Raw genomic sequence first — 72,089 nt, 5'->3', positions numbered from 1 at the left:
TCATTGGTCCATGGGATCAGGTACCTTGTACCACTGCTTCAAGGGATCGGGTTGGTTGTTAAACTAGTCTAAGGGTTTAGGCATCTTCCACTGGTCTAAAGGATTAGGAACCTTGTGCCATTGATGCAATGAATCAGGCAGTTTGCACCACCGGTCTATGGAATCAGGCGCCTTGCACCACTGGCTTAAGAGGTGTTCTGTATCACAGGTCCAAGAGATAAGACACCTAGTGCAAACGACCAGGCACCTTGTGTCACAGGTCAGAGGGATCAGGCACCTTGTACCACTGGCATAAGGGATCACAACAGCGACGGGAGCCTTGTAGTGCTGGTCCGAGCGTTAATTTGGCCATGTTGCTTGGTATTGGTGGGGTCATCCATCCGGCTCACGCCAGGAGGCAAGTGTGTCGGGGCTGTCAGATTTTACGTTCCAGTTGCTGTTGCACTCTATTAATAGGCAACATTATTTCCCAAACAGTTTAAATAAGAAGGAAAGTGACATTTGAGATTAGTTTTGCTCTGTGTGTGTGTATGTGGAACTGTTTGTTTTTGAAGAGAACGAATCTCAAATTCTGTAACTGCCTCCCAATTTGCCGCTTGCGGGAGTTACTCCTATTGTTTTGTGGGGCCCCCTGTCTTACCTATTCTTGAAATTATGTAAGTAGCGTACCTCCATTACTTCTTCTACTAGGTCATGCAGCTTGCTGATCACCTTGAGGCTGATGAAATTCTTCTGTGCTTTATTGAAGCCCAAGAATATGCAGTCTGCCCATCCTCTCTGTCTCTCTTTTCCCTGCCTCACTTCTGTTACTTTCTCATAGAATCTCAGTAGGTTTTTTGAGACAATATTTGCCATTTCTAAACCCGTGTTGGTTATTGTGTATGAAACAATGCTTTTCTCCACGTGATCCACCACTCTCCTGATTATCTTCTCCATTAATTTCACAGTATTCACGTCAGTGATATTGGTCAACTGTTTAATGTTTCATGTCTGTCTTCTTTTATAAACATGTCGACTACATTCGCTCCCTTCCAGTGTACTGGCAGTTGTCCTATATAGTACACTGACATGTTGTAGATTTTAGCTAGTGATTCAGACAGTGCTTCTGCTTCCTCTCTCAAGATACATGTCCGGATCCATTGCTTTTTTAATGTATGCAGCTTGCTGCAAAGTCTTGTGGGTATGGAGTCCAGGATATGTTAGTGGAACTCTTTCTTTCTGACGTTCTAGAGTTGCCCAGGTATTTACTGTGTGAGTGTACTTGTGTATTAACTCACCTAGTTGTGCGTAAACTTTCTGCCCACTCAGACGCTATTACACCCACTCTTAGAAAGTGTTTTATCTCCTTCCATCACTTCCTCTCCCAAGCAGTTATACTCGTGGTTCATTTACGCCTGTGTGTGTGTGATTACAAATTTTAAATGATTGAGTTGAGGTTGCAGGTGATGAAATCTGACTCATTAGTGAGGCTGTTAACTGGCGTAAATTAGTGCATTTATATTTACTCTTCAACTTTAATGGTATCCGCGTCTAATGTGTTGATGTCAAGCTTATCCCACTTCCTGACGCCTCCTTGATCCTGCTTCTCAAATGAAGAAGTTTCCTCACATCTCCTTTCTTCTTCTTCTTCTTCTTCTTCTTCTTCTTCTTCTTCTTCTTATTATTATTATTATTATTATTATTATTATTATTATTATTATTATTATTATTATTGCTATTATTATTATTATTATTATTATTATTATTATTATTATTATTATTATTATTATTATTATTATTATTATAGCCACAGGGAAGCAATTTACCCATTTGATAAGTGGCTTCAATTATTTGAGTCTAGAGCCTTTAACTAGCATAAGGAATCCCAAGAGAATGGTACCTGACGCTGAGCCTCGCCTGAAGAGGTATTTCCTGACGTCAATTTTATTTTGATTCCCACCTGGTAAAGGCGAAAGTCTTGTCAACCTTGTCAGTTCGCTGGAATATTTTTAATACCTTGATCGTATCACCACTGTATTTATGTGAGTGCTCATTAAATACTTGTCTTGTAAGTTGAGTTCATGTTACCTCTCTTAATTCTGACACCAGAGGTGTAGCAAACCTTTGAGCCTCTGCGTTTTTCTTTGAATGAGTGAGGAGAAGAGGGCTTCAGTATGGTGCTGCGGGCTCTAGTACTGCTCTTGAAGGAGGTGGTGGTGGTGGTGGTGGTGGTGGTGGTGGTGGTGGTGGTGGTGGTGGTGGTGGTGGTGGTGGTGGTGGTGGTGGTGGTGGTGGTGGTGGTGGCAGAGGCTGCGGGAGACAAAGTTATTCACAGTCAGCTCCAGCAACAGTGAGGGGACGAAAGGAGAGGAGAGAGAAAATAAACAGAGAGAAGAGAGGAGAGAGAATAAACAGGGAGAAGAGAGGAGGCAGGGACGGAGGACAAACATTAAGAAAAAAACAGGGAGGACGGAAAAAGAGGTGGGATGGAGGTAGGAAAGCAGGCAAGAATGAAGAAAAAAATTGGAGAAGTTCTCAGAAGATAAACCCATAAACTCACCATGAGATGGAGGACATTCTCAGTGACCCTCCCTAGGACGTGACGAGGCATACCATCATGAGTGCCATGAGGGAAGACTAGGTCCTTTCTTCACGTCATGAGGGAAGACTAGGTCCTCTCTCCACGTCATGAGGGAAGACTAGGTCCTTTCTTCACGTCATGAGGGAAGACTAGGTCCTCTCTCCACGTCATGAGGGAAGACTAGGTCCTCTCTCCACGTCATGAGGGAAGACTAGGTCCTCTCTCCACGTCATGAGGGAAGACTAGGTCCTCTCTCCACGTCATGAGGGAAGACTAGGTCCTCTCTCCACGTCATGAGGGAAGACTAAGGTCCTCTCTCCACGTCATGAGGGAAGACTAGGTCCTCTCTCCACGTCATGAGGGAAGACTAGGTCCTCTCTCCACGTCATGATGGAAGACTAGGTCCTCTCTCCACGTCATGAGGGAAGACTAAGGTCCTCTCTCCACGTCATGAGGGAAGACTAGGTCCTCTCTCCACGTCATGAGGGAAGACTAAGGTCCTCTCTCCACGTCATGAGGGAAGACTAGGTCCTCTCTCCACGTCATGAGGGAAGACTAGGTCCTCTCTCCACGTCATGAGGGAAGACTAGGTGCTTTCTTCACGTCGTGAGGGAAGACTAGGTATTTTCCTTACGTTATGTGGGAAGACTAGGCATTTTCTTCACGCCATGAGGGAAGACAAGGTATTTTCTTTACGTCATGAGGGAAGACTAGGTATTTTCTTTACGTCATGAGGGAAGACTAGGTATTTTCTTTACGTCATGAGGAAAGACTAGGTATTTTCTTTACGTCATGAGGGAAGACAAGGTATTTTCTTTACGTCATGAGGGAAGACAAGGTATTTTCTTTACGTCATGAGGGAAGACTAGGTATTTTCTTTACGTCATGAGGGAAGACTAGGTATTTTCTTTACGTCATGAGGGAAGACAAGGCATTTTCTTTACGTCATGAGGGAAGACAAGGTATTTTCTTTACGTCATGAGGGAAGACTAGGTATTTTCTTTACGTCATGAGGGAAGACTAAGTATTTTCTTCACGTTATGAGGGAAGACTAGATACCTTTTTCCTCATTCCAAATGAAGTAAAAAGCTTTAACATTTTTGCAGTAACAAAAATGGCTGCACTAATAAAAACATTAAAATGACCTCAGGAATACAACATAACCATGTAAAGTAAAAAAAACGAGCCCAAAGCAACCAGTTTTGTCTCCTAGCATCTCGGTGCTGTCATCCAGAGAGGTAACGTCATTTTATAAACAATTTAACATGGGTAATGTGCACAATAATCTTCTTTTGTTCCAAGCAAAAAAAAATAAAGTGGGAGAAGAAAACAGCCAAACAACCTCTTAGTGTAAATACTAGATATTTTTTGTTATGAGGCATACGGGGATTCGAACTGGCAACCTCATAAATTGGAGGGATCATCGTAAACTCTAGGTAGATCACGATACAACACCACACTGATCACGATACAACACCACACAGATCATGATACAACACCACACTGATCACGATACAACACCACACTGATCACGATACAACACCACACAGATCATGATACAACACCACACTGATCATGATGCAACACCACACTGATCATGATACAACACCACACAGATCACGATACAACACCACACAGATCACGATACAACACCACACAGATCATGATACAACACCACACTGATCATGATACAACACCACACAGATCATGATACAACACCACACTGATCATGATAAAACATCACACAGATCATGATACTACACCACACAGATCATGATACAACACCATACTGATCTTGATACAACACCACACAGATCACGATACAACACCACACAAATCAAGATATAACAACACACTGATCATGATACAACACCACACAAATCATGATACAACACCACACAGATCATGATACAACACCACACTGATCATGATACAACACCATACTGATCATGATACAACACCACACAGATCACGATACAACACCACACAAATCATGATACAACACCACACAGATCACGATACAACACCACACAGATCACGATACAACACCACACAGATCACGATACAACACCACACAGATCATGATACAACACCACACTGATCATGATACAACACCACACAGATCATGATACAACACCACACAGATCATGATACAACACCACACTGATCATGATAAAACATCACACAGATCATGATACTACACCACACAGATCATGATACAACACCATACTGATCATGATACAACACCACACAGATCACGATACAACACCACACAAATCAAGATATAACAACACACTGATCATGATACAACACCACACAAATCATGATACAACACCACACAGATCATAATACAACACCACACTGATCATGATACAACACCATACTGATCATGATACAACACCACACAGATCACGATACAACACCACACAAATCATGATACAACACCACACAGATCACGATACAACACCACACAGATCACGATACAACACCACACAGATCACGATACAACACCACACAGATCATGATACAACACCACACTGATCATGATACAACACCACACAGATCATGATACAACACCACACTGATCATGATAAAACATCACACAGATCATGATACTACACCACACAGATCATGATACAACACCATACTGATCATGATACAACACCACACAGATCACGATACAACACCACACAAATCAAGATATAACAACACACTGATCATGATACAACACCACACAGATCATGATACAACGCCACACAGATCATGATACAACACCACACTGATCATGATACAACACCATACTGATCATGACACAACACCACACAGATCACGATACAACACCACACAAATCATGATACAACACCACACAGATCACGATACAACACCACACAGATCACGATACAACACCACACAGATCATGATACAACACCACACTGATCATGATACAACACCACACAGATCATGATACAACACCACACAGATCACGATACAACACCACACAGATCACGATACAACACCACACAGATCATGATACAACACCACACTGATCATGATACAACACCACACTGATCATGATACAACACCACACAGATCATGATACAACACCACACAGATCATGATACAACACCACACTGATCATGATACAACACCACACAGATCATGATACAACACCACACAGATCATGATACAACACCACACAGATCACGATACAACACCACACAGATCATGATACAACACCACACAGATCATGATACAACACCACACAGATCATGATACAACACCACACAGATCATGATACAACACCATACTGATCATGATACAACACCACACGGATCATGATACAACACCACACAGATCATGATACAACACCACACTGATCATGATACAACACCACACAGATCACGATACAACACCACACAGATTATGATACAACATCACACAGATCATGATACAACACCGCACTGATCATGATACAACACCACACGGATCATGATACAACACCACACAGATCATGATACAACACCACACCGATCATGATACAACACCACACTGATCATGATACAACACCACACTGATCATGATACAACACCACACAAATCAAGATACAACACCACACAGATCATGATACAACACCACACTGATCATGATACAACACCACACAGATCATGATATAACACCTCACTGATCATGATACAACACCACACTGATGATGATACAACACCACACTGATCATGATACAACACCACACAAATCAAGATACAACACCACACCGATCATGATACAAAACCACACTGATCATGATACAACACCACACTGATCACGATACAACACCACACTGATCATGATACAACACCACACTGATCATTCTACAACACCACACTGATCATGATACAACACCACACTGATCATGACACAACACCACACTGATCATGATACAACACCACACTAATCATGATACTACACCACTCAGATCATGATACAACACCACACAGATAATGATACAACATCACACAGATCATGATACAACACCACACTGATCATGATACAACACCACACAGATCAAGATACAACACCACACAAATCATGATACAACACCACACAGATCATGATACAACACCACACTGATCATGATACAACACCACACAGATCAAGATACAACACCACACAAATCATGATACAACACCACACAGATCATGATACAACACCACACAAATCATGATACAACACCACACAGATCATGATACAACACCACACAGATCATGATAAAACATCACACAGATCGAGATAATACACCACACAGATCATGATACAACACCACACAAATCAAGATACAACAACACACTGATCATGATACAACACCACACTGATCATGATACAACACCACACTGATCATGATGCAACACCACACAGATTATGATACACCACACTGATCATGATACAACACCACACAAATCATGATACAACAACACACTGATCATCATACAACACCACACAGATCATGATACAACACCACACTGATCATGATACAACACCACACAGATTATGATACAACACCACTCAGATCATTATACAACACCACACAAATCAAGATACAACACCACACAGATTATGATACAACACCACTCAGATCATTATACAACAACACACTGATCATGATACAACACCACACAGATTATGATACAACACCACTCAGATCATTACACAACAACACACTGATCATGATACAACACCACACCGATCATGATACAACACCACACTGATCATGATACAACACCACACTGATCATGATACAACACCACACAGATCAAGATACAACACCACACAGATCATGATACAACACCACTGATCATAATACAACACCACACTGATCATGATACAACACCACACTGATCATGATACAACACCACACAAATCAAGATACAACACCACACCGATCATGATACAACACCACACTGATCATGATACAACACCACACTGATCATGATACAACACCACACAGATCATGACATAACACCACACTGATCATGACATAACACCACACTGATCATGATACAACACAACACTGATCATGATACAACACCACACTGATCATGATACAACACCACACAGATCATGACATAACACCACACTGATCATGACATAACACCACACTGATCATGATACAACACCACACTGATCATGATACAACACCACACAGATCATGACATAACACCACACTGATCATGACATAACACCACACTGATCATGATACAACACCACACTGATCATGATACAACACCACACTGATCATGATACAACACCACACAGATCATGACATAACACCACACTGATCATGACATAACACCACACTGATCATGATACAACACCACACTGATCATGATACAACACCACACAGATCATGACATAACACCACACTGATCATGACACAACACCACACTGATCATGATACAACACCACACTGATCATGATACAACACCACACAGATCATGACATAACACCACACAGATCATGACATAACACCACACTGATCATGATACAACACCACACTGATCATGATACAACACCACACAAATCAAGATACAACACCACACTGATCATGATACAACACCACACAGATCATGACATAACACCACACTGATCATGACATAACACCGCACAAATCAAGATACACCACACAAATCAAGATACAACACCACACAGATCATGATACAACACCACACAAATCAAGATACAACACCACACAGATCATGATACAACACCACACAGATCATGATACAACACACAAATCAAGATACAACACCACACAGATCATGATACAACACCACACAAATCAAGATACAACACCACACAGATCATGATACAACACCACACTGATCATGATACAACACCACACTGATCATGATACAACACCACACAGATCATGATACAACACCACACTGATCATGATACAACACCACACTGATCATGATACAACACCACACTGATCATGATACAACACCACACTGATCATGATACAACACCACACAAATCAAGATACAACACCACACAGATCATGATACAACACCACACTGATCATGATACAACACCACACTGATCATGATACAACACCTCACTGATCATGATACAACACCACACAGATCATGTTACAACACCACACAAGATTCATCCTATTATTTATCATATTACTAATAAGCATATCCTAGTGTTTGCTCACGTGTCTTTCTAAACCAATTTGTCGTTATTTATTACCAAGGTTTATACCATGGTATCCATTACTTACAGATTGATGAATAAGACACGTGAGTATCCTACAGCCGGCAATAAACAACTCAGGCGTAACTTACGTCTCCTGTTCATTATCACACAGGATTCACGGTGTCATCACACAGGATTCACGGTGTCATCACACAGGATTCACGGTGTCATCACACAGGATTCACGGTGTCATCACACAGGATTCACGGTGTCATCACACAGGGTTTCACGGTGTCATCACACAGGATTCACGGTGTCATCGCACAGGATTCACGGTGTCATCACACAGGATTCACGGTGACATCACACAGGATTCACTGTGTCATCACACAGGATTCACGGTGACATCACACAGGATTCACGGGGTCATCACACAGGATTCACGATGTCATCACACAGGATTCACGGTGTCATCACACAGGATTCACGGTGTCATCACACAGGATTCACGGTGTCATCACACAGGATTCACGGTGACATCACACACGATTCATGGTGACATCACTCAGGATTCACGGTGACATCACACAGGATTCACGGTGACATCACACAGGATTCACGGTGACATCACACAGGATTCACGGTGACATCACACAGGGTTCACGGTGTCATCACACAGGATTTACGGTGACATCACACAGGATTCACGGTGACATCACACAGGATTCACGGTGACATCACACAGGATTCACGGTGATATCACACAAGATTCACGGTGCCATCACACAGGATTCACGGTGTCATCACACAGGATTCACGGTGACATCACACAGGATTCACGGTGTCATCGCACAGGATTCACGGTGTCATCACACAGGATTCACGGTGACATCACACAGGATTCACGGTGTCATCACACAGGATTCACGGTGACATCACACAGGATTCACGGTGACATCACACAGGATTCACGGTGTCAACACACAGGATTCAAGGTGTCATCACACAGGATTCACGGTGTCATCACACAGGATTCACGGTGTCATCACACAGGATTCACGGTGTCATCACACAGGATTCACGGTGTCATCACACAGGATTCAAGGTGTCATCACACAGGATTCACGGTGTCATCACACAGGATTCACGGTGACATCACACAGGATTCACGGTGTCATCACACAGGATTCACGGTGACATCACACAGGATTCACGGTGTCATCACACAGGATTCACGGTGACATCACACAGGATTCACGGTGACATCACACAGGATTCACGGTGTCATCACACAGGATTCACGGTGACATCACACAGGATTCACGGTGACATCACACAGGATTCACGGTGTCAACACACAGGATTCAAGGTGTCATCACACAGGATTCACGGTGTCATCACACAGGATTCACGGTGTCATCACACAGGATTCACGGTGTCATCACACAGGATTCACGGTGTCATCACACAGGATTCAAGGTGTCATCACACAGGATTCACGGTGTCATCACACAGGATTTACGGTGACATCACACAGGATTCACGGTGTCATCACACAGGATTCACGGTGACATCACACATGATTCACGGTGTCATCACACAGGATTCACGGTGACATCACACAGGATTCACGGTGACATCACACAGGATTCACGGTGTCATCACACAGGATTCACGGTGACATCACACAGGATTCACGGTGACATCACACAGGATTCACGGTGACATCACACAGGATTCACGGTGATATCACACAAGATTCACGGTGCCATCACACAGGATTCACGGTGTCATCACACAGGATTCACGGTGACATCACACAGGATTCACGGTGTCATCGCACAGGATTCACGGTGTCATCACACAGAATTCACGGTGACATCACACAGGAATCACGGCGTCATCACACAGGATTCACGGTGACATCACACAGGATTCACGGTGACATCACACAGGATTCACGGTGTCATCACACAGGATTCACGGTGTCATCACACAGGATTCCCGGTGTCATCACACAGGATTCACGGTGTCATCACACAGGATTCACGGTGTCATCACACAGGATTCATGGTGTCATCACACAGGATTCACGGTGTCATCACACAGGATTCACGGTGTCATCACACAGGATTCACGGTGTCATCACACAGGATTCACGGTGTCATCACACAGGATTCACGGTGTCATCACACAGGATTCACGGTGTCATCACACAGGATTCACGGTGTCATCACACAGGATTCACGGTGTCATCACACAGGATTCACGGTGTCATCACACACGATTCACGGTGACATCACACAGGATTCAAGGTGTCATCACACAGGATTCACGGTGTCATCACACAGGATTCACGGTGACATCACACAGGATTCACGGTGTCATCACACAGGATTCACGGTGTCATCACACAGGATTCACGGTGTCATCACACAGGATTCACGGTGTCATCACACAGGATTCACGGTGTCATCACACAGGATTCACGGTGTCATCACACAGGATTCACGGTGTCATCACACAGGATTCACGGTGTCATCACACAGGATTCACGGTGTCATCACACAGGATTCACGGTGTCATCACACAGGATTCACGGTGTCATCACACAGGATTCACGGTGTCATCACACAGGATTCACGGTAACATCACACAGGATTCACGGGTGTCATCACACAGGATTCACGGTGTCATCACACAGGATTCACGGTGTCATCACACAGGATTCACGGTGTCATCACACAGGATTCACGGTGTCATCACACAGGATTCACGGTGTCATCACACAGGATTCACGGTGTCATCACACAGGATTCACGGTGTCATCACACAGGATTCACGGTGTCATCACACAAGATTCACGGTGTCATCACACAGGATTCACGGTGTCATCACACACGATTCACGGTGACATCACACAGGATTCAAGGTGTCATCACACAGGATTCACGGTGTCATCACACAGGATTCACGGTGACATCACACAGGATTCACGGTGTCATCACACAGGATTCACGGTGTCATCACACAGGATTCACGGTGTCATCACACAGGATTCACGGTGTCATCACACAGGATTCACGGTGTCATCACACAGGATTCACGGTGTCATCACACAGGATTCACGGTGTCATCACACAGGATTCACGGTGTCATCACACAGGATTCACGGTGTCATCACACAGGATTCACGGTGTCATCACACAGGATTCACGGTGTCATCACAAAGGATTCACGGTGTCATCACACAGGATTCAAGGTGTCATCACACAGGATTCACGGTGTCATCACACAGGATTCACGGTGTCATCACACAGGATTCACGGTGTCATCACACAGGATTCACGGTGGCATCACACAGGATTCACGGTGTCATCACACAGGATTCACGGTGTCATCACACAGGATTCACGGTGTCATCACACAGGATTCACGGTGTCATCACACAGGTTTCACGGTGACATCACACAGAATTCACGGTGTCATCACACAGGATTCACGATGTCATCACACAGGATTCACGGTGTCATCACACAGAATTCACGGTGTCATCACACAGGATTCACGGTGTCATCACACAGGATTCACGGTGTCATCACACATGATTCATGGTGTCATCACACAAGATTCACGGTGGCATCACACAGGATTCACGGTGTCATCACACAAGATTCACGGTGGCATCAAAGAGGATTCACGGTGTCATCACACAGGATTCACGGTGTCATCACACAGGATTCACGGTGTCATCACACAGGATTCACGGTGTCATCACACAGGATTCACGGTGTCATCACACAGGATTCACGGTGTCATCACACAGGATTCACGGTGTCATCACACAGGATTCACGGTGTCATCACACAGGATTCACGGTGTCATCACACAGGATTCACGGTGTCATCACAAAGGATTCACGGTGTCATCACACAGGATTCAAGGTGTCATCACACAGGATTCACGGTGTCATCACACAGGATTAACGGTGTCATCACACAGGATTCACGATGTCATCACACAGGATTCACGGTGTCATCACACAGAATTCACGGTGTCATCACACAGGATTCACGGTGTCATCACACAGGATTCACGGTGTCATCACACATGATTCACGGTGTCATCACACAAGATTCACGGTGGCATCACACAGGATTCACGGTGTCATCACACAAGATTCACGGTGGCATCAAAGAGGATTCACGGTGTCATCACACAGGATTCACGGTGTCATCACACAGGATTCACGGTGTCATCACACAGGATTCACGGTGTCATCACACAGGATTCACGGTGTCATCACACAGGATTCACGGTGTCATCACACAGGATTCACGGTGTCATCACACAGGATTCACGGTGTCATCACACAGGATTCACGGTGTCATCACAAAGGATTCACGGTGTCATCACACAGGATTCAAGGTGTCATCACACAGGATTCACGGTGTCATCACACAGGATTCACGGTGTCATCACACAGGATTCACGGTGTCATCACACAGGATTCACGGTGATTCACGTTGTCATCACACAGGATTCACGGTGTCATCACACAGGATTCACGGTGTCATCACACAGGATTCACGGTGTCATCACACAGGAATTCACGGTGTCATCACACAGGATTCACGGTGTCATCACACAGGATTCACGGTGTCATCACACAGGATTCACGGTGTCATCACACAGGATTCACGGTGTCATCACACAGGATTCACGGTGTCATCACACAAGATTCACGGTGGCATCACACAGGATTCACGGTGTCATCACACAAGATTCACGGTGGCATCACACAGGATTCACGGTGTCATCACACAAGATTCACGGTGGCATCACACATCCATCACTCTGGTCCATGACAGGAAGCTCGATAACGCTGAGAGTTGATATTTTTATTGTACCGAGTTAACCTATATAATTATACTAGAAGGAAAGTAAAATAAATAATATTTAAAATATTACGGGAACGTTAAAGTAATATAACTTAAAAAGCACAAAAACTTATGCCATTATTAAAAAATATATTGTTTGGGAAGAGCTCTCATCCGAGTTATAATAGCTGACTGTGGTGAGTATAGAGCTTTCCCTAGTCTCAGCTCTGTGTGTGAATGATAACTGGCTAAGGCTGTTTACGACAGTGGCTGGTAATGCCCATACGCGTGATACACGAATGGAGAAGGACGTGCCTAGTAAGGGCCAGGAGGCCTGCTAGCAACAGTGTTAATCCTTATGTACTTATGGAAAGGATGGTTTCCCTGTGTATTGTCCAGCATTTCGGTCCCTGAGCTGTCTTGTAGTTTCACCAATATACCAAGACTTACATCTCATATCCATCTCTGAACACCGTGAAAAAAAATAAACGATCATTGACTCTAAGAGATAGGATTTTTATTTAAAAAAAAAATGCCGGGTGAAACTGCGGTATTTCTAAATATTATTTTGAGCAACACTGTCAATAGTTTCGGGAATTTATTTAGCATATGTCTAACAATATAACTTTTGCTATCAATAAATTCTAAAACTACAGAGAGTATTGTTTTTGTTATGCACAATAAGCGTTGTTACATCCACCGACAATATGAATATGAACGTAAAATATTTTGGGGGTTACGGACCAACTGTGTATACAAAACTTGACAAGTGAAAAACGAGACAACTATGCAAATATTGCGGAGATATTGTACCAAGTGTCAGATGTGGAATACAGGCTAGGCTGTTGGAAACACATGTGTAAACGTGTGTACATGTGTGTACAACTGACAAGTTGTTTTGTGAGATGAGTTTGATGCACAGGATCCTTGTTGAACTGATGATGTTCAAGATTTCCTATTCCCATCCTCGTTCAATTTTCATTAATATTCGAGAGCTCAAATTCTTGCTTTCACAGGCCACTTTTTGCTTCCAAAACAGCTGGTACTCTCACCAGTCTGTCTTAAAATATTCCTGTCTTTAAAGTTTGTTGGTTTATTGAGTGATAGCTAAGCTTACGAGTACATGGGGGTCATTAAAGGTGAATACGTATAAGCTTTACACCACTTGTCAAAGATACTTAAATCCTTACAGTAGGGATTAAAGAAAACTCTAAATCTATATATCCACTGGAAAATACACACCAAAGGGCTGATATGACATGTGTCTGTATGTTGGAAATCCCATGGTTCCGTTTTGTTATAACACAAATATATAAAAAAAACATTAATGCACACACACACACAAACAAACATACATGCATATATATATATATATATATATATATATATATATATATATATATATATATATATATATATATATATATATGTATATGTGTATATATATGTCGTGCCGAATATGTAAAACTGGTCAATTAGCAAGAACTCATTTAAAATTAAGTCCTTTCTAAAATTTACTCTTATACGTTAAAAGATATATTTTTTTTCATTAATGTTGATGTAAAAATTTATAATTTTGCACCAAAAGGAACTTAGAAAACTTACCTAACCTTATTATAACAAGAACAATTTATTTTTGCCTAACCCAACTAAATATATTTTAGATTTGTTTACAATAATTTAATACTAAACAAACACAGTGAAATATATTTTTTTCGTTAGGTTCAGAATGATTTTGGCGAAATTATTGCATACACAAATTTCCACTTGTCCTATATGGCAAGATGAGCGTTGCTATTTAAGCCAAGATCGCAAGTTCTGCCTATTCGGCACGACATATATAAGAACATAAGAAAGAAGGAACACTGCAACAGGCCTACTGACCCACGCGGAGCAGGTCCATGTCCCCCCCGGATTATCCCAATGACCCACCCAGTCTGGTCATCCCCACTCAAGGATGGAGCACTGTACCAGACCCAGCAGCAAAGCTAGTCAGGTCCAACTCACAGCCACCCACACCCACTCATGTATTTATCTAACCTATTTTTAAAACTACACAACGTTTTAGCCTCAATAATTGTACTTGGGAGTTTGTTCCACTCATCCACAACTCTATTACCAAACCTGTGCTTTCCTATATCCTTCCTGAATCTGAATTTTTCCAACTTGAATCCATTGCTGCGAGTCCTGTCTTGGCTGGAAATTTTCAGCACACTATTTACACCCCCTTTATTCCTGTTTTCCTTTATATACCTCGATCATATCCCCCCTAATTCTACGCCTTTCGAGAGAGTGCAGATTCAGGGCCCTCAGTCTATCCTCATAGGGAAGATTTATATATATACATATACATATATATATATATATATATATATATATATATATATATATATATATATATATGTCGTGCCGAATAGGCAGAATTTGCGATCTTGGCTTAAATAGCAACACTCATCTTGCCATATAGGACAAGTGAAAATTTGTGTATGCAATAATTTCGCCGAAATCGTTCTGAACTTAACGAAAAAAATATATTTCACTGTGTTTGTTTAGTATTAAATTATTGTAAACAAATCTAAAATATATTTAGTTGGGTTAGGCTAAAATAAATTGCGTTTCTTATAATAAGGTTAGGTAAGTTTTCTAAGTTCCTTTTGGTGCAAAATTATTAATTTTTACATCAACATTAATGAAAAAAATATATCTTTAAACGTATAAGAGAAAATTTTACAAAGGACTTAATTTTAAATGAGTTATTGCTAATTGACCAGTTTTACATATTCGGCACGACGATGTAATCAGTCCATCACTTTAAGGGTGATGGACTGATTACATCGTCTTCAAGTATCTTCTGCTTCTATCAACTTTTCTGTACTTGACTGAAGAAGCCTACTGTGTAGGCGAAACGTTTCATAATAAAGATACCTAACTGTTGCATATGTGTCTTACCTAACAACCTGTCGGTATTTTATACCATTTTAATGTTCAATCTGTCAGACACTGCAACACAAGGGTATCTTGGTACAGACCTGCAATCAACTTCGACAACTTCCACTAGTGAGAGGGGCTGGATTTGAGAGGGACCTCTCAACATCTGAGTTCTTACCTCTCCTACGTCTCACCTCTTGGCGCTATAAAAAGCTCCATCCTGTCACTTCTTCTCCATATTGTTTCATACTATGGAACAATGCTCTTCTCCAGACTGAGGGACTGACCACCTCAAAACTTTAAGGGTGATGGACTGATTACATCGTCTTCAAGTATCTTCTGCTTCTATCAACTTTTCTGTACTTGACTGAAGAAGCCTACTGTGTAGGCGAAACGTTTCATAATAAAGATACCTAACTGTTGCATATGTGTCTTACCTAACAACCTGTCGGTATTTTATACCATTTTAATGTTGAAGAACAGGAGGAGAATGAGGTAATCAGTCCCTCAGCCTTGAGTCGATGTGTTCAGTCCATCAGTCTTGAATAGAATGCGGCATATGAGCGGAGAAGGAGCTTATAAACCGTAGACAGAAGAGGTGCAGCAGTCGTAGGTGGTGTCACATTTGTCCAATGTGGAAGTAGGTCGTGCCCAAGGGTTAGGCAAGTGAAGAATTAACAAGTATTAAGATCCCAAGAAGTTGCAGTGTAGATGAATGGTTCAGAGAACCGACATGTTGTTGAATTAGACACATGTGCAACTCTTGGGTATCTTTATTGAGGAAACGTTTCGCCACACAATGGCTTCATAAGTCCATACAAATGAGAAACTTGAAGAACAGGAGGAGAATGAGGTAATCAGTCCCTCAGCCTTGAGTCGATGTGTTCAGTCCATCGGTCTTGAATAGAATGCGGCATATGAGCGGAGAAGCAGCTTATAAACCGTAGACAGGAGAGGTGTAGCAGTCGTAGGTGGTGTCACATTTGTCCAATGTGGAAATAGGTCGGTTCTCCGAACCATTCATCTACAATCATTGCCTTTTCTAGATGTTTTAATTATTAAGAGTAATAATGAATTCAAAATTAAAATTTACAGAAAACCTACAAATAACTGTTCCTATGTACACTATTATTCTTCCCATCAAGATAAAGTTAAACTGTCTGTTTTCTCATCAATGTTTTTGAGAGCTTTACGTATTTGTAGTCAAGAATTCATAGATGAAGAAATATCCAAAATTTATGAAATAGCCAATGATCTGAAATACCTGAAAAATGTAATTGATAAATCATTAAAATTGCTAGAAATACTTTTTACAACCCAAAAAGGGACAACCAACCTTATTCAACTAAAAATATGTTGGTTCTCCCTTACCATGAAAACTTGGTTGATATGCCTTCTCTTCTTAAGACTTTTAATATTAAAGTTGTATTTAAAAATCTTGATACAGTAAAAAAACTTTTGATAAAGAATTCTCCCCAAAATGCTGACGGATGTGTCTATAAGATTCCTTGTAAAATTTGCGATAAAGTTTATTACGGTCAAACTGGTAAAAGTCTCGAACTTAGATTAAAACAACATAAATATAGCATTAGAACTGGACAAGATTCCAATGCTCTATTTATTCATGTAAGAGACTTTAACCATCCAATTGATTTTCAAAAAGTTGAGAAAGTTATATCAAGCAAGTCCATGGTTGACAAAAATATAATTGAATCTTGTTTCATAAAAAGCAGTTTTGAAAATAATATGAATATTTCCTTAGGTTTGTATAAATTAGATTCATTTATAATTAATAAAATTTGGTTAGAGTTTAATAACACATTGGACAAATAATAAACCTTATTTCTTGGGTAGAATAATTTGTTAGTGGGTTGTCGTGAGGACCTGTCTAGTTGAACCAGCGGACCTACTGCAGTGTTCCTCTTTTCTTAAGAGTCCGGTATTGTCCCGCGTCAGGTGTTTCTTTGTTGTGGGAGATGACTATGAGGTGTGGTCTCAGCCCTTTAATTGCCTTCCTTTGATGCATTACTTTCATAGTTCCTTGACAATGTGAGTAGTCACGAAAGCGCTTGGAATTTCACTACTCTTTCACAGTGGTTGTTTTGCGCATATATATATATATATATATGTATATATATATATATATATATATATATATATATATATATATATATATATATATATATATATATATATATATATATATATATGTAGGATGGGGTCCACCTCTGGTGTAAATTGTGGGACCCATAGCCTCGGAGAGGTGGATTAAAAGGCTTCAAGGAAGAATATTTGGATTTCTTTCTGAAGCCGTTTGAATATTCCACTTCCCCTACCACCCCATCTTTTCATATTTTCTTTACCAATAGGAATGTTTTATTACATAATATGGTGCAAAAGATTTAAGAGATACATTGTTGATATAAAGGTGGCATATACGGTACATGTTGTTACTTGTGTATCACCGATTATAAGGCGAAAATATCATCCAGCCCCTCAGAGCTGGGACGTGTGCCCAAAATACAGCAGGCATTACCCCTTTGAGCAGCCGCACTGAGCCGCTGGAACAGAAAACTAGCTGCCCTGGGATCCCTAGTTACCCTAATGAGTCTTTTTCCCAGCTCCTTAAGGAATTTAGATGCATTCTTTCCCCATGAACCAAGGGTCTCTGAGACTATGGGAACAAACATATAATGATAGGCAAGTTCTCCATATTTTCTAGACTTTTGGGACTCCCTAAAGCTGGCAGCTGCCCCTCCTTCCTCCCTGGTGTATTGGAGATAGGTATCAGCCAAGGTAGATGCCCATGTATAGTCCCACACCGCCTGCTTACCATCTGTCCAATCTTGAAGGGTGATACCATCTGGACGCTTCTGGCTGCCATCAGATCTGCATAGCTGGGGTGGCTCTCTTACTGCTGGGCATCCGGCTGCTGTGAGGCTCCTCTTGATAATGTTATTAACTTCCTCACGTCTTGCAATCTTTCCCTCGTATTTACGGCAAACAAGATTGTGGTACCCGAATCGGTCTGCTGCTTCACTGCCACAAATACACCTGTGTTCGGCGAGAATAGGGGTGGAAAGTCAAAGGCCAACACCGATGCGGATGGTCTGTGGGTCGAGGCGTGTGCCAAGGCTGGAGTTGGGAACAGCCAACAGAAAATCCCCTGCATGAGGGGCTCTCACTGCCAGGAGGAGGGCTCTATCCTTCACTGACACACTCTGAAGCATTGTTGAGGCTATATTTTCCACTATTGGACCATCCCGGTGCGATTGTTTGTAGTTGTTGGGGGGAGCAGGTCTGGTTTCAGAGACCGCTAGATTATCCCAGATCATTGCTCCGTCAATGAACTTTTGGTCCTGGACTCCAATCTTGTCCCTAAGATGTTCAGGGAGAATCGCTGCTACAAGCCCTCTGGATGCAATACATGAGGACAGAATAGCAGATAGCGCAATCTGTGATGACTTGCGGACACCAATGCCTCCTAGTCTGACTGGAAGTGTAGCTTGGTTCCACTGCCCGTCTTCTAAAAATCTGCCTCAGGATACTGTCATATTCGTGCAGTATAGGGTTATCATATGAAGGTGCACATCTGAGGAATATATATATATATATATATATATATATATATATATATATATATATATATATATATATATATATATATATATATATATATATATATATATATACTTTGATAGAGAGTTTGAAGACCCGAACCCGACTGTGAACTGAGAGATAATGTATCCACGACCACGAATGCCCTCGCACTATTAGGCAGACACGGTGCACTTGCTGGGTGCCTGGTGTTTGCAGGATGGTGGTCAAGTGGTTTGTAACGTCGGGAGGTTAGCTTGCTCTATCTATGCATTTATATATAATAATCAGTGTCTGATACGCTGATTACCTCTCTTTCTGGTCGTCTCTATTCTTCTTTGCATTGCACTGATGAAGCCACTGTGTGGCGATACGTTTCCACAATAAAGACACGTGTGTCTAATTTATCATACACTATTCTTTCTTTAATTTATTTTTTCCTTCACCTCCTTCTCTTCTCTTGAGACTAATACATTTATTTATTTTCGGCGTGTGTCAGTAGCTATAAGCTGTGTCCAGGTTTGGTCGCTTTTCACAACACTTTCAAGGTCTTTCGTTATTTTCTTTCATTTCTTTTCTGCTTTTCCTGATACAACATTCTTTTTTTTCTCTGAATTAATATAATGCTACATGAGGTTATTTTTTTTCCTTCATGCTCGCACGTTGCACAATCCTTCATATAACTAGTCAATGTGTCTCACGCAGAACTGTGTTATTTACTTCCTATAGCTTGCATCGCTTCCAAATTCCCTCTATCGAAACAAACTTCTCTTTGTATTTTTTCCTGTCCTCCGTCGCACTCCAATATTCGCAGTCCTCATTTTTATACTGCGTTTTATAGTTTTTATACTGGTTTATAGTGCTTGTAGAAGTTTTTTTTTTTTTTGGTGTTTCGTGCTGTTTTATACGATATTTTAGTATCGTCATCTGTCTCTCGTCCGGAGGCTGGTTCGTCAGGCTATCTAACGTAAACTATGTGAAAAAATTTCATGACTTTCTCCTTGCCTATAGTGTAGTTTCTTTTGCTGGAGCCGGTCGAGAAAGTCTATTATTTTTTCCCTTGTCTCTTTTTTTTTTTTTTGGGGGGGGGCCTTGGTCGGCCACTTTCTAATATTTCAAAGTGATTTTTTTTTTGCATTCATTTAAAATGAGTTTTGGATATAAATATTTTATATAAGTCATTGAAAACAAGTATTTTATTATGGACGAAATATTTTGACCTAAATGAAGTACACACACACACACACACACACACACACACACACACACACACACACACACACACACACGCACACATACACACACACACACACACACACACACACACACACACACACAAACACACACACACACACACACACACACACACACACACACACACACACACACACACACACACACACACACACACACACACACACACTTTATCACTCTGGTTTCAATACTGAGAGTGAGCTTGGGACACGTCTGGAAAATCTATGCTTGCATGAACTTCCCTGTTACGAATTGTGCGGTTCATGTCAGCGAGGGAGAAAGAAAGAGAGAGAGAGAGAGAGAGAGAGAGAGAGAGAGAGGAAGGGAGAAAGAGGGCTAAGGATCCTTAATCTAACTGACTTAAGAAATCGTAATGACACGATTGCAAATAAACCATACCCCCGGCCGGGATTGAACCCGCGGTCATAGAGTCTCAAAACTCCAGCCCGTCGCGCTAACCACTAGACCAGCTAGCCACAATAAGATTCATCCAACTAGGTATATTTCTACACCATAGGAAGGTTAGCACAGGCACCTCTGTGACCACAAATGCAAGTTTTTACAGACGAATCTCCAGCTAGCGTGGCCGTGACGAACTCTAGCTCAAGTCCCTTCACTGCCGTCAACATGACTTAAGAAATCGTAATGACACGATTGCAAATAAACCATACCCCCGGCCGGGATTGAACCCGCGGTCATAGAGTCTCAAAACTCCAGCCCGTCGCGCTAAGTGAAGGGACTTGAGCTAGAGTTCGTCACGGCCACGCTAGCTGGAGATTCGTCTGTAAAAACTTGCATTTGTGGTCACAGAGGTGCCTGTGCTAACCTTCCTATGGTGTAGAAATATACCTAGTTGGATGAATCTTATTGTGGCTAGCTGGTCTAGTGGTTAGCGCGACGGGCTGGAGTTTTGAGACTCTATGACCGCGGGTTCAATCCCGGCCGGGGGTATGGTTGATCCTTAATCTAACCTTGTCAAATCCTGTGTGAAAAAAAGAGAGAGAGAGAAAGAGAGAGAGAAAAAAAGAGAGAGGGAGAGAGAGAGAGAGAGAGAGTCTGAGGAGGCAGCAAGAGAGCTGGCACAAAGAGAAAAAACATATTAAAGAAACTTGCTAGACTAAAATATTTCCCAAAATATAGTTACAGAAGATGAGACATGCATGTACACATATTGAGTAGCAGCTAGAGAAAGCTTGCGTGCATCCTGAAATTCCACACTCCCGTGAAAGTAACAATGCGACAAGAATGAATGTTAGGGGGAACTCGACTAGTGTGGCCAGGCAAGGCAGAGTCATAACAACTGCACCACTCAGTGTGTTATAATGTGCTCACATTGTGTCTGCTAGCGTGGCGAGGGATCGGGTCTCTGGAGGAAAATTTTTTTTTTTTTACCTCGAGAAGAAAGTAAAAAGCCACAATTCCGTGGCTGGAACAATTCAGAATTAACACAGGTGTTTCGCGAGGAAATTTTAGGTATACATACACACACACACACACATACACACACACACACACACACACACACACACACACACACACACACACACACACACACACACACACACACACACACACACACACACACTCAGCTACCGAGTATGTCTCTCTCTCTCGGCTCCTCCATAAATCTTCCTCGTTATATTTCACTGATTTATTTCCTTCCCATTTTTGCGAACACAACTCTACTCTTTTATTATGTTAGGGTTATAAAGAATTAGTGAATTACTGTGAGTGTTTATCATTCCAGGTTCTGGCTCTCTGTCTGTCTGTCTGTCTGTCTCTCTCTCTCTCTCTCTCTCTCTCTCTCTCTCTCTCTCTCTCTCTCTCTCTCTCTCTCTCTCTCTCTCTCTCCCGGGTGCAATACATTATCTTTCTTTGCAAACACCCTACCTCACTCAATATATATTTAATATTTAGCACTTTCAGAGGCTGGTGCCACCACGCTACCATGCTCTGAAAAACTTACCCTATTTCTCCTATTGCTGTCCTTGCAACATTGCACAGCTCCTGATGATGCACTCTGAGAAATATGAAAGTACTTGAGCTAAAGATTTACACCCCCCCCATGCCCTGTCTTGCATATATAAATGTCGTGCCGAATAGGTAAAACATGCGATTTTGACTTAAATAGCAACGGCCCCCTTGCCGAATAAGGCAAGCAAAAATTTGTGTATGCAATAATTTCTCAAAAATCATTCTAAACCTAACGAAAAAAAATTCGTTGTGTTTGTTTATTATTAAATTATTGTAAACTTATCTAAAGTATATTTAGTTGGATTAAGCTAAATTAAATTGGGCTTGTTATATTAAAGTTAGGTAAGTTTTCTAAGGTACTTTTGGTACAAAATTATTAACTTTTACATAAACATAAATGAAAAAAAAATGTATCTTTAAATGTATAAGAGAAAATTTTGGAAAGCACTTAATTTTAAATGAGTTCTTTCTAATTGGTCAGTTTTACCTATTCGGAGTATGTAGGAGAGAGGGACATTATTTCCCAGTAAAAGTAGGATTTAGACATGGATGTGTGATGTCGCCATTTTTGTTCAGTATATTTATAGATGGGGTTGTAAGAGAAGTGATTGCTCGGGTGTTGGCAAGAAGTGTGGAGTTAAAAGATAAAGAATCTAACACAAAGTGGGAGTTGTCACAGTTGCTCTTTGCTGATGACACTGTGCTTTTGGGAGATTCTGAAGAGAAGTACAGAGGCTGGTGGATGAGTTTGGTAATGTAAAAGAAGAATATTAAAAGCGAATATAGGAAAGAGTAAGGTGATGAGGATAACAAAAAAAATAGGAAAACGAAAGATTGGATATCAGATTGGAGGGAGAGAGTATGGAGGTGGTGAATGTATTCTGATATTTAGGAGTGGACGTGTCAACAGATGGGTCTATGAAAGATGAGGTGAATCATAGAATTGACGAGGGAGAAAAAGGTGAGTGGCGCACTGAGGAGTCTGGAGACAAAGAACTTTGTCTATGGAAGCAAAGAGAGGAATGTATGAAAGAATAGCTATACCAACGCTCTTATATGGGTGTGAAGCATGGGCAGTGAATGTTGTAACAAGGAGAAGGCTGGAGAAAGTGAAGATGTCACGCCTGAGGGCAATGTTTGGTGTAAATATAATGCAGAGAATTCGAAGTTCGGAAATTGGGAGGAGGTACGACATTACCAATACTATTATCCAGAGGGCTGGGGAGGGTTATTGAGGTGGTTCGGACATGTAGAGACGTTGGAACAAAACAGAATATGACTTCGAGAGTATATAAATCTGTAGTGGAGGGAAGGCGGGGTAGAAGTCAACCTAATAGAGGGTGGAGGGGAGGGGGTAAAAGTTTTATGTGCGAGGGGCTTGGACTTCCAGCAGGCATGTGTGAGCGTGTTAGATAGGAGATAAATGGTTTTCGGAACATGGCGTGCTGTTGTAGTGTGAGCAGGGTAATACTTATGAAGGGATTCAGGGAAAATTGCAGGCCGGACTTGAGTCCTGGAGATGGGTAGCACCGTGCCTGCACTCTGAAGGAGGGGTGTTAATGTTACAGTTTTATAACTGAAGTGTTGTACCTTGATCAGAAGACATAACGCTTGTGGAGGCTAGTACGCCAAATGGGGAGTAGAATGAAATTATCTCAGAGGCACCAACACCCCCGTATGTCCTCGGATCAAGGTAAAACACCTAGCTCTGCTGGGTGTTTGATTCTTGAAGGATTTGGTGGTCCTGTGGGTTAGTGTCATGTTTCACATGACCCTAACCCTGAGGCGGGTCAAAACAAAATGGGTTCAAGATGATATTGATTAAATACCACTCGTTCGTGGCTACAATAATATATATATATATATATATATATATATATATATATATATATATATATATATATATATATATATATGTATATATATATATATACATATATATATATATATATATATATATATATATATATATATATATATATATATATATATATATATATATATATATATATATTATATATATATATATATATATATGTCGTGCCGAATATGTAAAACTGGTCAATTAGCAAGAACTCGTTTAAAATTAAGTCCTTTCTGAAATTTTCTCTTATACGTTTAAATATATATTTTTTTTATAACTGTTGATGTAAAAATTTATAATTTTGCACCAAAAGGAACAAAGAAAACTTACCTAACCATATTATAACAAGAACAATTTATTTTAGCCAAACCTAACTAAATATATTTTAGAATTGTTTACAGTAATTTAATACTAAACAAACACAGTGAAATGTATTTTTTTCGTTAGGTTCAGAATGATTTTGGTGAAATTATTGCATACACAAATTTTCACTTGTCCTATATGGCAAGATGAGCGTTGCTATTTAAGCCAAGATTGCAAATTCTGCCTATTCGGCACGATATATATATATATATATATATATATATATATATATATATATATATATATATATATATATATATATATATATATATATATATATATATAAAATATATATATATACACACATGGTCTTAACTGTTCCAAAACCAAGGGCTGGCATGCAAGACACAATGAGGTCAACGACATCATAAAGAGAACCCTTGCTACAGCTGGATGCCCAGCCGAGAGGGAGCCCCGATCACTAGCAGCCAACAATATATATACCCACAACCCAGCAAACCGCCCTGACGGGATCGCCATCTATCCTTGGAAGAATGGCAAGCTCTTAGCATGGGACTATACCTGTGTGTCCACACTGGCTGACACCTATATCCAACACAGTGTCGGGCGACAGGGAGGAACTGCTGACCACAGGGAGGAGTACAAGATCAGCAAGTACAGGGACATAACCCAACAGTATCAGTTTGTCGCAGTGGGATCAAAGACCTTGGGATCATGGGGAAAAAATGCCACACGTTTCCTTAAAGAATTGGGCTCCAGACACATTGACACCACCAGGGATCCAAGGGCAGCCACTTTCATGTTCCAGCGCCTCAGCGTGGCCATCCAGAGGGGAAATGCTTGCTGCATACTTGGCTCGCGTCCGGCTTCGGAGGAGCTGGAGGAAATTCATGATCTTTAATACGTTGTACCATTGTATACATGTTTGTGTTTTCTGTAAATGTATTCTGTTTATTAATAAATGATCATATATATATATATATATATATATATATATATATATATATATATATATATATATATATATATATATATATATATATATATATATATATATATTTTAAATATATATAATGAGGTACCACCTCTAGAACTGTTGTAGGGACCCTCATCCTCAGAGAAAAGAATAAACTTGCTTCAGGGAAAACTCATATATGTATATATATATATATATATATATATATATATATATATATATATATATATATATATATATATATTTATAAATATATATATATATATATATATATATATATATATATATATATATATATATATCTATATATATATTATATATTATATATATATAAATATATATATATATATATATATATATTTATATATATAAATATATTTACATACACATATATAAATATATATATATACATATATATATATATATATATATATAAATATATATATATATATATATATATCTATATATATATATATATATATATATATATATATACAGAGAGAGAGAGAGAGAGAGAGAGAGAGAGAGAGAGAGAGAGAGAGAGAGAGAGATAGATAGATAGATATGGAATATTCAATGAACATACGTTTACATATTTGTGAGTGTATGTGTGTTGAGAAATTTACATACATGAAGAGGTGCAAAATGTGCCGCGAAAGCGTACTTTTCACTTAGTCACTTGCTACAGCCGGGTAGTGTCATTCCTGATTCTCGTCTGAGAGGTCAAGGGAGGTCAGTGCCAGGATGGAGGATCGAGCATTCAAACAATTACATAATTATTATCTTCTTTATGTAGACCACTTTGAGTCATTGCTGTGCCTTTGTTTGCTTCTCTGAAAACTCCATGCCACAGAAGCTCCACACAAGCTGGGTTGATTGTAAGATTGTGGGACGGGTGGGGGCTAGGTGTGGGCAGAGGAGAGGTGAGGTGTGGGCAGGATCGAGGTAAGGCGTGAGCAGGTTGGGGGTGTTGTTTTGATTAAAGATCGATACTGAGGACGATGGGTAGCAGGAACAAAGGAACAAACTCCTTTTCTAGCTTGCCTTAGCATAAACATCCCCACAAGATGGATCGTGCCTCCCCCACAGTCCTCTGATGCAGCCACCGCTGCAGAATATTAATGAGATGAAATATGAGAAATATGCATCTCAATGGCCCAAACTCCAACGACAAACTGCCAAGCTCGCGTCAAGATGTGAGACATGCGCGAGACGGTGAGATGTGTGTGTGTTCCTGAGAGATGCTGGGAAAGAGAGGTTTGCTCCTCAGAGATGCTGAGGAGTGACGTGTGTTTCTGAAACATACTGGGGAGAGATGAATTTCTGTGAGATGCTGGGGAGACATGCTGAGAAAAAAATATGGGACTCAGAGCTGGGAGAGATGTGTGTCCCTGACAGCTACTAGGAAAAAAATTGTCTTAGGGAGCTGCTGGGGTAGAGAGGTATCTCTGAGAGGTACTGGAGGTGGGAACACGAGAGTTTCTATTCTCTGAAACATGCTAATAGGCAGGTATGGAAAAATTACTCTTGTTTTTTAGATTGCTTGTGAACCAACCGGTTTTCTATTATAGCACTTTGATTTTTAGAGTGTACCACATTCACTCACATTTTGAAATCTTATACCACGATACACGCTCACGCTTTGAAACACCTTAAACATGCACCCAGAAACTAAAAGTTATCCCATTGATATACACTCGCATTTCGAGACCCATCTGAAACCACACACACTCAACTTTTTGAAAACTATTGAAAACACACATATTGGAAACTACATGAAGATATACATTCACGTGAATGTACATATTCTCGTCTTGGCTGGAGTGTCAGCAACAGCAAACAGCAGGCTGCCAGCAGGTGATGCCGAGGTGACCCAAGTTAACCAACTTAGATAAAGTTACAGCGTGGCTGTCTCGCTCTGGGCAAGGTGGTTTCACGGAATTACGTTAGAGATGTTGCAATCTACGTCAGTGTTTCAGGAATCTACTGTAATCTGTGTTAGTTAGGCAAGTTACACTAGAGAGATACATGACCCAGACGAGTTTAGCTATTCCTTTCCAATATAATAATAATAATAATAATAATAATAATAATAATAATAATAATAATAATAATAATAATAATAATAATAATAATAATAATAAATATTGATACTGCTACTACTACTACTGTTACTATACTACTACTATTACTACTATTACAACTACTACTACTACTTCTACTGCTACTATTACTACTGCTACTACAGCTAATAATAAGAGCAATAATAATAATAATAATAATAATAATAATAATAATAATAATAATAATAATAATAATAATAATGTTTATTATTATTAATTGCCGCGTTACACCTGAGATATACCCTTTAAGTTAGGCACCTTGATGCAAGTGAAGAGCTTTTGATCCACGAAACCGGAGCTACGTTTCCTCTTCCTTTACTCAAAAACAATTACGTCTCCTTCTCCCAAGAAAATGTATGCCGACACAAAAAAAAAAAAAAAAAAAAAAAACTCGCCTTTAGCCATGTATATAATAATACACCGTAGACATAAATAACTGCGTAGCTGCACAGAGGTTCCAGGAACCTCTCGCAAAGTTGCAGCTCGGTCCAGCAGGCGACGCCAGAGATATCACACAATAATAGGATACAGTACCGACAAGTTGAAGAATAAGACACTTGGGCAACATTCGGGTATCTTTATTTACCGACGTGTTTTCCCTTGCTCAGCAGGTTTAATCCGAATAATAAAGCCTAGTAGCGTTAGTGACGAAGATACTGGAGTGCCGCACTTGTGTTTGTTCATCAACCAGAGGTGTGAATTATGTAGAGATAGTGGAAACGTGATTAATGTAAGCATTCTGAGCAAGGAGAGCTACCCTCTTGGCTTAAGTGGTCTTTGAGCGAATTGGGTGAATTAAGCAGCACGTAGCTTGCCTCGTATATGCAAGCACCTCCTTCAAGTGTGGGTTCCTCCTACATATACAAGTTCCCTCAGTATATTCAATTGCTCAGTGCATGTACAAGTATCGACCTTTCACCCATTCCCGGCAAAAATAGGTTCTCCCTGCATGTACAAATTCCGCCTGTATAGAGACACACTAACACATACGTTTTTTGTCTTCTCTGAGGATGAGGGTCCCCAGTCCAGTTATAGAGGTGGTATGTATGTATATATATATATATATATATATATATATATATATATATATATATATATATATATATATATATATATATATATATATACATATATATATATATATATATATATATATATATATATATATATATATATATATATATATATATATATATATATATATATATATATATGTCGTGCCGAATATGTAAAACTGGTCAATTAGCAAGAACATTTAAAATTAAGTCCTTTCTGAAATTTTCTCTTATACGTTTAAAGATATATTTTTTTCATTAATGTTAATGTAAAATTTTTTAATTTTGCACCAAAAGAATCTTAGAAAACTTACCTAACCTTATTATAACAAGAACAACTTATTTTAGCCTTACCTAACTAAATATATTTTAGATTTGTTTACAATAATTTCATACTAAACAAACACATTGAAATATATTTCTTTCGTTAGGTTCAGAATAATTTTGGCAAAATTATTGCACACACAAATTTTCACTTGTCCTATATGGCAAGATGAGCGTTGTTATTTAAGCCAAGATCGCAAGTTCTGCCTATTCGGCACGACATATACATATATATATATATATATATATATATATATATATATATATATATATATATATATATATATATATATATATATATATATATACAAATCTGTGCATGTGTTTGAGTTTCTAATTCAATGATAAATACATATAGCTTCCAAATTACGAAATGTTTTCAGTAATTTTCAATATGTTATACGTGATTTACATGCTGATAAACAAACACACAAAAACACATTCAGTAGTTTACCACATGGATATTTCAAACGAATTAATTCAGATAACCCTTGACTCGCATCACTGAAACAGATGTCACTGCATATTCATGTGGAGATGCTGAATTTGAGGAGTTGTACTAGATGCTGCAGTACGGAGTTGTGATTTCAAGGCTTCAGCCGAGAGGAGTGATCGGTGTTTATTTTTTCTAATGTAGTAACGTTGAAACTAAAGTTTCATGTAAGCAGATATAAGCGAGTGGCAGGAGGCTCCCCATTGCTAATTTACTTATGGTTGGAAACTCACGTGCTCGTCAGAGGCAGAATCCACCAAGTTCCTTTTCATTGGATCTGTACATAACAATAAGCTGTCCCTTAACAACCATTGGGAGGTGTTCAGGAACAAAATGACATTACCAATAAGTTTGTTACTTTATTTTCATCGAAATTTGGATGAAACGGAATTGCCGTTAAAGCAAGTAAACTTTTATTGCTCCACATACATCAGTAGTAATGAAATTCTCATTTTCTGCTGCAAAATGTATTGTAGCGAGTATGTGTTGACATTCGTTGACTAAATGGCCAAATCATACGGTATGCTTAATGTAAATGGTGCAATAGGGTATGTGCTCACTTGGAGAGCCCACATAGGCATTTATAGGGACACACTGAGTCGCATTTGTAGCTGAAAAGATTCTCCAGCGAGATTATTCAGTTTTGTTTATAAAGGATAACCTGACAAGTGTGGCTCTGCTATTGATTTGTGATATGCAAAGTCACAGAGGCACATCTCTGTACATAAACGTACACGTTCACACATACTTTCCATTCAGTTAATTCCTCGAGGATTTGCTTCTCGTCAGATCACTTGGGAATTTACATCCAATCTGTATTATATTTTTGAATTCAGCTTCTATGATTATTAAGTTTTCTGATTAAAGCTATATAAATGCTTTATATTTTTAACCACTACGTGTCCACTGTGATATTTATGCACTATAATATTACGTTGACATTTTTTCTGATGCAGGCAAGTGTTAATGAGGTTTTAGGGTCTAACGCAAAGTGCATTGAACAAGAATTAAATGTTGTTTCAACTCCCAGGACCAAGCGTAAACGGTTTTGCATTAATATTATAATTGACTTGTATCATTCTTACCCTGAGCTGTGCAATGATTGTCCCGACACTACAAACCACTTGACCACCATCCTACAAACACCTGCCACCTAGCAAGTGCACCGGGTCTGCCTAATAGTGCGAGAGCATTCGTGATCGTGGATAGATTATCTCTCAGTTCACAGTAGGATTCAGGACTTCAAACTCTGTTTCAAAGTGCATATATATATAAATACACACACACACACACACACACACACACACACACACACATATATATATATATATATATATATATATATATATATATATATATATATATATATATATATATATATATATATATATATATATATATATATATATATACATTAGGTAGCGAGTACAACATTCAGTTCCGCTGGATGCGCTACTCTTAAGGATCGTATGATCCAGTGGATTAGGGCGTCATGTGTTTTCGCCCACCATGAGGCAGGCAAAAGCAGCATGGGCTCGAGTCCTTGGCTAGTGCAGTGTTGTTATTGATCAATACCACTCGTTCGTAGTTACAATAATAGTACACCAAACAGTGACTAGAATGAAATTAGCCTAGAGTCATCCCCACCATCGTGTGTTCTTGGGTAGGGAGTACCACATTCAGTTTCGCTGGATGCCCTACTCTTAAGGATCGTATGGTTCAGTGGATAAGGGCATCATGTGTTTTTGCCCACCATGAGGCAGGCCAAAGCAGCATGGGTTTGAGTCCTTGCCTAGTGCAGTGTTGTTATTGATATATATATATATATATATATATATATATATATATATATATATATATATATATATCAATAGGTAGTAGGTTGGTAGACAGCAACCACCCAGGGAAGTACTACCGTCCTGCCAGATGACTGTGAAACAAAACCTGTAACTGTTTTGCATGATGGTAGGATTGCTGGTTTCTTTTTCTGTCTCATAAACACGCTAGATAACAGGGATATCTTGCTACTCCTACTTACACTTTGGTCACACTTCACAGACACGCACATGCATATATATATATACATACATCTAGGTTTTTCTCCTTTTTCTAAATAGCTCTTGTTCTTTTTTTATTTCTTCTATTGTCCATGGGGAAGTGGAAAAGAATCTTTCCTCCGTAAGCCATGCGTGTCGTATGAGGCGACTAAAATGCCGGGAGCAATGGGCTAGTAACCCCTTCTCCTGTATACATTTACTAAAAAAGAGAAGAAGAAAAACTTTATAAAACTGGGATGCTTAAATGTGCGTGGATGTAGTGCGGATGACAAGAAACAGATGATTGCTGATGTTATGAATGAAAAGAAGTTGGATGTCCTGGCTCTAAGCGAAACAAAGCTGAAGGGGGTAGGAGAGTTTCAGTGGGGGGAAATAAATGGGATTAAATCTGGAGTATCTGAGAGAGTTAGAGCAAAGGAAGGGGTAGCAGTAATGTTAAATGATCAGTTATGGAAGGAGAAAAGAGAATATGAATGTGTAAATTCAAGAATTATGTGGATTAAAGTAAAGGTTGGATGCGAGAAGTGGGTCATAATAAGCGTGTATGCACCTGGAGAAGAGAGGAATGCAGAGGAGAGAGAGAGATTTTGGGAGATGTTAAGTGAATGTATAGGAGCCTTTGAACCAAGTGAGAGAGTAATTGTGGTAGGGGACCTGAATGCTAAAGTAGGAGAAACTTTTAGAGAGGGTGTGGTAGGTAAGTTTGGGGTGCCAGGTGTAAATGATAATGGGAGCCCTTTGATTGAACTTTGTATAGAAAGGGGTTTAGTTATAGGTAATACATATTTTAAGAAAAAGAGGATAAATAAGTATACAAGATATGATGTAGGGCGAAATGACAGTAGTTTGTTGGATTATGTATTGGTAGATAAAAGACTGTTGAGTAGACTTCAGGATGTACATGTTTATAGAGAGGCCACAGATATATCAGATCACTTTCTAGTTGTAGCTACACTGAGAGTAAAAGGTAGATGGGATACAAGGAGAATAGAAGCATCAGGGAAGAGAGAGGTGAAGGTTTATAAACTAAAAGAGGAGGCAGTTAGGGTAAGATATAAACAGCTATTGGAGGATAGATGGGCTAATGAGAGCATAGGCAATGGGGTCGAAGAGGAATGGGGTAGGTTTAAAAATGTAGTGTTAGAGTGTTCAGCAGAAGTTTGTGGTTACAGGAAAGTGGGTGCAGGAGGGAAGAGGAGCGATTGGTGGAATGATGATGTAAAGAGAGTAGTAAGGGAGAAAAAGTTAGCATATGAGAAGTTTTTACAAAGTAGAAGTGATGCAAGGAGGGAAGAGTATATGGAGAAAAAGAGAGAGGTTAAGAGAGTGGTGAAGCAATGTAAAAAGAGAGCAAATGAGAGAGTGGGTGAGATGTTATCAACAAATTTTGTTGAAAATAAGAAAAAGTTTTGGAGTGAGATTAACAAGTTAAGAAAGCCTAGAGAACAAATGGATTTGTCAGTTAAAAATAGGAGAGGAGAGTTATTAAATGGAGAGTTAGAGGTATTGGGAAGATGGAGGGAATATTTTGAGGAATTGTTAAATGTTGATGAAGATAGGGAAGCTGTGATTTCGTGTATAGGGCAAGGAGGAATAACATCTTATAGGAGTGAGAAAGAGCCAGTTGTGAGTGTGGGGGAAGTTCGTGAGGCAGTAGGTAAAATGAAAGGGGGTAAGGCAGCCGGGATTGATGGGATAAAGATAGAAATGTTAAAAGCAGGTGGGGATATAGTTTTGGAGTGGTTGGTGCAATTATTTAATAAATGTATGGAAGAGGGTAAGGTACCTAGGGATTGGCAGAGAGCATGCATAGTTCCTTTGTATAAATTCAAAGGGGATAAAAGAGAGTGCAAAAATTATAGGGGGATAAGTCTGTTGAGTGTACCTGGTAAAGTGTATGGTAGAGTTATAATTGAAAGAATTAAGAGTAAGACGGAGAATAGGATAGCAGATGAACAAGGAGGCTTTAGGAAAGGTAGGGGGTGTGTGGACCAGGTGTTTACAGTGAAACATATAAGTGAACAGTATTTAGATAAGGCTAAAGAGGTCTTTGTGGCATTTATGGATTTGGAAAAGGCGTATGACAGGGTGGATAGGGGGGCAATGTGGCAGATGTTGCAAGTGTATGGTGTAGGAGGTAGGTTACTGAAAGCAGTGAAGAGTTTTTACGAGGATAGTGAGGCTCAAGTTAGAGTATGTAGGAAAGAGGGAAAGTTTTTCCCAGTAAAAGTAGGCCTTAGACAAGGATGTGTGATGTCACAGTGGTTGTTTAATATATTTATAGATGGGGTTGTAAGAGAAGTAAATGCGAGGGTCTTGGCAAGAGGCGTGGAGTTAAAAGATAAAGAATCACACACAAAGTGGGAGTTGTCACAGCTGCTCTTTGCTGATGACACTGTGCTCTTGGGAGATTCTGAAGAGAAGTTGCAGAGATTGGTGGATGAATTTGGTAGGGTGTGCAAAAGAAGAAAATTAAAGGTGAATACAGGAAAGAGTAAGGTTATGAGGATAACAAAAAGATTAGGTGATGAAAGATTGAATATCAAATTGGAGGGAGAGAGTATGGAGGAGGTGAACGTATTCAGATATTTGGGAGTGGACGTGTCAGCGGATGGGTCTATGAAAGATGAGGTGAATCATAGAATTGATGAGGGAAAAAGAGTGAGTGGTGCACTTAGGAGTCTGTGGAGACAAAGAACTTTGTCCTTGGAGGCAAAGAGGGGAATGTATGAGAGTATAGTTTTACCAACGCTCTTATATGGGTGTGAAACGTGGGTGATGAATGTTGCAGCGAGGAGAAGGCTGGAGGCAGTGGAGATGTCATGTCTGAGGGCAATGTGTGGTGTGAATATAATGCAGAGAATTCGTAGTTTGGAAGTTAGGAGGAGGTGCGGGATTACCAAAACTGTTGTCCAGAGGGCTGAGGAAGGGTTGTTGAGGTGGTTCGGACATGTAGAGAGAATGGAGCGAAACAGAATGACTTCAAGAGTGTATCAGTCTGTAGTGGAAGGAAGGCGGGGTAGGGGTCGGCCTAGGAAAGGTTGGAGGGAGGGGGTAAAGGAGGTTTTGTGTGCGAGGGGCTTGGACTTCCAGCAGGCATGCATGAGCGTGTTTGATAGGAGTGAATGGAGACAAATGGTTTTTAATACTTGACGTGCTGTTGGAGTGTGAGCAAAGTAACATTTATGAAGGGATTCAGGGAAACCGGCAGGCCGGACTTGAGTCCTGGAGATGGGAAGTACAGTGCTTGCACTCTGAAGGAGGGGTGTTAATGTTGCAGTTTAAAAAGTGTAGTGTAAAGCACCCTTCTGGCAAGACAGTGATGGAGTGAATGATGGTGAAAGTTTTTCTTTTTCGGGCCACCCTGCCTTGGTGGGAATCGGCCAGTGTGATAATAAAAAAAAATAATATATATATATATATATATATATATATATATATATATATATATATATATATATATATATATATATATATATATATATACATATATATGTCGTGCCGAATAGGCAGAACTTGCGATCTTGGCTTAAATAGCAACGTTCATCTTGCCATATAGGACAAGTGAAAATTTGTGTATGCAATAATTTCGCCAAAATCATTCCGAACCTTACGAAAAAAATATATTTCACTGTGTTTGTTTAGTATTAAATTACTGTAAACAAATCTAAAATATATTTAGATGGGTTAGGCTAAAATAAATTGCTCTTGTTATAATAAGGTTAGGTAAGTTTTCTAAGATTCTTTTGGTGCAAAATTAGTTTTTTTTACATTAACATTAATGAAAAAAATATATCTTTAAACGTATAAAATAAAATTTCAGAAAGGACTTAATTTTAAATGAGTTCTTGCTAATTGACCAGTTTTACATATTCGGCACCACATATATATATATATATATATATATATATATATATATATATATATATATATATATATATATATATATATATATATATATATATATATATATATATGCAAGGAATTCGCAAGAGAAGGCGAAATATACACAAACACTGATCTCTGGCTGAAGGAGACTCTAACCTGCGAACCTTGGAACAAGGTACGCAGTGCATTACCATTCTCACCTCACTGGACCAATACCTTGGCGTCCAACTTGCGCTAGACGTTGATCCAAGGCAGCCAGCTTTCAGGGAGAAGGCTTACAGATTTTCATCTCATCCCCTGCATGCATCAGCCTTACTAGAGATTTTAACAATGTGTGAGTTAAAAATCACAATAAAAGACGTGACTGCAAGTACGTAAAATTGCCACATCTAAAACAGAAAGTAAAACCTCAGCGCTTTCATGTGTATACACACACAATAGGAAGAAGAAGCAAGAGTAACACATTTGAAATGTTGAACACCGATGTGACACCTCACTCAGAGAAGGTGAAAACACCTCACCATAACCTGTGCGATGCATACAGTTGTCCAACACCAAGTTGAAAGTTAAGTGTTCATCCCAAAAGAGAGAGAATATTCATCATGGCACCAAGGCACCGGATGACAAGGATAAGAGAAGGCATGAAAAGAGAGGGGGGAAAGAGTGTGGGGAAAAAAAGAGGAAGGCAGAGAAAAAAATGACTTCCAAAGACAACTTTCCTCCTCCCTGGCTCAAAACTTTCAAGACAACAATACTGATAACCCAGAGCACCAGGGAGAGTATGTAGCCAGACTACTACAAGTATTTACCACTCTGGTCATGAAGTAAAAGTTACGACTGGGTGTTATCACCCCTCACGTCATTAATAATAACACACTACACTAGTGTGTATCCAAACACTCTCCCCGCGCTGATTTAATCGCTTTAGAGCATTAACAAGTATAGGAAATTTTCCGCGGTTAATTGAATATTCATCATATTAAGATATGAAGCCGATAGGACCCTTGGCTGCCAGAGGTATATTCCTGTATGACGTTGAGGCCCAGGTCATGTGTGTGTGTGTGCGTGTGCGTGTGTGTGTGTGTGTGTGTGTGTGTGTGTGTGTGTGTGTGTGTGTGTGTGTGTGTGTGTGTGTGTGTGTGTGTGTGTGTGTGTGTGTGTGTGTACTCACCTAGTTGTACTCACCTAGTTGAGGTTGCGGGGGTCGAGTACGAGCTCCTGGCCCCGCCTCTTCACTGATCGCTACTAGGTCACTCTCTCTGAGCCGTGAGCTTTATCATAATTCTGCTTAAAGCTATGTATGGATCCTGCCTCCACTACATCGCTTCCCAAACTATTCCACTTACTGACTACTCTGTGGCTGAAGAAATACTTCCTAACATCCCTGTGATTCATCTGTGTCTTCAGCTTCCAACTGTGTCCCCTTGTTAGTGTGTGTGTGTGTGTGTGTGTGTGTGTGTGTGTGTGTGTGTGTGTGTGTGTGTGTGTGTGTGTGTGTGTCTGTGGGAGTACGTGAATATCTGAAAAAATAGCGTTTCTCGTGTACATATGAAAAATGAAGTATTCTTTGGGTATATTAATGGAAAAAATACAAAAATCTTCAAGAATATACTAGAAATATATCGATTTTTCTCGGGTATACATAAAAAATAAAGAACACTACTTGTATATATTTGAATATATATATATATATATATATATATATATATATATATGTATATATATATATATGTATATATATATATATATATATATATGTATATATATATATATATATATATATTTATTTTATTATCACACCGGCCGATTCCCACCAAGGCAGGGTGGCCCGAAAAAGAAAAACTTTCACCATCATTCACTCCATCACTGTCTTGCCAGAAGGGTGCTTTACACTACAGTTTTTAAACTGCAACATTAACACCCCTCCTTCAGAGTGCAGGCACTGTACTTCCCATCTCCAGGACTCAAGTCCGGCCTGCCGGTTTCCCTGAATCCCTTCATAAATGTTACTTTGATCACACTCCAACAGCACGTCAAGTATTAAAAACCATTTGTCTCCATTCACTCCTATCAAACACGCTCACGCATGCCTGCTGGAAGTCCAAGCCCCTCGCACACAAAACCTCCTTTACCCCCTCCCTCCAACCCTTCCTAGGCCGACCCCTACCCCGCCTTCCTTCCACTACAGACATATATATATATATATATATATATATGTTGATAAATTAGACAAATGTGCAACTCTTGGGTATCTTTATTGAGGAAACGTTTCGCCACACAGTGGCTTCATCAGTCCATACACAGGAGAAGCTTGAAGAATAGTAGGAGAATGAGGTAATCAGTCCCTCAACCTTGAGTCGATGTGGTCAGTCCATCAATCTTGAGTAGAATACTCAACCACCCAGGGAAGTACTACCGTCCTGCCAGATGACTGTGAAACAGAAACCTGTAACTGTTTTGCATGATGGTAGGATTGCTGGTTTCTTTTTCTGTCTCATAAACACGCTAGATAACAGGGATATCTTCCTACTCCTACTTACACTTCGGTCACACTTCACAGACACGCACATGCATATATATATACATACATCTAGGTTTTTCTCCTTTTTCTAAATAGCTCTTGTTCTTCTTTATTTCTTCTATTGTCCATGGGGAAGTGGAAAAGAATCTTTCCTCCGTAAGCCATGCGTGTCGTATAAGGCGACTAAAATGCCGGGAGCAATGGGCTAGTAACCCCTTCTCCTGTAAACACCTACTAAAAAAGAGAAGAAGAAAAACTTTATAAAACTGGGATGCTTAAATGTGCGTGGATGTAGTGCGGATGACAAGAAACAGATGATTGCTGATGTTATGAATGAAAAGAAGTTGGATGTCCTGGCCCTAAGCGAAACAAAGCTGAAGGGGGTAGGAGAGTTTCAGTGGGGGGAAATAAATGGGATTAAATCTGGAGTATCTGAGACAGTTAGAGCAAAGGAAGGGGTAGCAGTAATGTTAAATGATCAGTTATGGAAGGAGAAAAGAGAATATGAATGTGTAAATTCAAGAATTATGTGGATTAAAGTAAAGGTTGGATGCGAGAAGTGGGTCATAATAAGCGTGTATGCACCTGGAGAAGAGAGGAATGCAGAGGAGAGAGAGAGATTTTGGGAGATGTTAAGTGAATGTATAGGAGCCTTTGAACCAAGTGAGAGAGTAATTGTGGTAGGGGACCTGAATGCTAAAGTAGGAGAAACTTTTAGAGAGGGTGTGGTAGGTAAGTTTGGAGTGCCAGGTGTAAATGATAATGGGAGCCCTTTGATTGAACTTTGTATAGAAAGGGGTTTAGTTATAGGTAATACATATTTTAAGAAAAAGAGGATAAATAAGTATACAAGATATGATGTAGGGCGAAATGACAGTAGTTTGTTGGATTATGTATTGGTAGATAAAAGACTGTTGAGTAGACTTCAGGATGTACATGTTTATAGAGGGGCCACAGATATATCAGATCACTTTCTAGTTGTAGCTACACTGAGAGTAAAAGGTAGATGGGATACAAGGAGAATAGAAGCATCAGGGAAGAGAGAGGTGAAGGTTTATAAACTAAAAGAGGAGGCAGTTAGGGTAAGATATAAACAGCTATTGGAGGATAGATGGGCTAATGAGAGCATAGGCAATGGGGTCGAAGAGGTATGGGGTAGGTTTAAAAATGTAGTGTTAGAGTGTTCAGCAGAAGTTTGTGGTTACAGGAAAGTGGGTGCGGGAGGGAAGAGGAGCGATTGGTGGAATGATGATGTAAAGAGAGTAGTAAGGGAGAAAAAGTTAGCATATGAGAAGTTTTTACAAAGTAGAAGTGATGCAAGGAGGGAAGAGTATATGGAGAAAAAGAGAGAGGTTAAGAGAGTGGTGAAGCAATGTAAAAAGAGAGCAAATGAGAGAGTGGGTGAGATGTTATCAACAAATTTTGTTGAAAATAAGAAAAAGTTTTGGAGTGAGATTAACAAGTTAAGAAAGCCTAGAGAACAAATGGATTTGTCAGTTAAAAATAGGAGAGGAGAGTTATTAAATGGAGAGTTAGAGGTATTGGGAAGATGGAGGGAATATTTTGAGGAATTGTTAAATGTTGATGAAGATAGGGAAGCTGTGATTTCGTGTATAGGGCAAGGAGGAATATCATCTTGTAGGAGTGAGGAAGAGCCAGTTGTGAGTGTGGGGGAAGTTCGTGAGGCAGTAGGTAAAATGAAAGGGGGTAAGGCAGCCGGGATTGATGGGATAAAGATAGAAATGTTAAAAGCAGGTGGGGATATAGTTTTGGAGTGGTTGGTGCAATTATTTAATAAATGTATGGAAGAGGGTAAGGTACCTAGGGATTGGCAGAGAGCATGCATAGTTCCTTTGTATAAAGGCAAAGGGGATAAAAGAGAGTGCAAAAATTATAGGGGGATAAGTCTGCTGAGTATGCCTGGTAAAGTGTATGGTAGAGTTATTATTGAAAGAATTAAGAGTAAGACGGAGAATAGGATAGCAGATGAACAAGGAGGCTTTAGGAAAGGTAGGGGGTGTGTGGACCAGGTGTTTACAGTGAAATATATAAGTGAACAGTATTTAGATAAGGCTAAAGAGGTCTTTGTGGCATTTATGGATTTGGAAAAGGCGTATGACAGGGTGGATAGGGGGGCAATGTGGCAGATGTTGCAAGTATATGGTGTAGGAGGTAGGTTACTGAAAGCAGTGAAGAGTTTTTACGAGGATAGTGAGGCTCAAGTTAGAGTATGTAGGAAAGAGGGAAATTATTTCCCAGTAAAAGTAGGCCTTAGACAAGGATGTGTGATGTCACCGTGGTTGTTTAATATATTTATAGATGGGGTTGTAAGAGAAGTAAATGCGAGGGTCTTGACAAGAGGCGTGGAGTTAAAAGATAAAGAATCACACACAAAGTGGGAGTTGTCACAGCTGCTCTTTGCTGATGACACTGTGCTCTTGGGAGATTCTGAAGAGAAGTTGCAGAGATTGGTGGATGAATTTGGTAGGGTGTGCAAAAGAAGAAAATTAAAGGTGAATACTGGAAAGAGTAAGGTTATGAGGATAACAAAAAGATTAGGTGATGAAAGATTGAATATCAGATTGGAGGGAGAGAGTATGGAGGAGGTGAATGTATTCAGATATTTGGGAGTGGACGTGTCAGCGGATGGGTCAATGAAAGATGAGGTGAATCATAGAATTGATGAGGGAAAAAGAGTGAGTGGTGCACTTAGGAGTCTGTGGAGACAAAGAACTTTGTCCTTGGAGGCAAAGAGGGGAATGTATGAGAGTATAGTTTTACCAACGCTTTTATATGGGTGTGAAGCATGGGTGATGAATGTTGCAGCGAGGAGAAGGCTGGAGGCAGTGGAGATGTCATGTCTGAGGGCAATGTGTGGCGTGAATATAATGCAGAGAATTCGTAGTTTGGAAGTTAGGAGGAGGTGCGGGATTACCAAAACTGTTGTCCAGAGGGCTGAGGAAGGGTTGTTGAGGTGGTTTGGACATGTAGAGAGAATGGAGCGAAACAGAATGACTTCAAGAGTGTATCAGTCTGTAGTGGAAGGAAGGCGGGGTAGGGGTCGGCCTAGGAAAGGTTGGAGAGAGGGGGTAAAGGAGGTTTTGTGTGCGAGGGGCTTGGACTTCCAGCAGGTATGCATGAGCGTGTTTGATAGGAGTGAATGGAGACAAATGGTTTTTAATACTTGACGTGCTGTTGGAGTGTGAGCAAAGTAACATTTATGAAGGGGTTCAGGGAAACCGGCAGGCCGGACTTGAGTCCTGGAGATGGGAAGTACAGTGCCTGCACTCTGAAGGAGGGGTGTTAATGTTGCAGTTTAAAAACTGTAGTGTAAAGCACCCTTCTGGCAAGACAGTGATGGAGTGAATGATGGTGAAAGTTTTTCTTTTTCGGGCCACCCTGCCTTGGTGGGAATCGGCCAGTGTGATAATAAAATAATAAAAGAAAATATATATATATATATATATATATATATATATATATATATATATATATATATATATATATATATATATATATATATATATATATATATATATATAAAATGTCGTACCGAATAGGCAGAACTTGCCATCTTGGCTTAAATAGCAACGCTCATCTTGCCATATAGGACAAGCGAAAATTTATATATGGAATATTTTCGCCAAAATCATTCTGAACCTCACGAAAAATATATATTTCACTGTGTTTGTTTAGTATTAAATTATTGTAAACAAATCTAAAATATATTTTGTTGGGTTAGGCTAAAATAAATTGCTCTTGTTATAATAAGGTTAGGTAAGTTTTCTAAGATTATTTTGGTGCAAAATTAAAAATTTTTACATTAAGATTAATGAAAAAAATATATCTTTAAACGAATAAGAGAAAATTTTAGAAAGGACTTAATTTTAAATGAGTTCTTGCTAATTGACCAGTTTTACATATTCGGCACGACATATATATATATATATATATATATATATATATATATATATATATATATATATATATATATATATATATATATATATACATATATATATATATATATATATATATATATATATATATATATATATATATATATATATATATATATATATATATATATATAATATGAATATTTTAGAGGAATCGAACCCACTACAGGGGAGACTTACAAGACTTCCCAAGTGACGCTCTTCACCAATCAGCCACAAATGTCTCAAAAGCTAGTCAGCCTGGTGTACAAGCCATATTTCTTTGCCTGCCCCGGCACACCAATGAGCCTCTAGTATAATTTCAAGCTATTTCACTTTCCACCTGTCAGTTCAGACTTTATAAGCGATTTTATATACCAATGCACCACGCAGAAACAAGCTGGTATATACAGAGAAAGATCGCAGTCAGCAGGATTCGAACCCAGTACAGGGAGACTGGCGAGGCTCCGAAAGTGATGCTCTGATGCGCCCGAGCTGGGAAAGAAACATGGCTTGTAAACCAGGCTGCCCAGGTTTTGAGGCATCACTTTGGAAAAGTTTAATTTTTAAGGGAGTTCGGTCTATTCGGAAAGTTCGGCTTATTTAGTAAGACACACACACACACGTACACACACACACACACACACACATACACACACACACACACACACACACACACACACACACACACACACACACACACACACACACACACACACATACACAAACACAGATGTATAAATCTCAGTGTATGTGTACTGAGAGTGTACCCTAATGCCTAATTCCTAATTGTCTGCTGGTGAAAAGGTTACCGTGCAGCCTTAATGACCATCGTGTAGTCGATAGGTTTTAAACCCCCCTTCTAAACCAAGGAAGGTCATTTAATGAACGGTGGTACATCTCCTTCAAAAGACCAGTGTTTATGTAAGCAAACTTTATAGATCAATAGTTCAGAGAACCGACATGTTGATAAATTAGACACATGTGCAACTCTTGGGTATCTTTATTGAGGAAACGTTTCGCCACACAGTGGCTTCACCAGTCCATACAAAGGAGAATCTTGAAGAACAGGAGGAGAATGAGGTAATCAGTCCCTCAGCCTTGAGCCGATGTGGTCAGTCCATCAATCTTGAATAGAATACGGCATAAGTGCGGAGAAGGAGCTTATAAACCGTAGGCAGGAGAGGTGCAGCAGTCATAGGTGGTATCACATTTGTTCAATGTGGAAGTAGGTCGTGCCCAAGGGTTAGGCAAGCGAAGAATTCCAAAATATTAAGATCCCAAGAAGTTGCAGTGTCTGACAGGATTGTAGATCAATGGTTCAGAGAACCGACACGTTGATAAATTAGGCACATGTGCAACTCTTGGGTATCTTTATTGAGGAAACGTTTCGCCACACAGTGGCTTCATCAGTCCATACAAAGGAGAATCTTTGTATGGACTGCCTACGGTTTATAAGCTCCTTCTCCGCACTTATGCCGTATTCTATTCAAGATTGATGGACTGACCACATCGACTCAAGGCTGAGGGACTGATTACCTCATTCTCCTCCTGTTCTTGAAGATTCTCCTTTGTATGAGGCGAAACTTTTCCTCAATAAAGATACCCAAGAGTTGCACATGTGTCTAATTTATCAAGGAAACTTTAGTTGTAAAGCTTTGCTTTGCAAGAACGTTATCGAGTCTATTGTTGTCGGCTCTTGTTGTATTGTCAGAGTTCTTTGTTGTATGGTCAAAGGTCTTTTGTTGTATTGCCAGATGCCAGTGTTGTATTGCTGGAGGTTTCTTTATTGTATTGTTAGAAGCCTTTATTGTATTGTCATAGATTTTTGATGGATTGTTATAGGTCTTTATTGAATTGTCATATATTTTATTTGAATTGTCAGAGGTCTTTTTCTATAATTGACGTCTTTGTTGTAGTGTCAACGTTAAACCCGTTTAGATTGTTCAGTGCAAGGAGTGGTGTAGGCTCGATCCTCCAGTCGTTAATGCAGTTATTATTTCAGGTTACACTACGATTGGTATACAGAGCAGCCAAAAATCTTTATGTGACCGTTGTGCATTTAGAGCTTCTCCATAAATATAATAAAAATAACAGTAACAATAATAATATTGCCAACAACAATAATAATAATAATAATAATAATAATAATAATAATAATAATAATAATAATAATAATAATAACATGCAACATGTATTGACTCGAAATTCAAATAATAAGTGACATGTGATATGTAATTCGTAAATGATTCGAATTGCATTTAGTTTCATATCAATATGTTTTATTATGATAGATATCTGTACATATACATGTACATATATAATATATATATATATATATATATATATATATATATATATATATATATATATATATATATATATATATATATATATATATATATATGTATTTATTTATTTATTAAGTTAGTTATTTATAAGTTGAGAGCCACACCTACTTAATTTCATAGTCCTGTGTATTTTGTTCCATTGTCCTGTGTATTGCATTCACTAGTCTTGTGTTGTATATTCCATCGTGCTGAGTCACTGAGGTTAGTACGATCTGATAATAGTTGTTGTCTCAGGAGACCAAACATGAATACTCAGTCACCAGGCCTTTATTGATCTTAATAAAGATGAAGATGTATCTGTAGAGTTGAAACAGCAATTAAGTGTACTGTAATCTATTGGAGAAGTACGATATATATTCTTGTTAACATTTAAACCCACGTAGACGATATTGTTGTTATTGATAATGCTGGTGAAGTTATTGTTGGTATTCTGTTGTTGATGTTTTTGTAACTGTTATTATTTGCATATGATTACTGGTTCATCGGTACCCCCTTCCCTCAGCCTTGAAGAAGTCGATATTCTACCCCATTAACATTAAATTTTCAACATAGAAATTACTTACATGACTGCCTAGAAGTCACATAGGTAATTTCTTTTATATTCAAATTTCCCCATCCATTCCCTCAAAAAAAGATTCTATATTGTATCAGCAGAAAACGAGGCACGTAAATATTTAATTCACCTCGGAAGCCAAAAGAGAGAGAAAGCTCTACTTCTGTTTCACAAATAATATTTGTGGATTGACTCTCTGGTTTCCTGGTGCTAAAGGTAACCAAGACCTTCAGGTTTATTTACCAAATATAATTTCAATCCAGCTGAGTGTAACACAGGTATAATTGCTTCAACATCAATAAAAAAGAGTGACTCATTTGGGGCGGGTTACGTGTTCTTGCAAAAAATAATTTGGCTTTGGATCAAATATAACAAAAAATGAGCATATGGTTAAAATTTTTGTGCTACCCGGGGATAGTAAGCTCTTCGTTCATTCTTTGGCTATCACTTAGCCAAGATCAATATTGTCCATGTGGTCTGCCCCTCTAGTTAGTGGCCAGACCCAACGGGACATGTACTAACTGACCGAGTCTCACGCCCATCCACAGTTCCAAGCAGAAAATTTAAAATCAATGCAGTTCTGTTCCTGCATAAATCTGTGAGGTTAGGCGACGTTAGGTAAGATTAGTCAGGAAACAGGACAGTTGTTTTCTGACTTAGATCTTAGGCATACGATGACCCTCCACCGGAGCTTCAGGTCATCTGGCCAAAGTCTTCTGCTGGACCGGTCCACCCCTTTAGATACTAAAATTAGTCAGTCAGTAAGGGTCATTCCTTCTGCTAATAACAAGACACCCAAGCTATCTAACTTACCCTAACCTAACTACAAGGTGCAAAGTGTGTTTATTCTCGTAGCTGGGCAAAATAACTCACCTAACGAACAGGATTAGAGGTTGAATTTGCGAATTTCAAAGAAAAACAATAAATGGGAGATAAGCGAAAGTGCAAAAATAAAGAGAGAAAGTGATAAATGAAAAACATTGATAAACACCCGACGACAATCTGGTTATATCATAAACATTTGACCACTTCCAAGCTAAGGTTACCAGGTCACTAAATATTCATTACTTAATCAATTAACGGGAGAGCAAATGTCAAACTGACCAGATTTACTCATTATAACAATAACTGTGGCTCAGGATTTACGTGTCATCAGGAAACTGTACAAACGCATCCTCTGTATATATAATAAGACCATAATGCTTCTGGGAGCGTCTCACGTGTATTTCGTCTTGGTATAAATGTATAATATGTCCAGAATTAAGATACAGAATATAATGCGTACCAAAGTCGGGTATTACCGGTGTCAGTGGCCAACTGAAAATTTTATAAATTATTAAAAAGTGAGGATAGATTTTTTACAAACTAATAATATATATATATATATATATATATATATATATATATATATATATATATATATATATATATATATATATATATATATATATATATACAGTTAAAAACTGTAGTGTAAAGCACCCTTCTGGCAAGACAGTGATGGAGTGAATGATGGTGAAAGTTTTTCTTTTTCGGGCCACCCTGCCTTGGTGGGAATCGGCCGGTGTGATAATAATAAAAAATAAATATATATATCTATATATATATATATATATATATATATATATCTATATATATATATATATCTATATATATATCTATATATATATATATATATATATATATGTATGTATATCGTGTTATAGTGTGACTTCCCAACTATTGTTTGGGGACCATGAAATTGACTCATGTGAGGGCGTGCAACAGGGCGACCCTCTCGCCCCCTTTCTATTCTGTTTGGTCATCAAGGAAGTCACAGAAGCACTCTCCAGTGAGCTCAATATCTGGTTCCAGGATGATGGTACCCTAGCTGGCACAACAGAATCTCTCCTAGAAGACATCAGTAAATTTAAAGACATGGGAGAAAGCCTGGGCCTATCTTTAAACCCCACCAAATGCGAAATAATTTCTACCAATCGACAGATGATCCAGAATATTAGCGCCATTTTACCAGGAGCACGAGCCATTGATCCAGCCAATAGCACTCTCCTTGATGTTCTTCTTGGGTCCAATGCCATCGATCTGATCCTAGAAAAAAAAGTCTCAGACCTCTGGACAATGGAAAGCAGGACGAAAGACACTGACACACATGATGCCTTCTACCTACTCACCAGGAGCTTGTCAATCCCAAAACTTACTTACTTTCTGAGATGCTCCCCAGCCTTCAGCAGTCCAAAACTCAAGGAATATGACTCTCTCCTTAAGACCATGCTAGAGAGTGTATTGAATCTTTCCTTTCAAGATGGACAGTGGTTGCAAGCCTCACTTCCGGTCAGGCTTGGTGGGCTGGGAGTACGCAGATCCTCCCAGATTGCTCTACCAGCTTTCCTATCCTCTTCCGTAGCATCAAACGGGTTGATAAGACAAATTCTTCCTGACAACCTCAGTGTCTCAGCAGGAATACAGGACCCTAGCTATGCCAGTGCCATCACCGAATGGGAGAATCTTGCTGCTCCAGCACCAAACCCTAATGCAGCACTGGCTCACAAACAGTCAAGCTGGGATGACCCGATCGCTGAAAAGGTGCTTGCCAGCATGCTCAGGGCTGCAACATCAGATAGGGAGACTGCCCATCTCCAGGCTGTGAGTGCACATCACTCCAGGGAATTCCTCCAAACAGTTCCCATATTGGCAATGGGAACGCGACTCGACCAAGTGGCTCTGCGTCTTGCTGCCCCAATTCACACAGAATATACGTGTATTTGGAGCGAAACGCAAGAAGACCAATACGGTCTACAAGGTCTTAACTGTTCCAAAACCAAGGGCTGGCATGCAAGACACAATGAGGTCAAGGACATCATAAAGAGAGCCCTTGCTACAGCTGGATGCCCAGCCGAGAGGGAGCCCCGATCACTAGCAGCCAACAATATCCACAACTCAGCAAACCGCCCCTAGGGGATCACCATCTATCCTTGGAAGAATGGCAAGCTCTTAGCATGGGACTACACCTGTGTATCCACACTGGCTGACACCTATATCCATCACAGTGTGGGGCGACAGGGAGGAGCTGCTGACCACAGGGAGGAATACAAGATCAGCAAGTACAGGGACATAAGCCAACAGTATAAATTTGTCCCAGTGGGATCAGAGACCTTGGGATCATGCAGAAAAATGCCACACGTTTCCTTAAAGAATTGGGCTCCAGACTCATCGACACCGCCAGGGACCCAAGGGTAGCTGCTTTCATGTTCCAGCGCCTCAGCGTAGCCATCCAGAGGGGAAATGCTTGCTGCATACTTGGCTCGCGTCCGGCATCGGAGGAAACCGGAGGAAATTCATGATCTTTAATACATTGTACCATTGTATTCATGTTTGTGTTTTCTGTAAATGTATTCTGTTTATTAATAAATGTTCACATAGAATATAAAATATAGGGGGAGGTAGGAGAAGAAAATATTCAAACAGCTCAGGGGAGAATCTTGAATTTTCCCTGAGGTACGCTTATTGTCTTCTCTGAGGATGAGGGTCCCCAGTCCAGCTATAGAGGTGATACTTCCCTAAATATTATTAAATCAAAATCAGGCAAATATACATACAGATATATATATATATATATATATATATATATATATATATATATATATATATATATATATATATATATATATATATATATATATATATATATATATATATATAAATATATATTAGGAGAAGGTGTGGAGTTAATAAAAGTATTAGTCAGAGGGCAGAAGAGGGGTTGTTGAGGTGGTTTGGTCATTTAGAGAGAATGGATCAAAGTAGAATGACATGGAAAGCATATAAATCTATAGGGGAAGGAAGGCGGGGTAGGGGTCGTCCTCGAAAGGGTTGGAGAGAGGGGGTAAAGGAGGTCTTGTGGGAAAGGGGCTTGGACTTCCAGCAAGCGTGCGTGAGCGTGTTAGATAGGAGTGAATGGAGACGAATGGTACTTGGGACCTGACGATCTGTTGGAGTGTGACAAGGGTAATATTTAGTGAAGGGATTCAGGGAAACCGGTTATTTTCATATAGTCGGACTTGAGTCCTGGAAATGGGAAGTACAATGCCTGCACTTTAAAGAAGGGGTTTGGGATATTGGCAGTTTGGAGGGATATGTTGTGTATCTTTATATGTGTATGCTTCTAGACTGTTGTATTCTGAGCACCTCTGCAAAAACAGTGATAATGTGCGAGTGTGGTAAAAGTGTTGAATGATGATGAAAGTATTTTCTTTTTGGGGATTTTCTTTCTTTTTTGGGTCACCCTGCCTCGGTGGGAGACGGCCGACTTGTTGAATATATAATATATATATATATATATATATATATATATATATATATATATATATATATATATATATATATATATATATATATATATATATATATATATGTCGTGCCGAATAGGCAGAACTTGCAATCTTGGATTAAATAGCAACGCTCATCTTGCCATATAGGACAAGTGAAAATTTGTGTATGCAATAATTTCGCCAAAATCATTCTGAACCTAACGAAAAAAATATATTTCACTGTGTTTGTTTAGTATTAAATGATTGTAAACAAACCTAAAAAATATTTAGTTTGGTTAGGCTAAAATAAATTGTTTTTGTTATAATAAGGTTAGATTCTTTTGGAGCAAAATTAAAAATTTTTACATTAACATTAATGAAAAAAATATATCTTTAAACGTATAAGAGAAAATTTTAGAAAGGACTTAATTTTAAATGAGTTCTTGCTAATTGACCACTTTTACATATTCGGCACGATATATATATATATATATATATATATATATATATATATATATATATATATATATATACAAAGAATTCGCGAGAGCAGGCGAAATATACACAAACACTGATCTCTGGCTGAAGGAGACTCGAACCTACGAACCTTAGGACAAGGTACGCAGTGCTTTACCAATCTACCCACACTGGACAATACTTTGGCGTGTAACTTGCGCTACACGTTTGATCCAAGGCAGCCAGCTTTCAGGGAGAAGGCTTACAGCTTTTCATCTCATCTCCTGCATGCATCAGCCTTACATTGTTCAAATCTCTAGTAAAGCTGATGCATGCAGGGGATGAGATGAAAAGCTGTAAGCCTTCTCCCTGAAAGCTGGCTTCCTTGGATCAAACGTGTAGCGCAAGTTACACGCCAAGGTATTGTCCAGTGTGGTGAGATTGGTAAAGCACTGCGTACCTTGGCCTAAGGTTCGTAGGTTCGAGTCTCCTTCAGCCAGAGATCAGTGTTTATATATATATATATATATATATATATATATATATATATATATATATATCTGCTTTTTATGTGCTCTTATGATAATTCATTTGGTCACAGCAAAGATATAGAAATACAGAGACTTTGAAGCACAAACAGCGAAACGAAAAGAACAACTGTTTAGTAAACGAAAAGGAGCTGCTTAGAAAACGGTGACAGAAAACCACTTCGTAACATACCTTGATAAAAAATTCATTTATATTTTTGCAAATTTGCCTGTGTCGTGCCCAGTCGCAGCTGGTAATTTGGGTGCAGTCAAATTCAGGTTTAATGAAAGGCTTCGAGAGGGAGAAAGGTAAGATTCTCCGTTACCTGAAGAGGGAGTGTGGTTATTTGTATCTGGCGCAAGAAGGGTTGCTAGCCCAAGTTGGCAATAAAATGTTGCTCGTAAGATATAAGTAATGTTTATGGTATGACTTAAATCATGGTTTAAGCAAGATGTAGCTATTGTTTATAGGAAAATGTAACTAATGTTTATGATATGATGCAAATCATATAGTAAGACGTAGCTAATGTTTATGGTAAAATATAACTCATGTTTATGGTTTTAGTAAGATGAAAGTAATACTTTCGGTAAAGTGAAAGTAATATTTTTGGTAAGATGTGATCGATACCATGCCTAACCCTTCTAGGGTAGGGTAGGTGCCTGAGCCCGAGCCTTTAGCTCATAAGACTGTCATTCCCATTTGCCCCCTTGGGGCGGGGATGGCAGACTAGAGAGGCCTAGCTTGTGGCTAGGCCTGGGGACAGTTGGTCCCAAAGATGAGGAGGTACTTGTGCCTCCTCCCATGGGAGACTTAGGTCTCAGACACTCCCTAAAGAGGGAGCCAAGGCCGGGCCACCACTTGGAAAAGGCCCGGGCCGGGAGAATACCGGCTAATCTTTAATAATAATAATAATAATTGGTAAGATTAAAGTAATATTTTTGGTAAAATGAAAGTAATACTTTTGGAAAGATGCAACTAATGTTTTAATAAGCTGTAACTAATGTTTATATTAAGATGTAACTAATATTGATAATAAGATGTAACTAATGAAAACAATAAGATGTAGCTAATGTTTATGAAATACAACGCAAGAGGTATATTTCTGCGAATCTACGCTGAGAGTTTATTTAAGTCACTGGTTTAGGAATTAGAATATTCTGGTGGTGAAGAGGTTACGCGTAACCTTAATGATCCTCGTGTAGTTGATAGGCTTTAATCCCCCATTAACCAGCCAACCACCCATCCTTGTTCGCTGAAACACGAGACCTCTTTATTTTAACGGGCATCGAAAGACTGAAGTCTATTTAAATGCCCTGACAGACTGTGGTATATTTCTCCTCTGTCTACTATCTTGTAAGACTGTACTTCACTCTCCCTGTATTGAAAGTGAATGTGAAGAAACGTGAATTAATGTTATTTCATTCACTGGGGAGCGCTTTACCCTCGGGCATCATACGGTGCTTGGGGAAATGGGGAGCATTCGGGTTCGACCCACCGAAGGGTAAAGCACGTGCAGTTCTTTGGCTCAAGAGAAGTTCGTTGGTATCAAGGAAAATCCCTTGAGACATATGTCAAGGGGAAGCTTTATAATAAATTCTAAGTACATTTGCAATAATTTAACCATTAATTTTAACACATGTATGATTCAAACACGCACACACACGCACGCACACACACACACACACACACACACACACACACACACACACACACACACACACACACACGCACACACACACACCCACACACACACACACACACACACACACACACACACACACACACACACACACACACACACGCACGCACACGCGCGCACACACACACACACACACACACACACACACACGCTCGCACGCACACACAGACACACACTCTCACTCTCACACAGACACACACACCCACACACACACACACACACACACACACACACACACATGCACACACACACACACACATACACACACACACACATACACACTCGATATATATATATATATATATATATATATATATATATATATATATATATATATATATATATATATATATATATATATATATACATAGAGATACCTGGAGAGGGTTGGAGCAGAGAAAACGGAGTTGGTCAGTCTGATAACTAACTCTTTGAGGGATATATGTCACATAATCTCTCTGTCGAATGGCTAAATTCCTCAGTAAATTATTCAAAAAGTAGAGCATAAGAAAGGAGTTCATCACAAAAATGATCTGAGTGACTGAACGTAACTTTGGAGTTCCTCAACTGAACGGCAACAACTAAACGTGACGAACTATTCCTCAGTGCGATATCTAAATCAATGAGTATAGAAAAAAGAAAAAACTTCCTCAAGGAAGTATCTAAAAAAAATATTAGGGAACGGGACGAAAAAAAATTTCAGTGAGATATCCGGATAAATGAACGAAGCCAGGGAGTGCCTTAAAAACTCCCACCCGGCTAAATCTCTTTTTATATATTTTACATGAACGTCCCCGAAACGGGACCGACATCTAAAAACGCCTAGTTAGCGGATGACTCGAAATTAGGAAAATACGCCGCATTTATCACTGACTGGGGAGGCTTTCATGGGATCTGGAAAGGTTAACGCAGTGCTCGGACATGTGCAAAATTCACTGTACAATGGTGTGTGTGTATATATATATATATATATATATATATATATATATATATATATATGTATATATATATTATATTTATATATATATATATATGTATATATATATAATATGTATATATATATGTATATATATAATATGTATATATATATGTATATATATACATATTATATATATACATATATATATACATATTATATATATATACATATATATATATATATATATATATATATTTATATATGTATATACATATATATATATATATATGTATATACATATATAAATATATATAATATATATATATATATATATATATATATATATATATATATATATATATATATATATATATATATATATATATATATATATATATATATATATTTTTATATATGTATATATATATATATATATATATATATATATATATATATATATATATATATATATATATATATATATATATATATATGTATATATATATATTGCATTTATGGATTTAGAAAAGGCATATGATAGAGTGGATAGAGGAGCAATGTGGCAGATGTTGCAAGTTTATGGAATAGGTGGTAAGTTACTAAATGCTGTAAAGAGCTTTTATGAGGATAGTGAGGCTCAGGTTAGGGTGTGTAGAAGAGAGGGAGAATACTTCCCGGTAAAAGTAGGTCTTAGACAGGGATGTGCAATGTCACCATGGTTGTTTAATATATTTATAGATGGGGTTGTAAAAGAAGTAAATGCTACGGTGTTCGGGAGAGGGGTAGGATTAAATTATGGCGAATCAAATTCAAAATGGGAATTGACACAGTTACTTTTTGCTGATGATACTGTGCTTATGGGAGATTCTAAAGAAAAATTGCAAAGGTTAGTGGATGAGTTTGAGAATGTGTGTAAAGGTAGAAAGTTGAAAGTGAACATAGAAAAGAGTAAGGTGATGAGGGTATCAAATGATTTAGATAAAGAAAAATTGGATATCAAATTGGGGAGGAGGAGTATGGAAGAAGTGAATGTTTTCAGATACTTGGGAGTTGACGTGTCGGCGGATGGATTTATGAAGGATGAGGTTAATCATAGAATTGATGAGGGAAAAAAGGTGAGTGGTGCGTTGAGGTATACGTGGAGTCAAAAAACGTTATCTATGGAGGCAAAGAAGGGAATGTATGAAAGTATAGTAGTACCAACACTCTTATATGGATGTGAAGCTTGGGTTGTAAATGCAGCAGCGAGGAGACGGTTGGAGGCAGGGGAAATGTCCTGTCTAAGGGCAATGTGTGGTGTAAATATTATGCAGAAAATTCGGAGTGTGGAAATTAGGAGAAGGTGTGGAGTTAATAAAAGCATTAGTCAGAGGGCAGAAGAGGGGTTGTTGAGGTGGTTTGGTCATTTAGAGAGATTGGATCAAAGTAGAATGACATGGAAAGCATATAAATCTATAGGGGAAGGAAAGAGGGGTAGGGGTCGTCCTCGAAAGGGTTGGAAAGAGGGGGTAAAGAGGTTTTGTGGGCGAGGGGCTTGGACTTCCAGCAAGCGTGCATGAGCGTGTTAGATAGGAGTGAATGGAGACGAATGATACTTGGGACCTGACGATCTGTTGGAGTGTGAGCAGGGTAATATTTAGTGACGGGATTCAGGGAAACCGGTTATTTTCATATAGTCGGACTTGAGTCCTGGAAATGGGAAGTACAATGCCTGCACTTTAAAGGAGGGGTTTGGGATATTGGCAGTTTGGAGGGATATGTTGTGTATCTTTATACGTATATACTTCTAAACTGTTGTATTCTGAGCACCTCTGCAAAAGCAGTGATAATGTGTGTGTGGTGAAAGTGTTGAATGATGATGAAAGTATTTTCTTTTTTGGGGATTTTCTTTCTTTTTTGGGTCACCCTGCCTCGGTGGGAGACGACCGACTTGTTGAAAAAAAAAAAAATATATATATATATATATATATATATATATATATATATATATATATATATATATATATATATATATATATATATATATATCGTGCCGGATATGTAAAACTGATCAATTAGCAAGAACTCATTTAAAATTAAGTCTTTTCTAAAATTTTCTTTTATACGTTTAAAGATTAATTTTTTTCATTAATGTTAATGTTAAAATTTTTAATTTTGCTCCAAAAGAATCTTAGAAAACTTACCTAAACTTATTATAACAAGAACAATTTATTTCATCCTTACCCAACTAAATATATTTTAGATTTTTTTACAATAATTTAATACTAAACAAACACAGTGAAATATATATTTTTTTTTCGTTAGGTTCAGAATGATTTTGGCGATATTATTGCATACACAAATTTTCGCTTGTCCTATATGGCAAGATGAGCGTTGCTATTTAAGCCAAGATCGAAAGTTCTGCCTATTCGGCACGACATATATATATATATATATATGTATATATATATATATATATTATATATATATATATATATATATATATATATATATATATATATATATATATATATATATATATATATATATATATATATATATATATATATATATATATATATATATATATATATATATATATATATATATATATATATTTTATATATATACATATATGTATATATATATATATATATGTATATGTATATATATATGTATATGTATATATATATATATTATAGGTAGTAGGTTGGTAGACAGCAACCACCCAGGGAAGTACTACCGTCCTGCCAGATGACTGTGAAACAGAAACCTGTAACTGTTTTGCATGATGTTAGGATTGCTGGTGTCTTTTTCTGTCTCATAAACACGCTAGATAACAGGGATATCTTGTTACTCCAACTTACACTTTGGTCACACTTCACAGACATGCACATGCATATATATATACATACATCTAGGTTTTTCTCCTTTTTCTATATAGCTCTTGTTCTTCTTTATTTCTTCTATTGTCCATGGGGAAGTGGAAAAGAATCTTTCCTCCGTAAGCCATGCGTGTCGTATGAGGCGACTAAAATGCCGGGAGCAATGGGCTAGTAACCCCTTCTCCTGTAGACATTTACTAAAAAAAGAGAAGAAGAAAAACTTTATAAAACTGGGATGCTTGAATGTGCGTGGATGTAGTGCAGATCACAAGAAACAGATGATTCCTGATGTTATGAATGAAAAGAAGTTGGATGTCCTGGCCCTAAGCGAAACAAAGCTGAAGGGGGTAGGGGAGTTTCGGTGGGGGGAAATAAATGGGATTAAATCTGGAGTATCTGAGAGAGTTAGAGCAAAGGAAGGGGTAGCAGTAATGTTGAATGATCAGTTATGGAAGGAGAAAAGAGAATATGAATGTGTAAATGCAAGAATTATGTGGATTAAAGTAAAGGTTGGATGCGAGAAGTGGGTCATAATAAGCGTGTATGCACCTGGAGAAGAGAGGAATGTAGAGGAGAGAGAGAGATTTTGGGAGATGTTAAGTGAATGTATAGGAGCCTTTGAACCAAGTGAGAGAGTAATTGTGGTAGGGGACCTGAATGCTAAAGTAGGAGAAACTTTTAGAGAGGGTGTGGTAGGTAAGTTTGGGGTGCCAGGTGTAAATGATAATGGGAGCCCTTTGATTGAACTTTGTATAGAAAGGGGTTTAGTTATAGGTAATACATATTTTAAAAAAAAGAGGATAAATAAATATACAAGATATGATGTAGGGCGAAATGACAGTAGTTTGTTGGATTATGTATTGGTAGATAAAAGACTGTTGAGTAGACTTCAGGATGTACATGTTTATAGAGGGGCCACAGATATATCAGATTACTTTCTAGTTGTAGCTACACTGAGAGTAAAAGGTAGATGGGATACAAGGAGAATAGAAGCATCAGGGAAGAGAGAGGTGAAGGTTTATAAACTAAAAGAAGAGGCAGTTAGGGAAAGATATAAACAGCTATTGGAGGATAGATGGGCTAATGAGAGCATAGGCAATGGGGTCGAAGAGGTATGGGGTAGGTTTAAAAATGTAGTGTTAGAGTGTTCAGCAGAAGTTTGTGGTTACAGGAAAGTGGGTGCGGGAGGGAAGAGGAGCGATTGGTGGAATGATGATGTAAAGAGAGTAGTAGGGGAGAAAAACTTAGCATATGAGAAGTTTTTACAAAGTAGAAGTGATGCAAAGAGGGAAGAGTATATGGAGAAAAAGAGAGAGGTTAAGAGAGTGGTGAAGCAATGTAAAAAGAGAGCAAATGAGAGAGTGGGTGAGATGTTATCAACAAATTTTGTTGAAAATAAGAAAAAGTTTTGGAGTGAGATTAACAAGTTAAGGAAGCCTAGAGAACAAATGGATTTGTCAGTTAAAAATAGGAGAGGAGAGTTATTAAATGGAGAGTTAGAGGTATTGGGAAGATGGGGGGAATATTTTGAGGAATTGTTAAATGTTGATGAAGATAGGGAAGCTGTGATTTCGTGTATAGGGCAAGGAGGAATAACATCTTGTAGGAGTGAGGAAGAGCCAGTTGTGAGTGTGGGGGAAGTTCGTGAGGCAGTAGGTAAAATGAAAGGGGGTAAGGCAGCCGGGATTGATGGGATAAAGATAGAAATGTTAAAAGCAGGTGGGGATATAGTTTTGGAGTGGTTGGTGCAATTATTTAATAAATGTATGGAAGAGGGTAAGGTACCTAGGGATTGGCAGAGAGCATGCATAGTTCCTTTGTATAAAGGCAAAGGGGACAAAAGAGAGTGCAAAAATTATAGGGGGATAAGTCTGTTGAGTATACCTGGTAAAGTGTATGGTAGAGTTATTATTGAAAGAATTAAAAGTAAGACTGAGAATAGGATAGCAGATGAACAAGGAGGCTTTAGGAAAGGTAGGGGGTGTGTGGACCAGGTGTTTACAGTGAAACATATAAGTGAACAGTATTTAGATAAGGCTAAAGCGGTCTTTGTGGCATTTATGGATTTGGAAAAGCCGTATGACAGGGTGGATAGGGGGGCACTGTGGCAGATGTTGCAGGTGTATGGTGTAGGAGGTAGGTTACTGAAAGCAGTGAAGAGTTTTTACGAGGATAGTGAGGCTCAAGTTAGAGTACATAGGAAAGAGGGAAATTATTTCCCAGTAAAAGTAGGCCTTTGGCAAGGATGTGTGATGTCACCGTGGTTGTTTAATATATTTATAGAGGCGTGGAGTTAAAAGATAAAGAATCACACATAAAGTGGGAGTTGTCACAGTTGCTCTTTGCTGATGACACTGTGCTCTTGGGAGATTCTGAAGAGAAGTTGCGGAGACTGGTGGATGAATTTGGTAGGGTGTGCAAAAGAAGAAAATTAAAAGTGAATACAGGAAAGAGTAAGGTTATGAGGATAACAAAAATTTTAGGTGATGAAAGATTGGATATCAGATTGGAGGGAGAGAGTATGGAGGAAGTGAATGTATTCAGATATTTGGGAGTGGACGTGTCAGCGGATGGGTCTATGAAGGATGAGGTGAATCATAGAATTGATGAGGAGAAAAGGGTGAGTGGTGCACTTAGGAGCCTGTGGAGACAATGAACTTTGTCCTTGGAGGCAAAGAGGGGAATGTATGAGAGTATAGTTTTACCAACACTCTTATATGGGTGTGAAGCATGGGTGAAGAATGTTGCAGCGAGGAGAAGGCTGGAGGCAGTGGAGATGTCATGTCTGAGGGCAATGTGTGGTGTGAATATAATGCAGAGAATTAGTAGTTTGGAAGTTAGGAGGAGGTGCGGGATTACCAAAACTGTTGTCCAGAGGGCTGAGGAAGGGTTGTTGAGGTGGTTCGGACATGTAGAGAGAATGGAGCGAAACAGAATGACTTCAAGAGTGTATCAGTCTGTAGTGGAAGGAAAGCGGGGTAGGGGTCGGCCTAGGAAAGGTTGGAGGGAGGGGGTAAAGGAGGTTTTGTGTGCGAGGGGCTTGGACTTCCAGCAGGCGTGCGTGAGCGTGTTTGACAGGAGTGAATGGAGACGAATGGTTTTTAATACTTGACGTGCTGCTGGAGTGTGAGCAAAGTAATATTTATGAAGGGGTTCAGGGAAACCAGCAGGCCGGACTTGAGTCCTGGAGATGGGAAGTACAGTGCCTGCACTCTGAAGGAGGGGTGTTAATGTTGCAGTGTAGTGTAAAGCACCCTTCTGGCAAGACAGTGATGGAGTGAATGATGGTGAAAGTTTTTCTTTTTCGGGCCACCCTGCCTTGGTGGAAATCGGCCAGTGTGATAATAAAAAATAATATAATATATATATAATATATATATATATCTATATATATATATATATATATATATATATATATATATATATATATATATATATATATATATATATATCAGAAGGGTGGGCGATTATTATCGGAAGTTAAATTGCACAAAACCTTATGCAGTGATTAGCTGAACTCTGGGGTTAGTTTTTGGAATGCCCTGTGAATAAAAGAATGAAAATGTTAGTAGTAGTAGTAGTAGCAGAAGCAGAAATCCAATAGATTCTTCGTAATCGAAAGAATTTTTTTGTTTTCCTATATACAACCCCCCTCCCCATCACATTCTCTCTCTCTCTCTCTCTCTCATTTTTCATTCTCATCTCATCTTCCTGTTTCATCTCTCCAAGCTGCAGGACATCCCAGCCATGACACCTTGCTGCTTGTCTTAAAGCTGTAGTCACAAAGCTTACTCTCAGGCACGACTTAAGTACCACCATTACCCAGATCTTTTCTTTCAGATCTAAAAAAAAAAAATGATTTGACCCTGAAGCAAATGTGACTGTGTCTCTCCCAGTCAGTGGAGGAGTATCATCATTACTGTTGTATTTAAAGGGGGAAATGGGAGGCAATCAGGTTCTGTACCAACGGAGAGTGGGGACTGGTTTTATTCCATGGACCATGTACCAGCATCATGGCTCATCCCCTGAAGCCAAACCGTCCTCACTCGTCTCGTGGAATAGTGTATATTATAATGTGTATTTTTGCCGGGACTCCCCTCTGCCAGATGTGTCCTGCACAGGTTAGGTTAGATAAGGTTTGTCAGGAAACAGGACAAGTGTTTTAATTTTTTTCATATGGTTATTGTTGAAAAATAGGTTTTTAGCAGAATACCTGGAGACCGTTTCGGGGGTCAACGCCCCGCGGCCCGATCCTTGACTAGGCCTTGTCCAGTTCTAATCAGGCTAATCTAATCTAACTTAAAATGAAATTAGAAATAATTTTCAGTGATGGAGACTTCATGTTACCCATTGCAAGAAGTTCAACTCGTGCAACTAGGCTTTCCTCAAATTAGGGGAGAGTAACTGAAATAAGACTGGGCACGTGCAGAAGTCATTGCCTGCCGATATTCGTCGCAATATCTAACCGGGCTTGTTTTGAGAGATATTGACACGGGAGACTGGAGCGTCTGCTCATCAAGTAAAGGTAAACATTTGCTTGCGGGTGATGCTTGTGTTGCTGGGATGCGAGAGCAGATGAGCAACAAATCCCCGCTGAGAGCAGGCCTCAGGAGGTGAGTTTGTTCAGTCGGTCATGCCGTATTAGCTGCCTCCACCATTGTACCGTCACTTCCTCCCTGGGTGGATCACTGCCCTCTCTGCCTGGTCCAATGTACATGCCCTACACCTAAGTGCTGTACGGCATCAGCCACAGGGTAGGAAGCAGCTCAGGTCGGTCCACTGCACACTGATACGGCGAGAATGTCGCCCAGGGCTACCATTGCCTCTTAAATGTTGTTGGTTTATCTGAACGAAGGAGTGGACAAGCGCCCCGCCGGCCGCCGTCCGCACACAAAATGCTGGCATTGTTGTCCTGGCCTGCACGGCCTCCAGCGGTGGACTCAAAATGGCCTCGTTACTTGAGCTCACGGGAGGAGGTGAGGGGTTAAAGTATGACGCTAGTGGAGGAGGAGGGGGGAAAGAAACTAAAAGGGAAGAAGAGGACAAGTGAGGATCGCTAAGGGGAGAAGGAAATAATAGATAAATGGAAAGAATAGAAGGGGATAAAGGAGAAAAGATGAGAATAATTGTGGAGAAATGTGAGAAATAGGTGATGAAACAGGATATTCATATGGAGTAGATATGGAAATAAGAAGAGACAAGTGAAAAGATAGCTTAGGAAGACGAATAGAGGGAGAAAGCAATGAAGGAAGAATGATAAAGGGAAGAGAGGGTAAGAAGGAGAAAACTCAGAGAAAGAGTGGAATAAGGGAAGAGGTATAAAGGAATAAGAAGATAAAGGAGAAGGGATAAAGGTAGAGAATACAGAAGGGAGGGGGTAATGCACCACTACGACCCAATTACACGAGAGTCTCCGTGTTAATGTGAGGGGTGAGGAGCAATGTGATGACCTCACTTGCTTCACCTATTACCATAATTACGTACTACGAATAATCGGAAGCGTAGGCGTGTACAAATAACCTAGGGGCCCCAGGACGAGGGTCCCAAGACGAGGGTTCCAGGGGACGAGAGGGAAGGGGGGAACCCAGGGCGATAGACCAGGGACGACCGAAGGTACACACATTGAAACTGACACATCCAAATGGGGCGGCGAAATACTAGAGATGAAACGGTGCGCACAACTGCAACAATGAACCCAACTTATGAAAACAAGTTCATACTTATTTGACCGAAGAAGCCATGAGGATACCCATGTTTTACAAAATGTGTCTCAGTCATCAATTTCTCGGCACTGTGTACCATCATTAGTGTGATTTTTTTTTTCCTCGAGTAAGGAGCCCCAGCGTGTCGTCCACCACCAGTCCCAACACATAAAGAAGCTGGAGAAATTTCAGTGGTTTTTCCATCAGATTGATCCCTGAACCGAAATACGTTGGCAATGAAGACACCAAACCGGCTGGTTTTTCGCTATTGTTTTTTCACTCTCTTCACCGTGATCCCGTTTAGATTTTGGTGCACTCGCTTTTTGCTCGTGTTTATTCACTTCGTTTTTGTATATATCATTTCTTCTTCTTCTTCTTCTTCTTCTTCTTCTTCTTCTTCTTCTTCTTCTTCTTCTTCTTCTTCTTCTTCTTCTTCTTCTTCTTCTTCTTTTCATTATTATTTTTATTATTATTATTTTTATTATTATTATTATTATTATTATTATTATTATTATTATTATTATTATTATTATTATCTTTATTATTTTTATCGTTATCGTTATTATTATTATCGTTAAAATTATTATTATTATTATTTCCCTTTATCGCCAATGCTCTCAGTGATACTTGCTCTTTTTTTATATTTTCCAAACATTTCAAGGGGAAAAAATTTATACCATGATAAATGTCAGAAAGAAAGATTCATTCTGTCTTCGCGGGATTCGCAAAGCAGAACTGATGTCGTTCCGTAGTGCTTGACCGACAACAAATCCTCTTAGGAAACGCGCAGAATACTCCTTGTGCATATATTTTCTTCACTTAGGAATATCGTATAAGATTTAAGGTTGCCTGGTGTGTGATTTTTTTTTGTGTGCGTGCGCGTGTGTAGGTGTGTGTGTGTGTGTGTGTGTGTGTCAAGAGACTTCATCTCAGTTGGCTGTTGGTTAGTTTCTTCTCTTCTATTATCTCACTCTAACATATTTCCTATGTATGAACGTGTGACGTGGCACTAAATTGTTTTGCTATTCATTGTGCGTCGTTCTTTCCGAGGGAGGAGCTGTACAGCTTTCCAATTTATTTCTTCAATGTATTTACATTATATTTTAATCAGATAGACATAATTTAAGAGGTCTTCCCAGTCACCTAGTTAAATATTGGCCCAGTTTACCATTTTCCATTATCCGCCAGAGTGCCAGTATACCACTGTCTTATATTGTAACTAAAAAGAAAATGCCTCTTAACATTTATTTTTTAAGAAACAAGGTGATGTCTTGTCTTATACTACTGCTTTATCTTTTGTTTATAAGTGACTCCTGCACCGCTTTTAGTTACTTCGATTTGTGCCAGCTCAATAGACAGTTGGATGTTTAAGTTCGCCTTTATTAAGGTCTTTTCGAACTTCATCTTCCTTAACCCGCATGAATTTCCTTCTGTCATTCAGCTCGTATTTATGTCTACCAAAAATTTTTTATTTTGTTTTTTGTTTTCAATATTTTCTATTCTTTTTACAAACTTGAATAAGATTTGGTAATGGTTTTCTCTTAAAAAATATTCCTTCTCTCCTCATACTGATTTATTTATTTCTGAAATATCTGTGAATATTATTTGTTTCTGGGTATTGTGCCTTTCCTATTGTTCCCAATTTTTTTTCTTGGCTTTCAACTATTAGTTTTGGTTCCGTCTTTTTTGTAGCCTATGAAAAGCCTCTTTTTTTTTTCTTTTCTTTTACCCCGTTTTCATATTCGTGGCACAATCCTCTGTATACTTTGTTTACATCTGTCTCTTACAAATCTGTGCCGGATATAAGCGTCTGTTTAGCGAGTGACGGACGGAGGATCGAGCTTCCGCATACATTTTTTTTAAGTGAATAAACTACATGGGGTCTAGCGCTTTAAAGTTTAAATCGATTTTTGCATCTTACAGTGTTTAAAATCATGCTTTGTGTTTTGTAATCAGGTCTACCTTGTAATTATTATGTTAGATGACACTTTGTGTCATGCTTTGTTTGAATCACAAAATGTCCTTTGTTTTAAATATATATATATATATATATATATATATATATATATATATATATATATATATATATATATATATATATATATATATATATATATATATATATATATATATATATATATATATATATAAACATATGATTTATTCATTTTGATAATTGCGGCTTTTGCTATACAACTACATTTATCCCCAGCCCTTTTTCTATAGCATTTTTCTGGTAAAACCTTACATAGTTCATAATCTTCGAAATGTAACCCGTTGACGACAAGATGGTTTATTAAGGCTGTAACTGACTAAAACAAAGAACACTTCAATTCCTAAGTTAGAAGTACGTTGACATAGACTTTCATTACATATATATGAATAACTAAAGTGTGTTGAACGCTTGTCACTGCTCAGTAATAATTCACATGGAGACAGAAACTGATCTGTATATTAAAGCTGGTTGTAAGATACACATCTCTGTGTGTACGCTGTGAGATACACATCTCAGTGTATGTACGTTGTGAGATACTAACTGCTGTGTATGTATGCTGTCAGATACACATCTCTGTGTATGTATACTGTGATATACATATCTCTCTGTATGTATACTGTGAGATACACATCTCAGTGTATGTATACTGTGAGATGCACATCTCTATGCATGTACACTGAGATACACATCTCAGAGTATGTACGTTGTGAGATACATACCTCTCAGTGAATATAAACTGTGAGTGAGACACCTCTCAGTGAATATAAACTGTGAGTGAGACACCTCTCTGTGTATTTACTTTGAGATACACACCGTGCATGCGCGTGAGCTGTTAAGTTTTCACACAATGTTTGAAGAATTAAAGTAACGCCAAGGTGGCTGCAACAATTCACAAATAACTCACAATTGGAGAGGAACTTTCAGGCGACGAGTTCCACACATATTGCATGTTAGTGAAGCAATTTCTCTTCGTGTATATCTGTGTTTATTTTTTTGTATTTTTTTTTTCATTTTCAAACCTTTGTTCAGCTTCTTGATTTTTTTTTATATCACCGGTGGGGGGGGGGGGGGGGTTGAAAGCTAGGCTCCTATTTCTCCTCGTTAAAAACTTTTGCCTCTCTATCTTTTTTTTTCCGCAGTGTCTAAAATTGCTGTTGGGAAGGAAAGGGAAGCTGTACTTATTTGTCTGTAAGACTTTTTTTTCTTCCTGTCTTCAACGATCGATCGTTTTGTATGCCACTGAATACAAGGACCTTCATTTCCTCTGATATCACAGTTACTGAAAACTTTTGGGCACATTACGTCAAGCAACGCAAGTTTGTCAATGTGTTTTTTTTATTAGGCATCAAGTATGCCTTCAGACTCGCGTTGTTTTCTTTTCTTCAGTAGTGAGAGGGGAAAAAATTGTTCGTATCACAGTTGAGAAGAACAAATGTTTTTTTCTCATATGGATGTTGGCATTTAAAATTGTCATGAGATTCTGTCTCTCCTATCTGCAATTATCTCTTGCTCTTTTACAGTTCTCTTTTCTCTCCTCTCTCTGTCTCTCTCTGTCTCTCTCTGTCTGTCTGTCTGTCTGTCTCTCTCTCTCTATTCTATGTCTCTCTCTCCCACACGCCTTTGTCCTCACATGCCTCCTCCTGTCAGATAAACCCTTCTTGAATACTGGCGAAGGACTCATAAATATTCATATCTCTGCTGGGGACCGGCGAGACTTGTGGGCACTTGTGGGGATTGGGGGGACTTGGGTGATAGGTAGACTTGTGGGAGTCATGGGTGGACTGATAGTGGGACTGGGGTCATGGAAGCACTGATGGAGAAGGCCTAAAATCATGGGATCACTGGAGAAGGATCCAGTCATGGGAGTCTGGGTTTATGGAGGGGATTTCTAGAGATTATGGGTGGTGATATGTGGACTGGATGAGGTCTTGACGGGGTCTTCAGGGTGTTAATGTTAGAATTCACAGACTTTTTAAAATTGGTGGTTTTGAAGAATTTGTCCCGACAGGTTCTGACAGGTATTAATATAAAGGCAAAATGTAGAATACGGTTTCACCGGAGCTACCTATCGCCCAGGAAAGCGCGAAACATAGATCAGATAAAAGTTCATTCCGCATATTTTTTCTTCATATTCATACTGGGAGATACATCTGGTGGAGCCTTCAGATCACTAAGTCTTGAACATTGAGCATCCTTCAGCTCAATTGAAGTCCTGGCTGAGATTTACATCTGTACAAATGCACAATAAATCCTCTGTGATGAATGATTCTTGAACCGCTCTGCACACAGCCCTTAGGCTCCTCTGTATTGTTTTTTGGGGGGACCCTTCCGCATGATTTATAGTCTTCCCTAGAGCCCTGAAGGATATCTGAAGGATGTTATCGAGGGGTCAAAGCCTTCCGCGGCCCGATCGTTCCCAGAGAAGTCTTCCTACTGGATCAAAGCCTGGTCAACCAGGTTGTTACTGCTCTTTGCATACAGTTCGTTGTATGAGCCACAACCCGGGTGATCTGGAACTGGCTAAAGGAACGTATCAGGTTATTTCATTAAGATAGGCACAGGTCTCTTGGTAATCAGTCTTATTTATGAAGAGAGGCTGTTGAAAAGTCTAGGAATTGTTTAATCTCATAGTGTACTCAAGGCTCCTCTGATTTTCATTGCAGATGTTTTGCACATTTCCCTAAGCTTCTTGTTTTCGAAAGGAGTGACTTTTGTGTGCAGATTCAGAACTAGTCCCTATAGAATCTCGCCAGCACAGCTCAGTTCTGCAACTAATACCATGGGGCACTTCCCAAACTACCATATGATTCTTGGAACTCGTCCCCAGTGTCCCCTGTGACTTTGGGGACCCTTTCCAGCCCACCAGAGGCGCCATCGAGTGAGCTCGACTCCTCATCGATTTACTCAAGATTAAATCTTCCTTGGAGGAGATAAAATTTGCTCCAGGATGAGAGTGGCCGAGGTAATATTTGCTCGTGAATGTTATCACTGAGTTGTTTGAGAATGTTGCTATAATTCACGAGAGGGATTTTTGAACAATTTCAAACTCCAATGATGAGTTTCTCTAAATATTGTAGAAACCACATCTAAGAGATATGATGGGATGAAATGTCTATAAAACGTGTGATAACAAATATGAACTAATCCCAAGAGGAGATAAAATACCGGAAAAGAAACACACGTGTGGTTTCATGTGTGTTTATACTCATCATCAAAGGAATTAGTTGCGCTAAAGAGAGATAATATCAGATGAACTAAATTAGCTTCACTTGAAGCCTCTGGATCGAGTTTGTTTAAGAAATAAGGATTGTGATATTTTCTACGAATAATGGGGCGATATTTTTTCTGTGATATTCAATTAAATAACAGTTCCGAAAGCCTTTATACATCAAAATACGAAAACCTTTTAACCTTGCAGCTATCCTGAGTTTAAATGTTCTGGTATTCTATCTTTGTTTCAAAATAATCTTTACATTGCTAAAGTTCAACATACATAAGAGTTACATTAACGAAAGCGGCTTAAAAATGTGTTGCCCACTGGCAAAAATCTTTCAATGGGCTTAATAACACATTTATAGGATAAACTACCCAAGAAGCTTAACCTGATAATTATCTCAACATATCTCGTTTTATTATATTCCTCGCTGTATTTCGTTATTCCTTACTCTATTTTATTACTACCTAACCTTAATATTCCTCGGTGCATTTTAAAATATTCCTCATTCTGTTTTTTTCTCAAGAGAAGCGCCGAGAATTCGTCCGAAAGAAGTGAGACACGACATAAAATTTTCATACATTTGAGTATATGAACTGTTGCCGGGTTAAAATATTTTTTAAGAGGGGAAAAAGCTTCAAAAGTTTGACAATATCATCCACCCCCTTCCCCCCCCATCAAAAAAAAGTAATATTTTTACTGAACTCAAGATTGAGAAAGTTTTGATGACTTTTTTAAGGGGGGAGGGAAGCATAGTGTTATATATAATAATACATATTGTGCTTCAAGTCGTGAAATGATGAGATTATGGTGAGAGATGAGTGTGTACGTGGTGACAGTAGTGAAGACAGCACAGGCTGCAGAGCGCGCTTCGCTCTGTGTAGAGCTTTCTCCGGTCATGATAAAGGTCTGCAGTGAGCGAAATGTTGTCTCAATAAAAAGCTTGTTTCGCAGCGTGTGTCTTTTATTGACTGTTGTCGTCAGTAAGCCTTTTTCATCCATGGGCTGACAAGACAATCTATGAAATAAGTTGAGTTGATGTCCACCAGTAGGTCACTTGTTTGACGATGGGTGGACACTTGTATAAAAATGGTATGTGTACAACAGACCTCTTAACCATAACTTTTAAAGGGGTGGACCGGTACACCAGCGGAAGGCCTCGGTCTGATAACCAAAAGCTCCAGCTGCGGCTCATCATCCTGACCCGCTTCAGGAAACACTGGCCCTATTTCCTGACAAACTTTATCTAACTTCTCACCGAGAAATGGAATAACTCATTTAAAATTAAGTCCTCTCTAAAAAATTTTCTTAAACGTTTAAAGATATATTTTTTTCATTTAGGTTAAGGTAAAAATTAATAATTTTGTACCAGAACAACCTTAGAAAACTTACCTAACCTTATTATAACAAGCGCAATTAAATTTAGCCTAATCCAGCTAAATATATTTTAGATAAATTAATAATAATTTAATAATAAACAAACACAATCAAATATATTTCTTTCCGTTAGGTTCAGAATGATTTTTGCGAAATAATTTCACACACAAATTTTCACTTGCCTTATTCGGCAAGAAGAGCGCTGCTATTTAAGCCAAAATCGAAAGTTTTACCTCTTCGGCACAACATGCATATGTAATATAATTACAAAAAATTTTCATATGATACCCTGGCCAGCTGTCATGACAGCTTCTCTCTGATAGAAAGAGTCCAACTGACGAGATGGGGAAGGAGAGAGGAAAGAACTCCAGCAGGGAGAGAAGGACGGAAAGGAAAAAGGAGGAGGTTCAGCAAAGAGGAACGAAAGTGGAGAAGGAATGAAAAAAGGGAAGGATTATGGGAAATGACAGGAAGAGAATAAATGGAGGGTAGGAAGGAAAGGAGGATGGTTGAGAGGGAGTGAGTGAAGAGACGGAGATAAGGAAGAAAAGCTGGTTAGGAGTGAGAGAGGTGATGGAAAAACGGAGGGAGGAAGAAACAGTGTAAGAGAGGAAGTAATTTAAACGAGGGAGGGAGGAAGGGTCTGCGGAAGGGAGAAAGGAATTTAAAGGAGGGAGAGAGGGAGGGAGGGAAGAGAGAGAGAGAGAGAGAGAGAGAGAGAGAGAGAGAGAGAGAGAGAGAGAGAGAGAGAGATTATTATTATTATAATCAAGGGGAAGCGCTAAACCCGGAGGATTATACAGCGCCTGGGGAGGGATGTGGAAGGCATTCAGGCTTAATTCGGGGAACTGGAGCACAGATCCAATTTCCTAAATCAAGAGCCCCTCACCAACATCAAGGAACCTTCCTTGAGGGGAGAGAGAGAGAGAGAGAGAGAGAGAGAGACTCAGAGTATCTCTGTACCCCGGTACGATGCTCTAAACTTTGGTAGTGCAAGTTACCAATTATAATGAGCCACGGCAGCCGTTGCCGTTAATCTAGTTCACCAGCCCTCAGCCATTAACCACCAGCCCCCCTGAGCTTACCAGCCCTCAGCCATTAACCACCAGTCCCCCTGAGCTTACCAGCCCTCAGCCATTAACCACCAGTCCCCCTGAGCTTACCAGCCCTCAGCCATTAACCACTAGTCCCCCTGAGCTTACCAGCCCTCAGCCATTAACCACCAGTCCCCCTGAGCTTACCAGCCCTCAGCCATTAACCACCAGTCCCCCTGAGCTTACCAGCCCTCAGCCATTAACCACCAGTCCCCCTGAGCTTACCAGCCCTCAGCCATTAACCACCAGCCCCCCTGAGCTTACCAGCCCTCAGCCATTAACCACCAGTCCCCCTGAGCTTACCAGCCCTCAGCCATTAACCACCAGTCCCCCTGAGCTTACCAGCCCTCAGCCATTAACCACCAGTCCCCCTGAGCTTACCAGCCCTCAGCCATTAACCACCAGTCCCCCTGAGCTTACCAGCCCTCAGCCATTAACCACCAGTCCCCCTGAGCTTACCAGCCCTCAGCCATTAACCACCAGTCCCCCCTGAGCTTACCAGCCCTCAGCCATTAACCACCAGTCCCCCTGAGCTTACCAGCCCTCAGCCATTAACCACCAGTCCCCCTGAGCTTACCAGCCCTCAGCCATCAACCACCAGTCCCCCCTGAGCTTACCAGCCCTCAGCCATTAACCACCAGTCCCCCCGAGCTTACCAGCCCTCAGCCATTAACCACCAGTCCCCCCTGAGCTTACCAGCCCTCAGCCATTAACCACCAGTCCCCCTGAGCTTACCAGCCCTCAGCCATTAACCACCAGTCCCCCTGAACTTACTAGCCCTCAGCCATTAACCACCACTCCCCCTGAGCTTACCAGCCCTCAGCCATTAACCACCAGTCCTCCTGAGCTTACCAGCCCTCAGCCATTAACCACTAGTCCCCCTGAGCTTACCAGCCCTCAGCCATTAACCACCAGTCCCCCCTGAGCTTACCAGCCCTCAGCCATTAACCACCAGTCCCCCTGAGCTTACCAGCCCTCAGCCATTAACCACCAGTCCCCCTGAGCTTACCAGCCCTCAGCCATTAACCACCAGTCCCCCTGAGCTTACCAGCCCTCAGCCATTAACCACCAGTCCCCCTGAGCTTACCAGCCCTCAGCCATTAACCACCAGTCCCCTTGAGTTTACCAGCCCTCATCCCTCGTCAGTTCTCAGCCCTTAACTCTCCAAGGTTAATAACTCTTAAAAAAAAAAAAAAAAATGGGAAGTAAACCAAGATCTCTTCAATTATCGTAACATATCCTCGATTATTACGTAAACTTACGGTGAATTCCAGAGACAATCCCAGGCGTTCTTTAACATGTTTAAAACGTTCTCAAGGAGAATGTTTTGAAATGTCGACGATACTTGGGAAAGTCTTGGCTGCGCTTTTTCTGACGTTATACCAGGCTGAGGGACTGACAACCTCAAAATCTACATCTTTAAGGCTGATGGACTGATTACATCGTCTTCACATCTCTACTTTATGTACTCGACTGAAGAAGCCTACTGTGTAGGCGAAACGTTTGGGAATAAAGATGCCTAAATGTTGCTTATGTGTCTTACTTACCAATCAGAAGTGTTCTGCTTGTGCTTATGTATATCGCGCTTCCAATCAAATATCGATGGTTATCAATGTGATACAACGGATATCGTGTTGATGTCAGTGATACGGGGCTCTGGCAGCTGAGCACCTCGGTTCAAACCCTGCATGACTATATTTTCCATTCATAAACACACACAGGACACACTCCTGGACTTTACCTGCATAGTTCATGCTGATGAACTCTACTTGCTACTTCTGGTCCTGGGTTTTTCATGTCATGCAAAGCCCTTGCACACACGCGACGCACTTGTGCACACACGCGACGCACTTCTGCACACACGCGACGCACTTCTGCACACACACACGCAACGCACTTGTGTATATGTGTGGTCCTTCTTATTATATTCAAGTATAATGCTTTCTTTGTGCTTACATGATCACGCTTTACTTTCAGTAATAAAATATATTACCTCCAGACTACTGCTCTACTGACTACACCAACATGTCACCCAGATGGGACGGCAGCAACCTGTCCTCCACACTGAGCTGCCGTTC

Source organism: Cherax quadricarinatus, chromosome 19, assembly GCF_038502225.1.
Source record: "Cherax quadricarinatus isolate ZL_2023a chromosome 19, ASM3850222v1, whole genome shotgun sequence".
NCBI lineage: Eukaryota > Metazoa > Arthropoda > Malacostraca > Decapoda > Parastacidae > Cherax > Cherax quadricarinatus.
The sequence above is the reverse complement of the archived record's forward strand: the minus strand, read 5'-3'. Positions refer to the sequence as shown.